This window comes from Eretmochelys imbricata, chromosome 3 (assembly GCF_965152235.1).
Source record: "Eretmochelys imbricata isolate rEreImb1 chromosome 3, rEreImb1.hap1, whole genome shotgun sequence".
Lineage (NCBI taxonomy): Eukaryota > Metazoa > Chordata > Testudines > Cheloniidae > Eretmochelys > Eretmochelys imbricata.
Genome location: NC_135574.1, coordinates 182,649,557 through 182,721,645, shown reverse-complemented (window position 1 = coordinate 182,721,645; position 72,089 = coordinate 182,649,557). Strand labels below are relative to the sequence as shown.

The window sequence follows — 72,089 nt, the reverse complement described above, 5'->3', positions numbered from 1 at the left end:
AAACAAAGAAAGAAGAAGTGGGACCGCTAAACACTGAGGATGGAGTGGAGGTCAAGGATAATCTAGGCATGGCCCAATATCTAAACAATTACTTTGCCTCAGTCTTTAATAAGGCTAAAGAGGATTTTAGGGATAATGGTAGAATGCCAAATGGGAATGAGGTTATGGAGGTAGATATTACCATATCTGAGGTAGAAGCGAAACTCAAACAGCTTAATGGGACTAAATCGGAGGGCCCAGATAATCTTCATCCAAGAATAATAAAGGAATTGGCATCCGAAATTGCAATTGCATTAGCAAGAATTTTTAATGAATCTGTACACTCAGGGGTTGTACCGTATGATTGGAGAATTGCTAACATAGTTCTTATTTTAAGAAAGGGAAAAAACATGATCCGGGTAACTACAGGCCTGTTAGTTTGACATCTGTAGTAAACAAGGTCTTGGAAAAAATTTTGAAGGAGAAAGTATTTAAGGACATTGAAGTTAATGGTAAATGGGACAAAATACAACATGGTTTTACAAAAGGTAGATCATACCAAACCAACCTGATCTCCTTCTTTGAGAAAGTAACAGATTTTTAGACAAAGGAAACGCAGTGGATCTAATTTACCTATATTTCAGTAAGGCGTTTGATACCGTGCCACATGGGGAATTATTAGTTAAATTGGAAAAGATGGGGATCAATATGAAAATTGAAAGGTGGATTAGGAATTGGTTAAAGGGGAGACTACAACGGGTCCTACTGAAAGGTGAACTGTCAGGCTGGAGGGAGGTTACCAGTGGAGTTCCTCAAGGATCAGTTTTGGGACCAATCTTATTTAATCTTTTTATTACTGACCTCGGCACAAAAAGTGGGAGTGTGCTAATAAAGTTTGCGGATGATACAAAGCTGGGAGGTAATGCCAATTTAGAGAAGGACAGGGATATCATACAGGAGGATCTGGAGGACCTTGTAAATTGGAGTAATAGTAATAGGATGAAATTTAATAGTGAGAAGTGTAAGGTTATGCATTTAGGGATTAATAACAAGAATTTTAGTTATAAGCTGGGGATGCATCAATTAGAAGTAAGGGAGGAGGAGAAGGACCTTGGAGTATTGGTTGATCATAGGATGACTATGAGCCACCAATGTGATATGGCCATGAAAAAAGGTAATGAGGTCTTGGGATGCATCAGGAGAGGTATTTCCAGTAGGGATAAGGAGGTTTTAGTACCGATATACAAGGCACTGGTGAGACCTCACCTGGAATACTGTGTGCAGTTCTGGTCTCCCATGTTTAAGAAGGATGAATTCATAGAATCATAGAATATCAGGGTTGGAAGGGACCTCAGGAGGTCATCTAGTCCAACCCCCTGCTCAAAGCAGGACCAATCCCCAACTAAATCATCCCAGACAGGGCTTTGTCAAGCCTGACCTTAATAACTTCTAAGGAAGGAGATTCTACCACCTCCCTAGGTAATGCATTCCAGTGTTTCACCACCCTCCGAGTGAAAAAGTTTTTCCTAATCTCCAACCTAAACCTCCCGCACTGCAACTTGAGACCATTATTCCTTGTCGTGTCCTCTTCTACCACTGACAATAGTCTAGAACCATCCTCTTTGGAACCACCTCTCAGGTAGTTGAAAGCAGCTATCAAATCCCCCCTCATTCTTCTCTTCTGCAGACTAAACAATCCCAGTTCCCTCAGCCTCTCCTCATAAGTCATGTGTTCCAGACCCCTAATCATTTTTGTTGCCCTTCGCTGGACTCTCTCCAATTTTTCCACATCCTTCTTGTAGTGTGGGGCCCAAAACTGGACACAGAACTCCAGATGAGGCCACACCAATGTTGAATAGAGGGGAACGATCACGTCCCTCGATTTGCTGGCTATGCCCCTACTTATACATCCCAAAATGCCATTGGCCTTCTTGGCAACAAGGGCACACTGTTGACTCATATCCAGCTTCTAGTCCACTGTCACCCAGTTGTCCGGGACTTCCCCCGATCGCCATGAGTTTTCAAAGATAATGGCCAATGGCTCTGCAATCACACCTGCCAACTCCTTTAGCACTCTCAGATGCAACGCATCTGGCCCCATGGACTTATGCACGTCCAGCTTTTCTAAATAGTCCCTAACCACTTCTTTCTCCACAGAGGGCTGGCCACCTACTCCCCATGCTGTGTTGCCCAGCGCAGCAGTCTGGGAGCTGACCTTCTTTGTGAAGACAGAGGCAAAAAAAGCATTGAGTACTTTAGCTTTTTCCACATCCTCTGTCACTAGGTTGCCTCCCTCATTCAGTAAGGGGCCCAAACTTTCCTCGGCTTTCTTCTTGTTGGCCCTCCTGATTTCATTCCTACATGCCCAAGCAACATTTTTATACTCTTCCCTGGTTATTTGTCCAATCTTCCACTTCTTGTAAGCTTCTTTTTTATGTTTAAAATCCGCAAGGATTTCACTGTTAAGCCAAGCTGGTCGCCTGCCATATTTACTATTCTTTCGACACATCGGGATGGTTTGTCCCTGTAACCTCAATAGGGATTCTTTGAAATACAGCCAGCTCTCCTGGACTCCTTTCCCCCTCATGTTATTCCCCCAGGGGATCCTATCCATCAGTTCCCTGAGGGAGTCGAAGTCTGCTTTCCTGAAGTCCAGGGTCCGTATTCTGCTGCTTCCCTTTCTTCCCTGTGTCAGGATCCTGAACTCGACCAACTTATGGTCACTGCCTCCCAGATTCCCATCCACTTTTGCTTCCCCTACTAATTCTTCCCGGTTTGTGAGCAGCAGGTCAAGAAAAGCTCTCCCCCTAGTTGGCTTCTCCAGCACTTGCACCAGGAAATTGTCCCCTACATTTTCCAAAAACTTCCTGGATTGTCTATGCACCGCTGTAGTGCTCTCCAGCAGATATCAGGATGATTAAAGTCGCCCATGAGAACCAGGGCGTGTGATCTAGTAGCTTCTGCGAGTTGCCGGAAGAAAGCCTCATCCACCTCATCCCCCTGGTCCGGTGGTCTACAGCAGACTCCCACCACTACATCACTCTTGTTGCTCACCCTTCTAAACTTAATCCAGAGACACTCAGGTTTTTCTGCAGTTTCATACCGGAGCTCTGAGCAGTCATACTGCTCCCTTACATACAGTGCTACTCCCCCACCCTTTCTGCCCTGCCTGTCTTTCCTGAACAGTTTATAACCATCCATGACAGTACTCCAGTCATGTGATTTATCCCACCAAGTCTCTGTTATTCCAATCACATCATCATTCCTTGCCTTCACCAGGACCTCCAGTTCTCCCTGCTTGTTTCCAAGGCTTTGTGCATTTGTATATAAGCACTTGAGATAACCTGCTGATCGCCCCCCATTCTCAGTATGAGGTAGGAGCCCTCCCCTCACAGACGTTCCTGCCTGTGCTTCCTCCCGGTATCCTGCTTGCCCACTTACCTCAGGGCTTTGGTCTCCTTCCCCCGGTGAACCTAGTTTAAAGCCCTCCTCACTAGGTTAGCCAGCCTGCTCGCAAAGATGCTCTTCCCTCTCTTTGTTAGGTGGAACCCGTCTCTGCCCAGCATTCCTCCTTCATGGAACACCATCCCATGCATTCAAACTGGAACAGGTACAGAGAAGGGCTACTAGGATGATCTGAGGAATGGAAAACTTGTCTTATGAAAGGAGACTCAAGGAGCTTGGCTTGTTTAGCCTAACTAAAAGAAGATTGAGGGGAGATATGATTGCTCTCTATAAATATATCAGAGGGATAAATACCAGAGAGGGAGAGGAATTATTTAAGCTCAGTACCAATGTGGACACAAGAACAAATGGATATAAACCGGTCATTGGGAAGTTTAGACTTGAAATTAGACAAAGGTTTCTAACCATCAGAGGAGTGAAGTTTTGGAATAGCCTTCCAAGGGAAGCAGTGGGGGCAAAAGACCTATCTGGCTTTAAGAGTAAACTCGAAAAGTTTGTGGAGGAGATGGTATGATTGGATAACATGATTTTGGCAATTAGTTGATCTTTAAATATTCATGGTAAATAGGCCAAATGACCTCTGGTGGAATGTTAGATGGGGTGGGATCTGAGTTACTACAGAGAATTCTTTCCTGGGTATCTGGCTGGTGAATCTTGCCCGTATACTCAGGGTTTAGCTGATCGCCATATTTGGGATCAGGAATAAATTTTCCTCCAGGGCAGATTAGAAGAGGCCCTGGAGGTTTTTTGCCTTCCTCTGTAGTATGGGGCACGGGTCACTTGCTGGAGGAGTCTCTGCTCCTTGAAGTCTTTAAACCACGATCTGAGGACTTCAATAGCTCAGACATAGGTGAGAGGTTTTTTGCAGGAGTGGGTGGGTGAAATTCTGTGGCCTGCGTTATGCAGGAGGTCAGACTAGATGATCATAATGGTCCCTTCTGACCTTAGTATCTATGGAAAAGACAGAGTGCGTCTGGGCAAAAATTACGTTAGGGAAGAAAACTACTAGAGCCTCACCTGGAATAGTGCTTGGGGTGTGCTATAGACCGCCGGGATCTAATTTGGATGTGGATAGAGCCCTCTTTAATGTTTTTAATCAATTAAATACTAGTGGAAATTGCGTGATCATGGGAGACTTTAACTTCCCAGATATAGACTGGAGGATGAGTGCTAGTAATAATAATAGGGCTCAGATTTTCCTAGATGTGATAGCTGATGGATTCCTTCATCAAGTATTTGCTGACCCGACTAGAGGGGATGCCATTTTAGATTTGGTTTTGGTGAGTAGTGAGAACCTCATAGCAGAAATGGTTGTAGGGGACAATCTTGGTTCAAGTGATCATGAGCTAATTCAGTTCAAACTGAACGGAAGGATTAACAAAAATAAATCTGAACTAGGGTTTTTGATTTCAAAAGGGCTGACTTTCAAAAATTAAGGAAATTAGTTAGGGAAGTGGATTGAAGAATTTATGGATCTAAAGGTAGAGGAGGCCTGGGATTACTTTAAATCAAAGCTGCAGAAGCTATCGGAAGCCTGCATCCCAAGAAAGGGGAAAAAATTCATAGGCAGGAGTTGTAGACCAAGCTGGATGAGCAAGCATCTCAGAGAGGTGATTAAGAAAAAGTAGAAAGCATACAGGGAGTGGAAGATGGGAGGGATCAGCAAGGAAAGCTACCTTATTGAGGTCAAAACATGTAGGGATAAAGTGAGACAGGCTAAAAGTCAAGTAGAGTTGGACCTTGCAAAGGGAATTTAAAAACCAATAGTAAAAGGTTCTCTAGCCATATAAAGAAGAAGAAAACAAAGAAAGAAGAAGTGGGACCGCTAAACACTGAGGATGGAGTGGAGGTCTGTCATAAATATAAAGGGAAGGGTAAACCCCTTTAAAATCCCTCCTGGCCAGAGGAAAAATCCTCTCACCTGTAAAGGGTTAAGAAGCTAAAGGTAACCTCGCTGGCACCTGACCAAAATGACCAATGAGGAGACAAGATACTTTCAAAAGCTGGGAGGAGGGAGAGAAACAAAGGGTGTGTCTGTCGGTATGCTGCTTTTGCTGGGGAGAGACCAGGAATGGAGTCTTAGAACTTTAGTAAGTAATCTAGCTAGGTATGTGTTAGATTATGATTTCTTTAAATGGCTGAGAAAAGATCTGTGCTGAATAGAATGACTATTTCTGTCTGTGTGTCTTTTTTGTAACTTAAGGTTTTGTCTAGAGGGATTCTCTGTGTTTTGAATCTAATTACCCTGTAAGGTATCTACCATCCTGATTTTACAGGGGTGATTCCTTTACTTCTATTTACTTCTATTTCTATTAAAAGTCTTCTTGTAAGAAAACTGAATGCTTTTTCATTGTTCTCAGATCCAAGGGTTTGGGTCTGTGGTCACCTATGCAAATTGGTGAGGATTTTTACCAAACCTTTCCCAGGAAGTAGGGTGCAAGGGTTGGGAGGATTTGGGGGGGAAAGACGTGTCCAAACTATGTTTCCCAGTAAACCCAGTTAGAGTTTGGTGGTGGCAGTGGATATTCCAAGGACAAAGGATAAAATTAATTTGTACCTTGGGGAAGTTTTAACCTAAGCTGGTAAAAGTAAGCTTAGGAGGTTTTCATGCAGGTCCCCACATCTGTACCCTAGAGTTCAGAGTGGGGGAGGAACGTTGACATGTCAAGGATAATCTAGGCATGGCCCAATATCTAAACAAATACTTTGCCTCAGTCTTTAATAAGGCTAAAGAGGATCTTAGGGATAATGGTATCATGACAAATAGGAATGAGGATATGGAGGTAGATATTACCACATCTGAGGTAGAAGTGAAACTCGAACAGCTTAATGGGACTAAATCGGGGGGCCCAGATAATCTTCATCCAAGAATAATAAAGAAATTGGCATCCGAAATTGCAACCTCATTAGCAAGAATTTTTAATGAATCTGTACACTCAGGGGTTGTACCGTATGATTGGAGAATTGCTAACATAGTTCTTATTTTAAGAAAGGGAAAAAACATGATCCGGGTAACTATAGGTCTGTTAGTTTGACACCTGTAGTATCGTAGAATCATAGAATATCAGGGTTGGAAGGGACTGCAGGAGGTCATCTAGTTCAACCCCCTGCTCAAAGCAGGACCAATCCCCAATTTTTGCCTCAGATCACTTAATGGCCCCCTCAAGGATTGAACTCACAACCCTGGATTTAGCAAGCCAATGCTCAAACTACTGAGCTATCCTTCCCCCCATGGAGTATGCAAGGTCTTGGAAAAAAATTTGAAGGAGAAAGTAGTTAAGGCCATTGAGGTCAATGGTAAATGGGACAAAATACAACATGGTTTTGCAAAAGGTAGACCATGCCAAACCAACCTGATCTCCTTCTTTGAGAAAGTAACAGATTTTTTAGACAAAGGAAACGCAGTGGATCTAATTTACCTAGATTTCAGTAAGGCGTTTGATACTGTGCCACATGGGGAATTATTAGTTAAATTGGAAAAGATGGGGATCAATATGAAAATTGAAAGGTGGATAAGGAAATGGTTAACAGGGAGACTACAACGGTTCCTACTGAAAGGTGAACTGTCAGGCTGGAGGGAGGTTACCAGTGGAGTTCCTCAAGGATCAGTTTTGGGACCAATCTTATTTAATCTTTTTATTATTGACCTCGGCACAAAAAGTGGGAGTGTGCTAATAAAGTTTGTGGATGATAGAAAGCTAGGAGGTATTTCCAATTTAGAGAGAGACCGGGATATAATACAGGAAAATTTGGATGACCTTGTAAACTGGAGTAATAGTAATAGGATGAAATTTAATAGTGAGAAGTGTAAGGTTATGCATTTAGGGATTAATAACAAGAATTTTAGTTATAAGCTGGGGACGCATCAATTAGAAGTAAGAGAGGAGGAGAAGGACCTTGGAGTATTGGTTGATCATAGGATGACTATGAGCCACCAATGTGATATGGCCGTGAAAAAAGGTAATGAGGTCTTGGGATGCATCAGGAGAGGTATTTCCAGTAGGGATAAGGAGGTTTTAGTACCGATATACAAGGCACTGGTGAGACCTCACCTGGAATACTGTGTGCAGTTCTGGTCTCCCATGTTTAAGAAGGATGAAGTCAAACTGGAACAGGTACAGAGAAGGGCTACTAGGATGATCTGAGGAACGGAAAACCTGTCTTATGAAAGGAGATTCAAGGAGCTTGGCTTGTTTAGCCCAACTAAAAGAAGGTTGAGGGGAGATATGATTGCTCTCTATAAATATATCAGAGGGATAAATACCGGAGAGGGAGAGGAATTATGTAAGCTAAGTACCAATGTGAACAGAAGAACAAATGGATATAAACTGGTCATTGGGAAGTTTAGACTTGAAATTAGACAAAGGTTTCTAATCATCAGAGGAGTGAAGTTTTGGAATAGCCTTCCAAGGGAAGCAGTGGGGGCAAAATTTTAAGATTTTAAGATTAAACTCGAAAAGTTTATGAAGGAGATGGTATGATTGGATAACATGATTTTGGCAATTAGTTGATCTTTAAATATTCATGGTAAATAGGCCAAATGACCTCTGATGGAATGTTAGATGGGGTGGGATCTGAGTTACTACAGAGAATTCTTTCCTGGGTATCTGGCTGGTGAATCTTGCCCATATGCTCGGGGCTTAGCTGATCGCCATATTTGGGGTCGGGACGGAATTTTCCTCCAGGGCAGATTGGAAGAGGCCCTGGAGGTTTTTTGCCTTCCTCTGTAGCATGGGGCACGGGTCACTTGCTGGAGGAATCTCTGCTCCTTGAAGTCTTTAAACCACGATTTGAGGACTTCAATAGCTCAGACATAGGTGAGAGGTTTTTCGCAGGAGTGGGTGGGTGAGATTCTATGGCCTGCGTTGTGCAGGAGGTCAGACTAGATGATCATAATGGTCCCTTCTGACCTTAGTATCTATGAATCTATGAACCTGTGATTCCCCACTCTGGCACATTGAGTGCAGAAGGTGGGGGCCCGCAAGGATTCTAAAAATTAATACTGGCTACTCCGGGCTTTTAATAAATTCTCAAGGTTACAGCTTTTTTCTGACCTTAGGTGGGTAGATGCTGCCACCACCCAAGTGCAAAAACCCCTTTGAGAACCCAGGAAGGCGCACTTGGGAATTCCTTCCTGTTGGGTACCCTCAAACACTGTCACCCCCCTCCGTGAAAGAGCTGAGAAAGAAAACAAAGGAAATCAGCCATTGCCACCAGCTAATTAAACAACAGATTAACAAACATCATAGGACACAAAAATCCAATCCTGTTCTTAAATAAAGGTTAATTTTATTTAAAAAAAAAAGAACGAAAATAAATTTGGAATTTAGGCTTTTTGCTAGATTAAAAAAACCCACAATTATAAGGATTAAGCATCAAGATAGCTCTCTTGAGGTCTATCTTAAAGGTTACAAGCAAAACAAAAGCACCTGGGGTTAGCACAGAGGAGTCCACAAGCCATAAAGAAATAAGAGATAAACCTAATCCTAGACATTTCCTGATCTATTTACATATCTGGGGTTTCAAATGAGTAGTTTCTAGGTATGATCTAGTGATTTTTGTACCTGGCCCACAGCTTTTTACAGCATAGTTCCAGCCCTGTCTCTGCTTTCAAGGAGAACAACACAGACAGACAAAGGGGAAGTTTTTCCCCCCCAATTTTAAAAAGTTCTAGCCTTCCCATTGATCCTTTTGGTCAGGTGCCCACTCCCTTCCTTTTATCTATGCAGGGAGACTTTTTAACCCTTAACAGGTAAAGCAAGTAGAGAAGAACTACCAAGAGGGATTTATAGCTATCTGGCTGGCTGGGTGTCCATAAAAGGGACCCCCCACCACCATTTCATTTATCACAGCCCTTTCAAGGTGTCCCATCGTGTAGGACCCATGGACTATGAGATCAGGTTGCCAGGCTGAAGGAAGGAAGTGAGCATGTACCATGTGAACCTGTTGAAAGCCTGGACGAGCAGGGAGGCCTTGTTCATCACACTGTCATCCCCTGAACCAGAACTGGGGCTCCTAGTGGGGGAATCCCTGGACCCAAAACTGGTGGCCTCAGCCCTATGAAGCAGGAACAAGTACAGCACATCCTGAAGGGTTTTCAGGACATTCTATCTACCCGCTCCAGACGGACCAACCTCATAAGCCACAACTTTGCAACAACTCCGGGGTAGAAAGTGACGGATGACTACCGGCCTCTCTCCTGGAAGATGTGCGCTGCCACCCTCCAGGAACTCGACACGATGCTCAAGATCGGAGTAGTCAAAGAATCGCAGAGCGAATGGAGGAACCCAATCGTCTTGGTACCAAAACCAGGCAGGACCATCTGATTTTGTATTGATTTCCGCAAGGTCAATGCCATCTCCTGGTTCAATGTGTACCTGATGCCACGTATCAAGGAACTTCTAGAGCACCTAGGGAGAGCCAAATATCTTTCAACCCTGGATTTAACGAAGGGTATTGGCAGAAAACCCTGATGCCTAAATTCTGGGAGAAGACTCACGTTCCTATGCAATATGGCCACTTCCAGTTTATAACCATGCCATTTGGGTTGCATGGAGGAGCTACCACCTTCCAGAGGCTAATGAACAAGGTTTTACAACCCCACGACTGGTATGCGGCAGTTTGTATACATGACATTGTTATCAACAGAAGCAACTGAGAGGACAACCTTCAGCACCTTGCTAATGTCCTCAAGGCTGAGAGAGGGGGAAGGATTGCCTGCCGGGATCCCTCTTAAGGGAGAGGGTGTGTGATGGGGTGAGCATATTCCACACTGGGCTGGAAGGGGTTAACCACATACTATGGGTGGAGGAAGTCCTGCCCTGCAGATAGTACCAGGCATGCAGCAAGTGCTATGCTAGTATAAAAGGGAGCACCCCAACTCAGTCTGGGCTGACTGCTGGAGAGGAAGGACCTTTGGTGAAGGCTCCAGCTGAGGAGCCATCCAGTTGAGGAGCCTGTGGGAGCTGGAGATCCTGAGATTTGGACTGGAGATTTGTAGCCAACAGAGCCCCAGGGAACTACCCACGCTGAGGAGCCCAAAGACCCTGTTGCCCCATGGACTGCAGCTTCAGGAAGTGTGGTAATAAGTGACTCAGGGAGGGTGAGCAAATGGTATTTTCCACCCATGTAAACTCAACATGTTTCGGTGGGATTACCCACTGACTCAGTGGAGGAACACTCCGCCACTGGTAGGGCTCTGGTTTGGGGGCTGGTGGAGTTGAGTGGGCTCAGCCTCCCCTGCCTGGGCCACGCCACCCTGCTGGTGGTCGTGCTGGGGTATTGGTCACTAGTCCACATTTCCCTGTTTCTGAGGGCTGCTATACTGATTCCGGCCAGTAGGCTGCACTGCTGTGTATCTGAGGGCAGCTTATTGAGTCTGGCTGCTAAGCCACACTGCCCTGAAGGCAAGGGCTGCTGTATTGACTCTGGCTGCTAGACAACACTGCCCTGAAGGCAAGGGCCACTGTATTGACTTAGGCCGCTAGGGCATACAGCTGTGGACCCAAGGGCAACTGCTTTAGCTCTGACCCTTGGACCTCAGTGTGGAAAGGTCCAAGAAAGTTGGGTAGACAGTAACTGAGGTGTCCTCACATCCACTAACCACCCCGGCAGTAATGGGGTGTGCATACACTGCTCCAGATGCCATCACGCAGAAGTGTGCTGGCATGACAGCAGGGTTGCATTGCAGCATATCAGGGAGTGACAATGTCTCAGTACGATGCCATCAAGCAGGGCAGCAGTGACCATGAGATGGTTGAGTTCAAGATCCTCACAAAAGGAAGAAAGGAGAGTAGCAAAATACATATCCTGGACTTCAGAAAAGCAGACTTTGACTCCCTTAGGGAACTGATGGGCAGGATCCCCTGGGAAGCTAATATGAAGGGGAAAGGAGTCCAGGAAAGCTGGCTGTATTTTAAAGAAGCCTTATTGAAGATGCAGGAACTAACCATCCGGATGTGCAGAAAGAATAGCAAATATTGCAGGCGACCAGCTTGGCTTAACAGTGAACTCTTTGGTGAGCTTGAACACAAAAAGGAAGCTTACAAGAAATAGAAACTTAGACATATGACTAGGGAGGAGTATAAAAATATTGCTCGAGCATGCAGGGGTGTAATCAGGAAGGCCAAAACATAACTGGAGTTGCAGCTAGCAAGTGATGTGAAGGATAACAAGAAGGGTTTCTACAGGTGTCATAAACATACAGCTAAGGGTAGCCTAGAATTCCTCCTTACCTGTAAGGGGTTAAAAAGCTCAAATAACCTGGTTGGCACCTGACCAAAAGGACCAATGGGAAAGAAGATACTTTCAAATCGGGGAGGGGAGGGAGGCTTTGTTTTGTTTCTTTATAATAAAGTTCTGTTTTTTAAGGCTTGGGGGGATATTTTAGGGAACAGAAACTCCAAGTGATCCTTTTCCTGAATCTTTCTCTAACTCACTTGGTGGTGGCAGCAGTACCCATCCAAGGACAAGGAAGGATTTGTGCCTTGGGGAAGTTTTTAACCTAAGCTGGTAGAAATAAGCTTATGGAGTCTTTCATGTGGGTCCCCACATCTGTACCCTAGAGTTCAGAGTGGGGACGGAACCTTGACAACAGGTATGTTAGCAATAAGAAAAAGGTCAGGAAAAGTGTGGGACCCTTAATGAATGGGGGAGGCAACCTACTGACAGATGATGTAGAAAAAGCTGAAGTACTCAATGCTTTTTTTGCCTCAGTCTTCACAGTCAAGGTCAGCTCCCACATTGCTGTCCTGGGCAACACAGTATGGGGAGAAGGTAAACAGCCCTGAGTGGCGAAAGAACAGGTTAAGGACTATTTAGAAAAGCTGGACATGCACAAGTCCATGGGTCCAGATCTAATGCATCCAAGTGTGCTCAGGGAATTGGCTGATGTGATTGCAGAGCCATTGGCCATTATCTTTGAAAACTTGAGGTGATCAGGGGAGGTCCCAGATGATTGGAAAAAGGCAAATATAGTGCCCATCTTTAAAAAAGGGAAGAAGGAGAACATGGGGAACTACAGACTGGTCAGCCTCACCTCAGTCCCTGGAACAATCATGGAGCAGGTCCTCAAGGAATCCATTTTGAAGCATTTGGAGGAGAGGAAGGTGATCAGGAACAGTCAACATGGATTCACCAAGGGCAAGTCATGTCTGACCAACCTGATTGCCTTCTATGATGAGATAACGGGCACTGTGGATATGGGGAAAACGGTGGACATGATATATCATGACTTTAGCAAAGCTTTTGCTACGGTCTCCCACAGTATTCTTGCCAGCAAGTTAAAAAAGTATGGATTGGATGAATGGACTATAAGGTGGATAGAAAGCTGGCTAGATTGTCAGGCTAAATAGATAGTGATCAACAGCTCGATGTCTAGTTTGCAGTTGATATCAAGGAATTCCCCAGGGGTCGGTTCTGGGGCCAGTTTTGTTCAACATCTTTATTAATGATATGGATGCTGGGGTGGATTGCACCCTCAGCAAGTTCGTGGATGACACTAAGCTGGGGAGAGAGGTAGATACAGTGGAGGGTAGGGATAGGATCCAGAGTGACCTAGAGAAATTGGAGGATTTGGCCAAAAGAAATCTGATGAGATTCAACAAGGACAAGTGCAGAGTCCTGCACTTAGGATGGAAGAATCCCATGCACTGCTGCAGGCTGGGGACTGACTGGCTAAGCGGCAGTTCTGCAGAAAAGGACCTGGGGATTACAGTGGACGAGAAGCTGGATACGAGTCCGCAGTGTGCCCTTGTTGCCAAGAAGGCTAACGGCATATTGGGCTGCATTACTAGGAGCATTGCCAGCAGATGGAAGGAAGTGATTATTCCCCTCTATATTTGGCATTGGTGAGGCCACATCTGGAGTATTGCATCCAGTTTTGGGCCCCCCACTACAGAAAGGATGTGGACAAATTAGAGAGAGTCCAGCGGAGGGAAACGAAAATGATCAAAGGGCTGGGGCACATGACTTACAAGGAGAGGCTGAGGGAACTGGGCTTGTTTAGTCTGCAGAAGAGGAGAGTGAGGGGGGATTTAATAGCAGCCTTCAACTATCTGAAGGGGGGTTCCAAAGAGGATGGAGCTCAGCTGTTCTCAGTGGTGGCAGATGACAGAACAAGGAGCAATGGTCGCAAGTTGCAGTGGGGACTGTCTAGGTTGGATATTAGGAAACACTATTTCACTAGGAGGGTTGTGAACAATGTTCCCTCTAATTTTTGAAAGGCTGTGTGTGCAAAAAAATTTCTGTGCAAATTGTACTTCTGTGCAAATTTTTGTGCACGCAGTGTTTTGCTGTGCGTGCGAGGTTTAGGATCATGTGAACAGCTTAGAGGGAACAGTGGTTGTGAAGTACTGGAATTGGTTAGCTAGGGAGGTGGTGGAATCTCCATCCTTAGACGTTTTCAAGGCCTGGCTTGACAAAGCCATGGCTAGCATGATTTAATTGATGTTGGTCCTGCTTTGAGCAGGGGGTTGGACTAAATGACCTCCTGAGGTCTCTTCCAACCCTAATCTTCTATGATTCTGTGGTGTGACAGCAGGGTGTTATTGCAGTGTATCTGGGTGTGACAATGTCTCAGTGCAATGCCATCACGCAGGGGTGTGCTGGTGTGACAGCAGGGTCGTTTTGCAGTGCATCACAGCACAATGGTGACTACAAGACGTAGCAGTTGATCTTGTAGCAATTTACCTTTGGCAAGCTCTGAGCAGAGGCTTCTTCGCCCCTGCCTATGGGTGCTGGTCCATGGGTGCCTAGCCTGCTGGTTCAGGGTCCTGTTGCCAGTCGCCACACAGGGTGACCCTTAGAGGGTGAGTAGCCAGCACTCTGCTCTAGGGCCATGGCCGCTGGTGGACAGCAGAGCGTCTTCACAGCGGTGCCCCGGGGCCTGGCTGAGCGGGGCTGCAGCATAGCCAGGCCGAGCCACCTCCGGGTCAGTTGCCATGGGAACCCAGCAGGGGGCGGCAGCAAGCAGCTGCACAGGACGTTACACGCTGAGCCGTGTGGTCCCAGCGCTTTTCTGGCGGGGAGGGGGCGCGTCGCTTGGCGGCGCAGCTATGGCTCATGCAAACCCCGTGGTAAGGGCCGGGACCAGGGTGGTCTCCCGCCGAGGGGCAGGAGGGAAACGGGGCCGGAGGAGAAAAAGGAGTCACTTGCCCAGGTCGGCCCGTAGTGTAATATTAGGGCTTCACAGGAACGTCCCGGGTGCCTTTTCCCTCTGCCCTGTGACAGGCCGGGCGCCCAGGGCCCTGCCCAGAGGGGTTCAGGCCCCACCACCTAGATGCGAGCGGGGTCCACTTGGTGCACAGACGAAAGTGGGAAACGTTCAGTGTTTGGTCTGTGCCGCCGAGGCCATGCTGAGACGCTGCAAGCTCCTGCCCTACAGCAGCTCGGCGGAGACAGCAACCATGGAGCGCTGTGCGTAGAGCACGCCTTTGCGACCTGAATTACCAAGAACTGGGCGCCAGATACTACTTCTCCTCCCGGGTGATAGCATTAAAGACCTTCAGTTATTAACAAAACACCGAAGGGGTTTGTGCAATCAAGCAAAAGTCTGTCAGAACTGGGTTTTAATTTAGTGACTGCCTCAATTTGTTGTTCTTGTTACCGAAATTAGAAACGGACTTTTAAAATATAATCTGGAGACTAGAGTTTAGTTTGAAAGCCCTGAAGCTTTCTTTCTAAAAACTGTTTTGTGTGTGACTTAGTAAAAGCATTAACGGTGTGCTGTTGAGAGATATTATATAGTTTTCAAGTAAACATGACCTAGTTTGGATAAATATCTATTATTTTCCTGAAATTAGTTAGCTGGTGCTAGGGAGAAATCTGAATCCTTCACTCAAACTTACGGTTTTGAGCTTCCTTTCTGAGCTCCCCACAGGAACATCCTTCCTGAGTGTTTGGAAAGCATCTAGCACATAGTGGGTGCTATCAGAAATAATTTTTGCCTCACTTTAACTTTAAGATGTGAGTGCTCCTATTGAAGTCATGGAGACTTAAAGTTTTTAGGATTGAGGCCTTGATCATTTCCATGCTCCTTTTTATTTTGTTACGTGCACCCCCACTTCATCACTTCCCCAACACTGCATGTTTTTTACAGGAAAGCTAAAAACTCATTTCAAGACATGACAGTTATTGATCTATCTGACCTCATGGTGTGACAGTTGTATGTGTGAGATAAGAATGGAGCATGCTAATATACACGCTCTATGATAATTGTGATCATGTTGTAAGTACAGTATTTAGTTTTGAAACTGTGAGGTTACCACTTAGAATCCTGTTTGTAACATATATCAGAATAAGGCTTTTAACTTTTTGTAAGACTTTGCAAAATAAAATATAACTTGACCTAATTCTCAAAGAAAACTGACCATTTGAAAGCAAAATGTTTGTTTTACAGTAATTTAATCTCAAGATGTCTACTGAATTGGCAGGGGAAGGCCATTTGAGGTTCTTGACTATAATTTTGCAAGAACTGATTTTATTTTATTTTTTTCTACAGCTCATCTGTTGAAATGTGCCTTGGAATTTTTCCAAGATCTTTAGTGTCACCTGCCTCTGCTGCCCCTCGCCCCCTCCCACATGGCTATGTATGTTGTTGTTGTTGTGAGACAATTGTACACTTGGGCTGATTGCTTTTCTGCTAGAAGTATTAGTTACTTCATAACAGCTTCATGCCCTCAAATATGTTTCACTTGAAAATCATCTTATTTCAAGCATCCTAATTTTACAGATAGTAGGGTTTTTTTTGTTTTTTTTTTTTAAATCTTAATGTTAAAAATAAACTTTGAAGATTTAGAATCCTAACACTTCAAAGGTTGGTTAAAGGTTCAGGTTCTAGCCTAATGTCCACACATGGCACACTTTGTAGTAATCAGTTTTCTGACTAAAACAGCTTTTAGCAATTGAGGGCCATGACCTTGCAATCAGATCCATATAGGTGAACCCTTCACCCTGCACAAAGCCCTGTTCTCCGTCTACACTTAGGGATCTGGCTGTAGGATCGTGACCTAAAAGAGAAACTATTGGCCTGAGCAGAGGGGCAAAAAATCTTCTCCAGGTCTGATTCTGATGACTTAAACTGATCAAATCCATTGACTTCAGTGTAATTACCTTCAGATTACACTGGGTTTTTCTTCCTATTTTTATTGCAACTTTTGAAAATGTCTCATTACAGTTTTCTTGTAATCTGGAACTATGTATAGATAACTCATGTTATAACAATACAGTTAGCAGCAAAATAGCTATTACAATCAACCATGAAGCAACAGTCTCCACTCTCTGTATTCAGCTCACAACTGAAGCTGCTTATGTACTAGAAACTAGCCAAACTAGAAAGTGTGGTTTTTATTTTCTTCCTTATATTGTTAGTTTCTTCCTAGAGCTGCTTTGTGTCACTTCAGCCAGTGCTTCTTTAATGGTCTTACACAGCAAATGCTAGCCTGAAACAGAGCATGCTAGTTTGAGAATATGTTGGAATTGTTCTCCTAATGATTTTAGGACTCTTACTGAGTGTTGATCTAAAAATAACTATAAACTAAAATACATCTAAAATTCAGGCCAAAATCCTAATTTTTCCTTTGGTATTTTACTGTTAGTTTTTAATTCTACAGCGCCATAAGTGATTTGGCCTATGTAGTTATCCCAGCAGTTACATTGGCCAAAATCTTCAGCCACAAATGATACTGTCCCCTGGATCTGTTCATTTTATAATATGGCTCACAGAGCCATCTTACAAATCCTGCCTCTAGTTAGAGAGTCTGTACTTCATTTGGAGCTATAGCAAATGTCAGCCTATGTTTTCAGTTCTCTGAATTGTGTTTTATTCAGCCTAAACTCTACAGATCTATTATTGAAGATGTGATTGAAGGTGTCTGGGAACTCTTTGCAGAAGAAGGTGTGGAGGAACAGGTCTTGAAAGACTTGAAGCAGGTTTGTTGGATAATGATAAATAAAAGAAACAATCTTTTTCTTGGGATATCTTCTTCTGTCTGTCTTTATTTTTGTAAGGTCCCATAGGATACAGGCTACCTTCCATCAAAATCAATGGGAGATACACATATCTTCTGAAACATGAATTGGACTCCATGGAGTCCAAACCTGGTAATTATTCTTAACATTCTGCTGTTAAATGATTTCTTAGATTCAACCATTCAGTTTTCAGGATTATCCTGAATAGTTAAAGTGCCTGAAAAGTTTAAATATATTCATGGATGAAAACTGATTTTGGCAACTTAATAATTGTTTCTTATTAACATCTTTTTCGCAGGTTTGGGAAGCTAAGGTGACTCAGTCTAAAGCGACAGAAGGCTTCTTCAAACATAGCCACTGTTCACCCCAGTTCACCTTGCAGTTGCCACACAACTTACATCGCACACTGCAGACATCAACAGGTTGGATATTATTTGTGAGAGGCCAACAGTTGCAATTTAACAGTAGTTCAATGTTTCAATAACCTTTTCATTTGAATTGTGCGTGATAGGCCAAATTCTGCTCTCTTTTACTTTGGTGTAGATCTAGAGTGACAGAGAAGCAGAATTTGGCCCACTAAGGGACAAATCCTGTTCTGGCACACTAATGTAAATCCAGATACTTGAGTTCAGTAGAGCTACTTCAGATTTGCACTGATGCACATGAGATCAGAATTGTAGCCCTCTGTTCTCTAGGCCAGAAGTATAACACTAAAATTTGTAGGTTTAAAAAAAAAAACGTGGAATAATTCTAATTCAGTTTTTGTTTTTTAATAGATTCTTCCAGCGTTGAATAATTCAAACTAAAAAGAGGTACTTTGTAGGGCTGTCAAGCGATTAAAAAAATTAATTGCGTGATTAAACAATAATAGAATACCACTTTGTTAGTCTCTAAGGTGCCACAAGTACTCCTTTTCTTTTTGCGAATACAGACTAACATGGCTGCTACTCTGAAACCATTTTATTTAAATATTTTTGGATGTTTTCTACATTTTCAAATATATTTATTTCAATTACAACACAGAGTACATAGTGTGCAGTATACACAGAGTACATAGTGTACAGTACATAGTGTACAGTATCACTTTATATTTATTTTTGATTACAAATATTTGCACTGTAAAAAAACCCAACAAACAGAAATGGTATTTTTCAATTCACATAATACAAGTACTGTAGTGCAATTGCTTTATCATGAAAGTTGAACTTACAAATATAGAATTATGCACAAAAAAACTGCATTCAAAAATAACAAATGTAAAATTTTAGAGCCTACAAGTCCACTCAGTCCTACTTCTTCTTAAGCTAATCGCTCAGACAAACAAGTTTGGTTACATTTGCAGGAAATAATACTACCTGGTTCTTGTTTATAATGTCACCTGATAGCCAGAACAGGCATTCTCATGGCACTGTTATAACCGGAATCGCAAGATATTTACGTGCCAGATGCACTAAAGAGTCATATGTCCTTTCGTGCTTCAACCACCATTCCAGGGGACATGTGTCTTTGCGGATGACGGGTTCTGCTCGATAAGAATCCAAAGCAGTGCGGACTGACACTTTAATTTTCATTATCTGAGTCAGATGTCACCAGCACAAGGTTGATTTTCTTTTTTGGTGTTTCGGGTTCTGTAGTTTCCGCACTGGAGTGTAAGACTTCTGAAAGCATGCTCTACATCTAGACCATATCAGATTTTGGAAGGCACTTCAGATTCTTAAATCTTGGGTCGAGTGCTATAGCTATCTTTAGAAATCTCACATTGGTACCTTCTTGCGTTTTGTGAAATCTGCAGTGAAAGTGTTCTTAAAATGAACGTGTGCTGGGTCATCATCTGAGACTGCTATAACATGAACTATATGGCAGAATGCATATAGCAGAGCAGGGGACATACAATTCTGCCCCAAGGAGTTCAGTCACAAATTTAATTAACACATTATTTTTTTAACGAGCATCGTCAGCATGAAAGCATGTCCTCTGGAATGGTGGCCGAAGCATGAAGGAGAATATGAATGTTTAGTGTATCTGGCACGTAAATACCTTGCAATGCTGGCTACAAAAGTGCCATGCAAATGCCTGTTCTCACTCTCTGGTGATGTAGATAAGAAGTGGGCAGCATTATCTCCAGTAAATGTAAACATACTTGTTTGTCTTAGTAATTGGCTGAACAAGAAGTAGGACTGAGTGGACTTGTAGGCTCTGAAGTTTTACTTTTTTTTTTTGAGTGCACTTATGTAACAAGAATCTACATTTGTAAGTTGCACTTTCACGATAAAGAGATTGCATTACAGTACTTGTATGAAGTGAATATACTATTTCTTTTGTTTATCATTTTTACAGTGCAAATATTTGTAATAAAAATAATATACACTTTGATTTGTTACAACACAGAATATAATATATATGAAAATGTAGAAAAAAATCCAAAATATTTAATACATTTCAATTGGTATTCTATTGTTTAACAGTGCGATTAAAACTGCAATTAATCATGATTAATTTTTTTAATTGCGGTTAATTTTTTTGAGTTAATCGCGTGAGTTAACTGCAATTAATCAACAGCTCTAGCATTTTGTTTTAGGACCAGATCTTAGTCCTTTAAGTCCTTTTGCACCATTCTGGTGGTTCCAAGAGTACTTAAAGCTGCCTAGATCAGCAACTGAGGGGTCCCCTATTGTGAGAGAGTATTGACAGTAGAGACAGGGATCCAGTGGAAAAAATAGTATGTGAATGTGTAAGTCAAGATTGTATCATCATGTATACGCACAAGTGACCAATTTAAAGGTTGAATGGGCAACTTTGATTCTGGTATTTCCTAATTTTTTGACAGGTTTCAGAGTAACAGCCGTGTTAGTCTGTCTTTGCAAAAAGAAAAGGAGTACTTGTGGCACCTTAGAGACTAACCAATTTATTTGAGCATGAGCTTTCGTGAGCTACAGCTCACTTCATCGGATGCATACCGTGGAAACTGCAGTAGACATTATATACACACAGAGACCATGAAACAATACCCCCTCCAACCCCACTGTCCTGCTGGTAATAGCTTATCTAAAGTGATCATCAGGTTGGGCCATTTCCAGCACAAATCCAGGTTTTCTCACCCTCCACCCCCACCACACACAAACTCACTCTCCTGCTGGTAATAGCCCATCCAAAGTGACCACTCTCTTCACAATGTGTATGATAATCAAGGTGGGCCATTTCCAGCATAAATCCAGGTTTTCTCACCCCCCCACCCCCATACACACACAAACTCACTCTCCTGCTGGTAATAGCTCATCCAAAGTGACCACTCTCCCTACAATGTGCATAGTAATCAAGGTGGGTCATTTCCAGCACAGATCTAGGCTTTCTCACCCCCTCCCCCCCCGGGGGAACACACTCACTCACTCACTCACTCACTCTCCTGCTGGCAATCCGATGAAGTGAGCTGTAGCTCACGAAAGCTCATGCTCAAATAAATTGGTTAGTCTCTAAGGTGCCACAAGTACTCCTTTTCTAATTTTTTGAGTGTTTGATCATGTAACCTTAATGTTTTATTAATGTTTTTAGATGTAATAATAAATATATAGGGATATAGTACTCCTGGACATTGAGTCCTGTCCCCAATGAGTTGCAGGCAACTTCATTTTACAATCCTTTTTATAAATGTATCAATTTATATATGCAAAGTATAGAGGCATTATTTATTTAACCTGGCCCAAGGGGATCGACTTCTAGATTCACTCACTATTGGAAGCATTGTCTTCTAACTTTTCCTGTAGAGGTGGGAAATACCTAGGGTAGAACAGGCTACATTAAAGGTAACACAACTGTAAAAATGTATGGACTCTGTTTATGCTTTGAGTAGGATTTTCAAAAGTGGTCAGCAGTGGTCTAATTCTGTTCCTTTTGTAATCAGTGTTTTACCATTGACTATAATGGGAGCAGATAAACCAATGCTGAGTGCTCTTAAAAATCCCATCCTGCTTCTGCTGCTAGCACCACTGGAGCTGCACCAGTGCAGAAAATTGCTTACTAATTTTTCTAGTGTTGACAATGCAGTACATTCGATATGTTTATTCAGTCAGGTTAAAATGGTGGTGTAATAAATAGAAATGCCAAACTTAATTTCTACAGTGCAACTCAAAAAACATATCTTTAAATTTAACTCTTCAGTCTGCTTAACTCAGCGAGGTCTTGTGAATAACAGTACTTATAAATATTCTAGATTTATAAATTTCCAAAGTATAACAAAGACTTGCTGAAATATTAAATAATGGCAAATGTATTCAGCAGTGTTCAGGATTGTTCACTTAAAACATATTTATCACTCTAATACCAGATATAAAGTAATCTGTCTTGTCTTCAATGTAGTTTATGTTGACAGAAGCTACAATTTTCAGAGTAGCAGCCGTGTTAGTCTGTATTCGCAAAAAGAAAAGGAGTACTTGTGGCACCGTAGAGACTAACAAATTTATTTGAGCATAAGCTTTCGTGAGCTACAGCCCACTTCATCGGATGCATTCAGTAGAAAGTACAGTGGGGAGATTTATATACACAGAGAACATGAAACAATGGGTGTTACCATACACACTGTAACAAGAGTGATAACTTAAGGTGAGCTATTACCAGCAGGAGAGCAGGGGGAAAATAACCTTTTGTAGTGATAATCAAGGTGGGCCATTTCCAGCAGTTTACAAGAAAGTTGGAGGAACAGTGGGGGGTGTGGGGGGGAAATAAACATGGGGAAATAGTTTTACTTTGTGTAATGACCCATCCACTCCCAGTCTTTATTCAAGCCTAAGTTAATTGTATCCATTTTGCAAATGAATTCCAATTCAGCAGTCTCTCGTTGGAGTCTGTTTTTGAAGTTTTTTGGTTGAAGAATTGCAACTTTTAGGTCTGTAATCGAGTGACCAAAGAGATTGAAGTGTTCTCCGACTGGTTTTTTGAATGTTATAATTCTTGACGTCTCATTTGTGTCCATTTATTCTTTTACGTGGAGATTGTCCAGTTTGACCAATGTACGTGGCAGAGGGGCATTGCTGGCACATGATGGCATATATCACATTGGTAGATGTGCAGGTGAACAAGCCTCTGATAGTGTGGCTGATGTGATTAGGCCCTATGATGGTCCCCTTAATATATATGTGGACACAGTTGGCAATGGGCTTTGTTGCAAGGATAGGTTCCTGGGTTAGTGGTTCTGTTGTGTGGTGTGTGGTTGCTGGTGAGTATTTGCTTCAGGTTGGGGGGCTGTCTGTAAGCAAGGACTGGCCTGTCTCCCAAGATTCTGTGAGAGTGATGGGTCATCCTTCAGGATAGGTTGTAGATCCTTGATGATGTGCTGGAGAGGTTTTAGTTGGGGGCTGAAGGTGATGGCTAGTGGCATTCCGTTATTTTCTTTGTTGGGCCTGTCCTGTAATAGGTGACTTCTGGGTACTCTCCTGGCTCTATCAATCTGTTTCTTCACTTCCACAGGTGGGTATTGTAGTTGTAAGAATGCTTGATAGAGCTCTTGTAGGTGTTTGTCTCTGTCTGAGGGGTTGGAGCAAATGCAGTTGTATTGTAGAGCTTGGCTGTAGACAATGGATCATGTGGTGTGGTCAGGATGAAAGCTGGAGGCATGTAGGTAGGAATAGCGGTCAGTAGGTTTCCGGTATAGGGTGGTGTTTATGTGACCATCGCTTATTAGCACCGTAGTGTCCAGGAAGTGGATCTCTTGTGTGGACTGGTCCAGGCTGAGGTTGATGGTGGGATGGAAATTGTTGAAATCATGGTGGAATTCCTCAAGGGCTTCTTTTCCATGGATCCGGATGATGAAGATTTCTTCAATGTAGCGCAAGTAGAGTAGGGGCATTAGGGAACAAGAGCTGAGGAAGCATTGTTCTAAGTCAGCCATAAAAATGTTGGCATGCTGTGGGGCCATGCGGGTACCCATAGCAGTGCCACTGATTTGAAGGTATACATTGTCCCCAAATGTGAAATAGTTATGGGTGAGGACAAAGTTCAGCCACCAGGTTTGCTGTGACATTATCGGGGATACTGTTCCTGATGGCTTGTAGTCCATCTTTGTGTGGAATGTTGGTGTAGAGGGCTTCTACGTCCATAGCGGCCAGGATGGTGTTTTCAGGAAGATCACCGATGGATTGTAGTTTCCTCAGGAAGTCAGTGGTGTCTCGAAGATAGCTGGGAGTGCTGGTAGCGTAGGGCCTGAGGAGGGAGTCTACATAGCCAGACAATCCTGCTGTCAGGGTGCCAATGCCTGAGATGATGGGGTGTCCAGGATTTCCAGGTTTATGGATCTTGGGTAGCAGATAGAATACCCCAGGGCGGGGTTCCGGGCAGTTATGACCAGCCAAAACCTTAACAACGGGTTCCCTCCTCACCCCACGAGGGGGTCATTGCCCACCCCCGCCCCCTGGGACTCCTGCCCCATCCAACCCCCCCGCGTTCCTTGACGCCTCCCCCAGGACCCCTGCCCCTCCACCTCTGTCCCCTGACTGCCCCCAGTACCGTGCGGGAGGGTCTCATGGGCCACTGTAGTGGTTGCCCACCCCACCCCTAAGAGCCAGAGGCACCAGCTGGGGGGGTGAGGTGGGGAGTACCTGGAGCACCCACAGGGAAAATTTGGTGGGTGCAGAGCACCCATTGGCAGCTCCCCGCCCAGCCCCAGCTCACCTCCGCTCCGCCTCCTCCCCTGAACGCAGCGCCCCGCTCTGCTTCTCCGTGACCCCCCCCGACCCCCCCTCCCCGGCTTCCCACGAATCAGCTGTTCGACGGGAAGCCGGGGAGGACTGAGAAGCAGGCCACGGCTTCCCACTCAGGCCGAGGGAGGCGGAGGTGAGCTGGGGCGGGGAGCGGTTCCCCTGTGCGCCCCCCCCCCCCCGGGTTACCAGCTGCGGCAGGGCAGCCCTCTTCCCCCCCACCCCCCCTCAAGCTCACCTCCGCCTCCCTGGGCCTGAGCGGGAAGCTGCTGCTTGCTTCTCAGCCTGCCCCGGCTTCCCGCGTGAACAGCTGATTCGTGGGAAGCCTTGGGGGGCGGAGAAGCAGAGTGGGGCGGCGCGTTCAGGGGAGGAGGCGGAGCAGAGGTGAGGTGAGCTGGGGACGGGGGTGGGATGGGGAGCTGCCGGTGGGTGCTCTACACCCACCAAATTTTCCCCTTGGGTGCTCCAGGGCTGGAGCACCTTTGGAGTTGGCGCCTAAGGCGCCACTTTTGGCCGGTTAAATTTAGAAGCCCTTTTAGAACCGGTTGTCCCTCGTGGAACAACCAGTTCTAAAAGGGCTTCTAAATTTAACAATGGGTTCTTGCGAACCAACTCCAGCTCACCACTGGTTCCAGGGATGTGTCTGTGCAGATTTGTTCTTGTTCTTTTTCAAGGAGTTTCTTGAGCAAATGGTATAGTTTCTTTTGGTAACCCTCAGTGGGATCAGAGGGTAATGGCTTGTAGAAAGTGGTGTTGGAGAGCTGCCTAGCAGCCTCTTGTTCATAGTCCGACCTATTCATGATGACGACAGCACCTCCTTTGTCAGCCTTTTTGATTATGATGTCAGAGTTGTTTCTGAGGCTGTGGATGGCATTGTGTTCTGCAGGGCTGAGGTTATGGGGCAAGTAGCTACAATGTGTATGAAATTGAATGCTTATTCTTTGGTGTGCATATTTCAGTGTATCTTATTGTTTCTGTGTAGCTTCTTTAGTCATCCCTACTGGCAGAGGTATTCAACAATTCACAACAGCAGACCTGGTATGTAATTTTAATGCTATTTTATGTCTAACTTGACAATATTTAACACTCTAAATGAAAAAGTTAAGGCTCTTTGCATGTGTTAAAGGACTTAGTGGGAGGCGGAAGTGAAATATTTCAGTATCTACGTGCTCTAGATCGGGGTGGGCAGGATCCAGCCCATCAGGGCTTTGGATCCGGCCCACGGGATTGGCACCCCCCGTGGTGCCATGGGGTTAAGGCGGGCTCCCTGCCTGCCCTAGCCCCGCGCCGCTCCCGAGGCGGCCGGCACCAGGTCCCTGCTGCCCCGGGGGGGCAGAGGTCTCTGTGCGCTGCCCTCACCTGCAGGCACCGCCCCCTGCAGCTCCCATTGGCCGCCTCTACCCCAGAGCTGCTGAAGGTAAGCAGCGCCGGGCCGGAGCCCGCACCTCAACCCCTTGCTCTGAGCCCTCTCCCGCATTCCCTCCTGCACCCCAACCCCCAGCCCTGAGCCCCCTCGTATACCCCACACCCCCTCCTGCGCCCCAATCCCTTGCCCTGAGACCTTTCCTGCACTAGCCCCACTCTCCGCACCCTCTGCCCCAGCCCTACATTCAAGGCTCTGCATGCAATTTCCCCACCCAGCTGTGGCCCACGGGCCAAAAAAATTTGCCCACCCCTGCTCTAGATAGCACGTGGGTAATTTTCAGTGCCTAATAGTACTTCTGATCATTTATTTTGTGCCTTACATGATGTACAGTAGACAAGAGGGAGGAGTCTTTGCTGGGTGTGTGCATTCAACATCCACAGAATCTAAGTGTTCATTTAAAAATTAAAAAAAAACCCATAAAATTTAGTCCTTATGGTTGTGATTAAAATCTTTCCAATCTACCTGTCTGCAGAGACCGCTTCAGGGCAACCACCATTGCCAGAGGAGTAAAGGGGAGATGGGTGTTCCTGGCTGTTCTGCTATTAGAGCAACTGTTGAAAGTTAGTGGAAGGGATGCTTCCAGTGGAGTGACACCCTGTGAAGCAGGGAAGTAGGGAGCTCTGGAAACAGGCTCAACTGCTCTAGTAGAGGGCTTTGTGGATGTGCATTGTGGTGGGGGGACAAGTTGATTTATTTGGGTGGTGGTAGGGCTGCCTCGTACTGCTAATATTGAAATGTAGGAGGCTGGATATTATGGGGGGAACGTAGCATACTGGTGCTTGAGGTGCAGAGTGAGGGGCTGCAAGGAGTTTTCCCTAGAGAAGAAATAGGAGCTGGAAAGGGAAGGGGCATATTGGGCAGGGAGCATGTAAATAGGACACTTCATTAAGCACTTCCTTACAAAACACTGCTCACCTTGCTGTAGCCTAAGGGGCAAAACCATTTTTCAGTAGGGATGATCATGTAACTTAGATTTCTTGAGCTTCATTTTGCAAGTGTGACTGCTAGGGCCTCAAAGGATAGGGCACGGAATGCAACTTAATTTCCCTAGTAAATCTGCTGTGTGTCTAGGATGCTTCACGAACCGGTGCAACTTTGACTCTCCCTTCGGGAATTGCTTATCCTATCCATGTACCCGCTGGAGTAACGCTACAGACTGCATCTGGTAAGATTAAGAAAAGCTGATCTCAAACACCAGTTATAGTACGTAGACTGCATTGACCTGAATTTATGGGCGTTTATTATGGCTCGCCAATGATCTGACCAGAAGATATTTAGGTTCTTTTCCCAATTCAGGCTACAGGGTGAGAACATGGAGTTTGACGTTATGAGAGGACCCTCGGGTTGTATGGCAAAGACACTTACACTGAGGACAATACCAAATTATTAAGAACTTTATTAAAATGAAGGAAAGAATAATAAACCATATAAAACACAGAGTCACAAAGAAGTAATACAATTCTATGACCCCTGGTGGTAACATCTCTATTTTAAAAGACTACTTAAACTAGCATACTCACATCCTTCCCTGAAGACCTGGTGGTGGAGACAGAAGACCAGCCTCGTCTCTGGCATGCCCGATGAATTTGATGGTCCAGGCTTCCCAAGTTGGTAGGGATTAGGTTCGAGTGTTGAGTAGCTAAGCTATATTGCAAAGCTGAGCTGATAGCTTTATAGAAGATAGGAAAGAGCAACCCTCCTGCTTGGTTGTTTGCCCTCTTATAGGGTCCTGGCACTCCCTTAATCAAGGCCCAACCATGCCCAAATCTTATTTCCTCACCGAGATAAATCTTTGGGTACACTTACTCTGTAGAGTATTAGGATATAGATGTTCAGGCCTGTCTGTAAAGGCCTATAGTCTAAGAATTTAGGTGTATTCTTATCACTTGGCTAGTTCTAGAGGTATAAAAGAGAGAATCAAAATCACTGTCTGACTGTATAAGGCCTTTTTTCACTGTGACAGTCTGACGCCCTGTTCTTAGGCTGAGATCTCTGGCTAAGCAACAGAGGCAGCCATAAGCTGGGAAGCGACCGGTCACATCCTCACATTCCAAACTAGTCACATTGAAATAAGGTGCTGTTAGGAATACAGTCCTGTCCTGATAATGCCTATCACCTCCAGAGAAAGGGAAGTGCCTAGAAAATGTAAAAGGAAACCTAGTTTGATAGCATCCTGTCTGGCAAGAACTCACTTATCAATAGCTGGGATGTGAAATCCTCACTTCTGTATTGTTCTATCACTGTAGTCCCCATTTCCCCATTGTTTGTCTGTATAATCTCTGTCTGGTTCTGTGATTGTTTCTGTCTGCTGTATAATTAATTTTGCTGGGTGTAAACTAATCAAGGTGGTGGGATATAATTGGTTAAATAATCATGTTACAATATGTTAGGATTGGTTAGTTAAATTTCAGTAAAATGATTGGTTAAGGTATCATAGAATCATAGATAAGGTATCATAGTTAAGGTATAGCTAAGCAGAACTCAAGTTTTACTCTATAGTCTACAGTCAGTCAGGAAGTGGCTGGGTGTGTGGGGGGGTGGGGGAAATGGGAATGGGGGTGAGGAAATTGGAATAATGTTTAGCTAAGGGCAGGAATGGGAACAGGGCCACAGGTAAGGTTCTGTGGTGTCAGAGCTGGGAAGGGGGACACTAAGGAAGGAAACTGGAATCATGCTTGCTGGAAGTTCACCCCAGTAAACATCAAATTGTTTGCACCTTTGGACTTCGGGTATTGTTGCTCTCTGTTCATGCGAAAAGGACCAGGGAAGTAAGTGGGTGAAGGAATAAGCCCCCTAACATAGAGTAACATATTATGACATATATTCATACATATTAATATTGATTATCTCATTCCCGAAACCATTACCCTTGGCCTAACTTATTACTTCCTTGTTCTGCGGTGTACCTTGCGGTTACCAGTCTGTTCTAGATCTATGGTAAAGATATTCAGTTCTTTCTTTGGTTCCCCATTCAGTTCCCCAAAGTCAAAAGGGGTAACCAGTAGGCCATTTATCTATGCCAAAGGTTACAAACACTCATACTGACTTGCTCTTGCTAATCACACAGGATACAGGCCTGTAGGTTCCTTGCATTACAGCCAACTATTATGAATAACATATACTGGAATTCAGCATAAACAAAACCCAAGCAAATAATATAATCAATCAAACCAACGAAGGAAACACATTATGCAATATAGCAAGCTAGCAAACTGACTTTATGGACTATAACTGTGTACAGATCTCAAAAGACTATCAGAAGTGCATGGGGTGTAAACTGGATGCTAGAGTAAAGCATAGGTGGATGAAACAAATTATCCTCTGGTCTTTTACTCTTTATGAACCTGTAGCTGCTTATAAAGTGACTGCTATTGACCAGTTACAGGGTCTCTGTTAAATCTGCAGCATGTAATAGTGCACCCCTGCAATGTTATTTAACATCATTCCCAGGTGATGCCATTCTCTTTGTTATACTGCTCCTGCTGTAGATTCTCCTGTGTCAGCCCAGATGTGGGCATGTCCTCCTCCTGATTGAGGGAGATGTGGAAAGCCAAGTAGTCTATCCAGTCTCCAATAGGTCAAGACAGATTCTGCCTTGTCAGGGTGGATTTTCCTTAACTGCTTTGTTTTGATCAATTCCCTCCATCCCCAGTCCCCACCCTTTTCTTTCTGACAGGGTTACATAGTATAGCCTAGAAGGCTGTGTGGAGAAATTAACCCTCTCCTTGCACTCACCAGAGCACTTTGAGGGGAAGGCAACCCTCAGTGGTGTAAACATGGGTGTAGTTTGGGGGGGGGGAGGAGGGGCATTGTCCCCCCAAACTGCAACTCTTGGGCAGGTGTGGAATTTGCTCCCCCCTCCTCCCCCCGCCTTGCAGCCCCATTGGCCTGACTGGAGCTGTCTCCCCAAATATAAGTCCATCTACACCAATTGGTGTAACCACTTTTCTCTTCCTCCATCAGATCTACCTATGTGTATTGAGTCCTATCTACTGACTTTGATGATACCCATACATTTTACCACTTCAGCCCTTTGGAAAACTTACTAAATAGCCCACCAGTAAGGAAAAATATATTGGTAGTTCAGCCTCTAAGCCCAGGTGCTGAGATTCTTAGCAGAGCACTCTTTCCAAACACAGCTGGAAGTGGTGGTGGTTCTGTCTCCTGCCTCAGGCTATGTCTAAATATAAAATGCTAGTGGTGCAGCTGCACTGCTTTTGCACTTTAATGTAGACACTACTTATGCTGATGGGAGGGCTTCTCCCCTCAGCATAGTAATCCACCTCCCTGAGAGGTGGTAGCTAGGTTGATGGAAGAATTCTTCTGTCTACCTAGTACTGTCTACATCAGGTGTTAGGCTGGTGTAGCTATATCATTTAGGGTGCAGATTTTTCACATCCCTGAGAGATGGCTATACTGATGTAAATTCCTAGTGTAGACCAAGCCTTACTCTCTAGATAGCGTGTGTTTGATTAGCTTGAAGCCCCCAGCTGTGTTCCCTGTAAACTGTGCGCTTGGGCGGCCTCGCAGGAGATATTCAGATGCTGCCCAGCCAATTAGCAGGGCGCGCACAGCCAGCAGCTGTGTTCAGGTGCCCCTCCCCACATGTTGCCCCATCCTGCAGCTGCTCTCGGTACCCTCCTGCTGGCTGTGCAGAGCGGGGCAGGGTGTGCGGGTGGGAGGAGGGTGCTGATGTCAGGGTGTCCCCCACCCCTGTACCCCATCTCTACAGAGCAGAGCAGAGGGGACAGCTTGGCTCAGGAGGACTTGGAGCTGCTAGGAGACTGAGTGCCCTTCTTAAAGACAGGTTTCAAAGGAGCAGCCATGTTAGTCTGTATTCGCAAAAAGAAAAGGAGTACTTGTGGCACCTTAGAGATTAACAAATTTATCTGAGCATAAGCTGTATTTTCCACTGAATGTATCCGATGAAGTGAGCTGTAGCTCACGAAAGCTTGTGCTCAAATAAATTTGTTAGCTTCTTAAAGAGACAGTGCACTTTTTGAGATTTAGCCAGCTCATAGTCTGTCTCTCTCCTTCCCCCTCCTCCGCCCCCCTTCCGCTCCACTCCATTTCTGCAGAGCAGGGGAGGGGAGACAACAGAGCTCAGAACAGAGCAGGAGAGCTTTCAGTGAGCGTCTTAAAGAGACAGCGCATGACTTTCCCCAGCAGCCAGCACACACACACTGTCTGTGTGTGTGTCTCTCTTACACACATACTGTCCCTGTGTTTGTGTCTTTGTCACTCACACAGAAGCACGCTCTCTCTCTCTCTCTCTCTCTCTCTCTCTCTCTCTCACACACTCACCTCCCAACTCATACTTGTATTATTGTTGGTACTTCCTGCAATGCACATATATTCTCTATAATTTTATTCTTTCAAAGTGTGTTATTTTAATGTTTTGACTGGTCTATGCAATTTCATAATTTTCATTTCTCTTACACTTAAATTTAATTATTTGAGAAGTGAGTTCTAAAATTCCTAAATTGTCCAGTCTGGCATAATTACCCCCATGGTAACTTTTTTAAAATATATATTACATCTAGGTTTTTTGTTTCTACTGGTGGTGCACATCCACACATACCTTGGTGCACATAACAAAATTTATTCCACACATGGATGGAAAAAATTAGAGGAAACATTGCCCCCTGCCCTTGTGCTGCTGTAAAATAGGAGCCTTTTGATGGTTGTTTTTGTATGATGATTTCATACTGTTTTAAAGGCAATGTAGACAGTATAACTGAATTAAGTTGGGAATAGGCAGTTCTGGCATCTGAATTCTAACACTGATAACAGTAGGTCAGCATCAGCTTAACTCCCAACAGGTAGCTTTAATAATCCACTGTTAATAATTCTCTCTATAGGGCACCTCTATAAGGTAAATATGCCTGTTATGGTTACACAGGCCCCAGGAGGTACCAGTATTCTGCAGCATCCTATTCAGCAAATATTTCAGCAGCTTGGGCAGCCTTCAGTACTGCAGGCCAGTATTGCCACTGTTGCACAGGTGAATGCGTCTTCTGTTCAGGCAACTGCTGAAAGACTACAAACCCAGGAAGCCCCACTCCAGCAGCCCACTGTACTGCAACAAAGGGGAGTGGAAACGAAACACTTGGAAAACTCTGCAAATGCTACTCTATTACAGCAACCTACTAGGAGTCAACAGCAAGTTACAAGTAATACAATTTTAAATCCTCAGGCAAACTCAACAGAAAAATTCCAATACACCAACCTTCAAACAGCTGTGTTTACTTCAAAATCCTCTGAAATGGATTCTACCACTGAACCAAACAGTTCATTCAGCCTAACTCAATGTGTGCAAGACCAATTATCCACAGAGCTTCAAGATTCAGTACAGCAACAGGTGTCTGATGATATCATTGAGATGATTATTCTGGACAATGGCTTGGATGCTAATACCCTTCTAAAACAGCAGGACAGCATTTCTGTCACTGAAGAGGTAGGACCATCATTGTTTAAAAATTTGTAATGGACTTTAACTTGGTGAAAATAGTTGATGAAAGTAGATACTTATCTGAAGAATCAATATATTAAAGGGACACTATTAAAACAAATCTGTTTGTTACTAACAGCACTCTACATTTTAAAAATGGAAAACTTCAAGAATGTAACTTATAAGCAAATCGCATACATTACACTTCACTCCATTTGGACAACACGAATGACCTATTCATTTTTACTTTTTGATTTTCATGCAAAAACATTGCTGAAATATTTAGGTTAAATGGGAATGTTCATACCAGTGACCTTTTTAAAAACTGCCATATCATTGTGACCTTGAAATCATAGGTCAGATCCAAGCCATGGTGGGCAAATTGCCTTTTGAATACAATTTGCTTAGCATATGAGGAGGAGTTCCTGTCAGCCTATGTACTCACATTCAAAATCCACAAATTATATTGTGATGTGAGTGAAAATTTAAAAGTGTATTTCCCTCAGTTAAAAACAATCATTATTCAACTAATCCTGTGCAAATAATTTGTATTAGATAATTGATTTCATGAGTGAGCCTCTTTTATAATTTATGGAATGTCCACAAGCAGATTGTGGTTTTCTTGAATTTCTTTGTTTGAACTGTCTAAATTGTGTACTCCATAGATTTATTACAAATATTTTAAATTCAAGCTGCTTAGTTGTGATTTGATCATGTAAGCCATGTAGTGTTGGTTTTATTCCTTGATCAGATGAAAGCAGAGGCTTTCCTGGTTAGAATGCTCCTGTGTGCAAATTTGAAATTTGCATTTGGCAACAACTGTTGCCAGGAAAACCCCAACCACTAAAATATTCAGAGTGCACAAATGTGGTCAAGGTAAATTCATTTAAAAATATGAATGAGGACTAATGGAGCACATTCTGCATTATTCAGCCAGCTCTAGATGGAACCTGGTTTTGAAACAAACTGATGTGGTCTGGAAGGTTTAGAAGAATGGTCAAAAAGAAGGATCCCAGGAGTACAGAATAATGCAATAATATTTCAATGTGGTATCTTAGAAGTGTGTGGGTTTTTAATCTTTATTACGGTGTTGAATTCTGTGGGACATCCTAAATGATTCTAGATGATTGAAGGCTTGGAGCCCCCCTTATTAAGCTCTTAGAGTCATTTAGTACTAATGATTATAAGCCCTATGCAACTGCATTTTCAAAAATGAGTAATGTCTCAATTTTTGAGTGACCAACTTGTCACTATTTAAGGGTCCTGATTTTTCAGAAAATGCAGAGTACCTGTCCTCTGAAGATCAGGCTCCTATTAAGGTGTTTCATGTTAGGCTGTGAAAATTACTAGTTGTTTCTCAAAATCTTGGCCTTGGAATCCAGTTCTGGTATCACTGAAGGCTTCATTATTGTAAGAGTTCACAACCTGAATGGACAAAACTCCAAGCTTGGGTTTCATGGCTCAGGTCAGCAGAACCCTTCAATAAACAACCCATATAATTATTACACAGAAAAACAAAAACTGTTATAAGAACATTATTAAGGGTGCAAAGTCAAGACTCCAAAGCCAGAATGAAGGTTGTATATTCTCAGCCTTTGTGCATATGCATTATGAGCATATGTGACCATGTAATTAAAAACTACTTTTTCTATAGCAGTGGTCTGTAAACTTTTTTGATCGCGCACCCCATTAGTAAAAATTTTTTGAGCATGCACCCCCAACATATGTATATTTATATAAATTATATACATGTACTACTGTACTAATATTATGTAAATGATAAAACATACACAAAAAATAGAAATTAAAAAATGATGCGATAAAGATGAAATAAACAATATTTTTTTAAAAAATTATTTTATTAACAGTACAAAAACCCTTTTTGCTCTCATTATAAAAAAATTATTAATAATATTTTGAGTGAGAGCAATGTGATTGAGTATGCTTTATTATTTTTGAAAATCTTGGTTTAACACTTTGATAGAGCGGGTGCTCAGGGTGGGGTTAGGGTTAGGGTCTGGGGGGGAGTTAGGATGTGGGAGGGTGCTCAGGGCTGGGGCAGGCAGGAGGTGCAGAGCACTTACCTGGGGCAGCTCCTGTTTGGTGCAGGTGGCTCTGTGCAGCGCAGCACCACCCCCATGGTCACGATTCTGGGAGCTGCCCCCCCTCCACGGCAGGCAGGGCTACCTGGAACGAGACCTTCTCCTATCAGCGTAGTTAATCCACCTCCCTGAAAGGCAGTAGCTCTGTCTACACTGAGGGGTAGGTCAGTAATAACTGCGTCACTCAGGGGTATGGATTTTTCACCTCTCTGAGCAATGTGGTTCTACTGATGTAAGTTGCTATTATAGACCAGTGGTTTTCAACCAGAGGTACACATACCCCTGGGGGTACGCAGAAGTCTTCCAGGGGATACTAGATATTTGCCTAGTTTTACAACAGGCTATATAAAAAGCACTAGCGAAATCAGTACAAACTAAAATTTCATACAGACGATGACTTGTTTATACTGCTCTATATACTATACACTGAAATGGAAGTACAATATTTATATTCCAATTGATTTATTTTATAATTATATGGTAAAAATGAGCAAGTAAGCAATTTTTCAGTAATAGTGTGCTGTGACAATTTTTTGTATTTTTATGTCTGATTTTGTAAGCAAGTAGTTTTTAAGTGAGCTGAAACTTGCGAGTACACAAGACAAATCAGACTCTTGAAAGGGGTACAGTAGTCTGGAAGCTTGAGAGCCACTGGTGTAGACCAAACTTAAGGCCACATCTACACTATAGACCTATATTGGTATCTCTCCACACCCCTGAGTGACCCAGTTATACTGACCCTCTGTGTAGAGAGCGCTCTATCAATGGAATAAGCTACGGCCTCTCAGGGAGGTGGATTAACTACGCTGATGGAAGAAGCTCTCCTGTTGGCATAGTAGCATCTTTACTAACGCACTTCCGCAATGCAGCTGCGCCGCTGTAGCTCTGTACGTGAAGACAAGCCCTAAGGTATTTGTTCCTGAACGTCATCAATGTTTTTGATGCACTGGATGCTTTGGTACCAAGGAATTGCCTATACGTATACATCTGTTGTCGCCAGATGGTATTTTCTAATGGAAAAGTTGTCCGTCAGAAAATTTTCAATTAGTTGAAATTGAAATGTTCCACGGAGTGTTTTGTTTTTAACAAAACTTTATTTAGAAAAAAATTGAAACAAAGCATTTTGATGTTTTTATTTCAAAATGACTTTAATTAACAACTTTTTAAATTTTATCAGATATTAAAATATAGTAAACCCTAATTTAAAAATTATATAAAATATGAAAAAATCAAATTAAAACAATGAGATTTTAACTAAATGAAACATTTCAATTGACCTGACCAGATTATTTTTGGAAATTATATTTTGCAAGAAATTTTTGGCATTGTTACTTTTATTTATTCTGAATCAGAATTATTTTTTTCCAAATGTCAGAATTTCCCTTAGAACAGAAATTCTGATTTTTGAACAGTTCTAATATCTATTTTTTTTTTAAAAGGGAAATTTGCTTTGCGTGTTAGAAACAGTATTTAAAAATCATTCCTAGAAAAATGGATTTCATATTATTGAACAAGTATTTGAAATGGGGTTCATTTCAGGAAAATGTATATATGACCAAATTTTCAAAAGTGCTCAGCACTCATAATTGGGGCTAGATTTTTTTTTTAAAAAGAGCTCTACTCCCATTTAAACATCTAAATAAGGTGACAAGTTTTTCAGTCTTTTAGTACCCAACAGATCTCCTAGAGAAGAATGGGTGTTGTAAAAAATCGGGCCTCTTGTAAGCTCTCATTGAACCTTCTTATTCCTGTCAGATGGAACCTACTGTACTGATGGAATCTGACATACGGACAGAAAAGGATATCTGCAGAGACATTGAAGGGATCATTCAGCTAGATGGAATTGATGATGTTTTTCCTAAGGAGGAAATAGAAAGTACAAGAGATGTGGAAGAGAATGAATTTATTGGTATTATTGATGCAGAGGATCTGAAAGTGTTGGAGGAGGAGGAGGAGGAAGATGAAGAAGTTGACAGTATTTCAAATGCTGAATCCAACAGCAGCAGTGATACTGAAGAGCCCGAAATAGACATAATTGAGGAGGTAATTAGTTTAAACATTCTAAAGCAAGCCAGAGTAATGTGCCTATCTGCATGTTTGGTTGTTTAGATCCAGAATATCCACTGGTAGATTGAGGCAGAATACATGGTTAACCTGTGTTTTCAGAGCAGAATGTAATAGATATGGGGTGGTTTGAGAGCTTCTTGGGCAGATCATAAAAATAGGAGGAGTTGCTCTGATATCTGTTGCTTATTGGATGAATTAACATGTTTTTAATTACCAAAATTTGAGTCGACAAGTGAAATTTCGGCTTCACTGAAATCAAAGGGTCTTTTGCCATTGGTTTAAGTAGGGTCAGGATTTCATCCTGGGCCTCTATCCTGGGAAGCAGTGACTCTGGGAAAATATTTTGGGGTCATGGTAAATAATCATCTGAACATAAGTTCCCAGTGCAACACTGGGGCCAAAAGGGCTAATGTGATCCTTGGATGTATAAATTGGGGAATATAGAGTTTATATCAACTCTTTTTGGCACTAATACGACTGCTATGGTATTCTGATACCAACAATTAAAGTAGTATATTGATAAATTGGAGCGGGTTCAGCTAAGAGCCTCGAGAATTATTAAAGAATTGGAAAACATATCTTTATAGTAATAGACTCCTGGAGCTCAATCTGTTTAGCTTAACCAAGAAAAGGTTAAGGGATGACTTGATCACAGTCTGTAAGTACTTATGTGGGAAACAAAATTTGATAATAGCCTTTCGATCTAGTATACGAGGCTATAACAAGATCCAACGGCTGGAGATGAAATCTAGACAAATTCAGACTGGAATTAACAGTGAGGGTAATTAATCATTTAATTTAACAAGGGCTGTAGTGGATTCTCCATCACTCAAAATCTTTAGATCAAGACTGGATGTTTAAAAAAGAAATGCTCAAATTCAAACAGGAATTAATTCAGCCAAGTTCTATGGCCTGCGTTACACAGGATGCCACGTTAGATCAGGGGTTCTCAAACTGGGGGTCGGGACCCCTGAGGGGGTTATGAGGTTATTACATGGGGTGTCACAATCTGTCAGTCTCCACTCCAAACCATGCTTTGCCTCCAGCATTTATAATGGTGGTAAATTAAAAACACTTTTAATATATGTATAAGGGGGGTTGCACTCAGAGGCTTGCTGTGTGAAAGGGGTCACCAGAACAAAAGTTTGAGAACCACTGCACTGGATAATCACAATAGTCCCTTCTGGCCTTATAATCTATGAGTCCGAGTTTCCATTGCTTCTGAAACACTAAACAAGATTGGAAGGGGGAATCAGGCAGTGCATGCTGCAGGTTGTCTGTTTCCCAGGAGACAGAGGACAGCTGAGGAATGCTTAGTCACAGAACAACTATATGTATTATATGACTTTTCTCCTTGAATCACCTTTCAGAGAGTCCTGCCTCCCGACAAATAGAAGTTGGTTTAGCATTCCAATTTCTGGGAGAGAAAGTGGAGTTAACTTTGTCAGCTTTGAGTGTTACTTGTAATTATAAATCTTAGTCATTTTTTGGGAATATCAGTGTGAAGAAATGTCTTGTGCATAATGTCTTGTGTTACGTCAAATATATTAGAATTAAAAAAAAGACAATAAGTAATGGTGTTTAAATGTGGTGACCTTTACTCTCCAGGACCCTTTAAATTCCGGTGATGATGTCAGTGAGCAGGACACACCAGACTTGTTTGATACAGATAACGTTATAGTTTGTCAGTATGACAAGGTACAGTATATAGCCCTGTTTTGTCCTTAAATATTCCAGAAAGTGTAAACGGTAATTTTAGTAAGAATTATTTTTGGGGATGGGTATGTGGAGAATATCAGTTCTTTCATCAATATTTTAAATAATTTTATCATCTGTTCGTTGAAATGCACACAAAAAACAAAAGAATGTAAACTTATTTGCACTATTGTGTAGAAATTCATCTACAGTTTTCCTGTAAAAGGAGAAACTTCTTACAAGGGCTGTCAAAGGAGAAGGATTTCAAATCTAACATCATAAAGTGCAAAATAAAGTCGTGTGTGTGTGTTGCCTTCCTGCTTTCTGTTCCTGTTTTGTTTCTTGCTCCCTGAACTCAGTGCTGCTGTTCCTATTTAAGGATGCGTGTGTGCGAACGTGTAGCCTTGGGGGTGTGCAGCTACTCAGGGCAGGCTGCTACATACCTGCTGTTTGGACTGTTACGGTTTTTGTTCAGATTGTTGCTGACCTAACTTGTCCTTGGTTATTACAAGTTTTCACTGACAACTTACCTGTATGTTCTGCTTTGTGGTGTGGTGATGGTCTTGCGTTGTTTTTTGTGGTTTGGGATTACTGTTCCGCAGCGCATCAGAGTGTAATGGGTCCCAATCCTGCAAACACATGCACATCCTTAAATTTAGTGAGATTAATAATCCCAGTGACTTCAATAAAACTACTCATGAGAAAAGCTAAGTATGGATTGGGGCCTTTGAGTGAGCAATAAGAAGAAGGGAAGTGTATGCTTCCTTATCTGGTAGTAAAATATTCCTAAAAGGATTTTAAAAACGTTTACCACAAATCCATCTTTTAAAATAAGCAAAGCAGTTAGTTCTTAATGAAGACAAATGGCCTGTCCTGTGTTAGTGTTCAAAATAAAGTTCTTTCTGAGCTATTAGAGGTCAAACAAAACCTTTGGAACTCAGGTTTTTTTTGGTTTTGTGTACCTGAAACTCAAACTGGAAAACCAGACTTTGTTAGAATTACATCTTATCTTGAAATCATGGAAAGTTTCAGCCTCAACAAATTTTATTTTTGTCAAATATGTGGCTTTTGGAAATAGAGCCTACATTTTCCAAAGTGATTACTGATTTTAGGTGCCCAACTTGAAATGTCTTAAAGGAATCTCAGATTTAGAAAGCGATGAGCACTTGATCTTGGAAAATCAGGCCATTTAAGGTGTGACAAGTTGGGCACCAAAATCACTAGTCACCTCTGGAAGATTTAGGTGGTCAGAGTTTGCATATAGAAAGCTCATCTGAATCTGAACTACATTATTTGTATTGTAATGCTATGATATTTCTCCCTAAGATACTTAATAATACTGTAAGTGCTGGACTTTTGAAACATTCCTCTCTAAAATTAAGATTTTGTATGGATGAATGGAAAATTTTGGTCTGAAATATATTTATATTGATATGGAGCTTGACACCAGAGTTGCCGCGAAGGGATTTCATAACCCTTTGATTAGATGTGATTAGAATTTGAGAGCTATGGATTGGCATGAAAGTCTGAGTCTTTATTGTTTTTTTTGTTTTTTTGTTTGTTTAATGCTATGAAATAATATGTTGGCTAGCTGGTATATTGGTTACTTTTCCCAAACAGACCAGCTTTACTGAAAACTTTTCTAATGGAGGGAGGAGTGATTGAAACCATGGTCTCTTTGGCCAAAAAGCAGAATATAATTATCTTGTAATTCTGTTACTAATTATCTTTCGGGCTATTAAACATAGTGGGAGGATAGAAGTGGGATGACTGTCATTCTAACATGTTCCAGCTCTTTGAAGAAAAAAAAAAACTTTTATCACAAATATCATTACCAGAAAATCAGGAGGCATTCTCTTTGTTTCCTGGGCTTGAAAACCAAATCAAGCTGCAAATCTGAGAAATCTATAAAACCATTTAATTCCGGGCCTTTCAAGATGAACTACAAAGATTTTGTATTGCACAGAACTTTTTTTATAGGTCTACAGTGTGAAACCAAATATGTGTAGGTGTAAAATTATGAGTACATTCGTACCTGCTTTGTGTGGAACATTGTGCTTTTTAGCCATATTTTTGGTTGCAGTATTATTTTGGTCTTGTCATACTATCCTACAATGTCCAGTACTGCATGCAAAATACAAAAATGGAATACACAGACATGGCTAGCTGCACCCACAAGTACCGTACATACTCGTGCATAAGCCGAATATTTTTGGTAAAAAAGTGACGCATCAAAGAACGGGGGTCAGCTTATTATAGAATCATAGAATATCAGCATTGGAAGGGACCTCAGGAGGTCATCTAGTCCAACCCCCTGCTCAAAGCAGGACCAATCCCCAGTTTTTGCCCCAGAACCCTAAATGGCCCCCTCAAGGATTGAACTCACAACCCTGGGTTTAGCAGGCCAATACGCAAACCACTGAGCTATCCCTAAACAGGTGTACACCAAAATTTGATGATTTTAAACTCTATGAAATCATTGAATTGAATATCTAATACATTGTCGTTTTGTTTACCTGGAGCGTCTGCAGGCATGGAGCCCCTCAGTGGCCACTGGGAGTTGAGGGACTCGTGCCTGTGAATGCTCCAGGTAAACAAAATGTCCCGACCTGCCAGCGGCTTACCCTGACGGGCCGGGAGCCAAAGTTTGCCAACCCCTGAAATATAGGGTCGGCTTATGAAAAGGTCATACAGTTTTTACTATTTTTACCTATCCATCTTGGGAGGTCGGTTTATAAACGCACGGGCTAATGAACAACTATACATGGTGCTCATTTTCATGACTGGGTACTCATGCAATCTAGGTGTCGATATCTGAAAATGTGTCTCTTAATCTTTTCTCCGGCATGTCAGACTTTCACAGTACTCCATATCTGAGCTCTGCTCAGAGAAGCAGTTTTTTATGTATTCAGTGCTAACAAAGGTTAACCTCAATCCTTCAGCCCTACCCCCCTACCAGCTTTGTTTAATTCTTAGAAACCAGTCAGTTTCTGAAGATGTTCTAGTAACACACTTTTGGGGGCACTGATTCTCATTTCTTTTTTATCAGATTCATCGAAGTAAGAACAAATGGAAGTTCTATTTGAAAGATGGAGTAATGTGCTTTGGGGGTAAAGACTATGTGTTCGCAAAAGCCATTGGAGATGCGGAGTGGTAAATCCTCACTCGAGTAAGTGAGGTTCTTTGTTTTTTTTTTATTACAAAATATTACATAACCTCCAGTGAAGAGATACTGATCTTGCTATGTTTTACAATTTAAAAAAATTAAAATGAAACTGCATTTGTTGAATAGAATATATGAAATTGAAAATGAGTTTTGTTTCTAATAAATGCAAATTAAACTGTTCACTATTTTTATGTTTGTTTTTCTGATTTATATTATCTTTTTACTAAAAAAGTATAATCAGATTAATAGCTTTAATGAACAACTAATGTGTTGGATCTGTAAATGGAATAACAAGTAGCTATATTTATGTAACTTTAACTCCTTTGTTTTTGATAAGAGTTAAAATGCAATGATTTTTACAGTGTTAGATACATAATTCTTAGTGATTTATGTTAAAAGAAATAAGATTGTGAATGTCTGAATTCACTGTAATATCTGTGAATGTTTATTTTGTTAAAAGATGCAAATGTGTTTTAGTTACACCTTTCCCCCAACCCCTCCTTTGCATCTGATCCTTCTGGTGAAGTGCATCTCGTCTGCCTTTAGTCTGAAGCTATCAGTGCAACCCAGACTATATGGGTAGAGGACCCTTGAGTTAACAAGACTTCAGCATTATTATCAGTTGTTGCATTTTCTTCAAATACAATATGTACTGAGGAGCAATAAATAGTCTCATTTAAAAAAAAGTGCCTTATTGTCATAATCTGTACTAAACCATTTAACTTTGCTTCTGTACATACTCATTACATTCTGAACTAACTAATAAACTGTGAGTGATATAGAATCATAGAATATCAGGGTTGGAAGGGACCTCAGGAGGTCATCTAGTCCAACCCCCTGCTCAAAAGCAGGACCCATCACCAATTAAATCATCCCAGCCAGGGCTTTGTCAAACCTGACCTTAAAAACTTCTAAGGAAGGAGATTCCACCACCTCCCTAGGCAACGCATTCCAGTGTTTCACCACCCTCCTAGTGAAAAAGTTTTTCCTAATATAAATTGACTGTGCCTAATAAAGAAGATACAATATCATCTCATACATATTTCTACTCATTAATTGTTCTTTTGGTCCTTCTTAAAAGTAAATAATGCTGTAATGGGAAACATGCATGACAAAGGGGAGTGGGGAACTGGATGCACCAGCTCAGGAAAGTGAAATCCTGACAATGGCCCAGTTGCATTGCTCAAAGATTTGCTTTATTCACCTAGAAACAATGATTGAACACCAATTTACTACCCCTTAGGGTCTTGTATAGCCTTCCACAGGTGAGGCATATTCACAGCCAGATCACGTCTCCTGCATGGCAGTTGTAATGAGCACCTTCCCTGACCCTGGGTCTCACCTGTCTGCTACTCTTGTAAGATGCCTGATATGTGATATCTGCAAAGCACATGACTAGGAGCAGACTTGTGACCAATAACTACATCTCCCAATGTTAAAGGGCCATAATAGGCTGCCTGGGGCATATGTGTATGTCTCAAAGCCCAGTATTCTGTTACACCACCCCACTGCATGTTTGCCTCTTTGCTTGAGTTTATTGTATTTTTCTGGAACCTAGTGCTGGAGCTGCTAAGTCTTATTGATCTGGATGATTTCCTTGTTCATGTGGATGATGATGATTCTTGTAAGATGACTCAAGATCTCCTGATTACCATGATAGTATCTCATGCAGCTTTGGGCACAAAACTCACATGGCTAGCCATACTCTGTATCTTACTTTTGAGAGGAGAAGGGTGAAGACTACACCATCATTGGGAGACAGTAGGAAGCACTGCCTCCATCTCCTTCTTACTCCTTCTGCCTTCTCCAGATGAGCTGTCAGCAGTAGTGAGCAGGATCTGTTTAAAAGAGAATGATACTTCTGATACCAAGAAGAGTGAGCTACAGCCTGGTAATAGGCCCCTCTCTTCCTCTCCTGTTTCTGCTGCCTCATCATCCTGCTCTGAGCTTCTGAATGCAGACAGGAGATACCAGGGAGAATGGCAGGATCTCCACTCCTTGGGAGAGATTCAGATAGCTCACTGGGGTGTGCAGTGGTGCTGGGAGGAGTGGGGAGGTTGAAGGGTTGGAAGGGGAGACGTGACAGGAAAAATCCTAGCTAGAGAATGGAGAGACCAAAACCCCAAACTTGGGAGATTTGAAGTGAGCTGACTTATTCCTGCTGCTGATGCACTTAATCTGTACTGTGTCCCCTTAGGGGAGGTAGAAGGTCATCATTGGGGGAATCTGTTTCTTCTAGTGGTCTGAGAGGCCAACTCTTAGGCCTCACAGAATGCCCCACCTGTTTAATCCAAGCTTTATCCAGCGTAAGGAAATTAGTGTTTAAATTCTCTTTGACATATAAATTAGGAATATGCAACAAAATTCATGTGGTTACAGGAATTACATTCTGTGACAGGGTCAGGACAGATGGCTACAGGAGAGTGATCCTGTTGGGATCCTGCTAAAGGACCTCCCCCAGTCTAAGGGGAGGATCCACAAGGTCCAGGATCTCAGTTAATTATGGGGGACAACTAAAGATATAACAGGGATTGGAGTGAGGTCACAGGGCTAAATGAAGGGAACCAGCTGGGGACACCAAGCAGAGAACCCTGGACAGCACCCACTGCTCCTCGAAGGCATCAAGGTCCAGAGTGGCCTGGGGGATTAGCCAGGGGCTGGGAGCAGCCTGCTCCACTTCCCTTGCCCTGACCCCAAGCCATGTCACTCAGGGGAGGGGGCTTGAGGGAAGGGATCCCCCCTGCACTCACTGGCAGCGGCGGGAAGCCGAGCAGCTGGGCTCTACTCCACCAGTTCCTAGCCATGGCTCGCCGCTTCCTGCCGCCAGTGAGTTTTGGTGGGGGGAACCTTTCCCCAACCCTCCCACCCCCAGTGACATCCCTGGGGCCGAGGAAAGGGAAGCGGAAAGGGCTGGGGCTGTGTCGCTCTGCTTCCCGCCGCTGGTGAGTGTGTAGGGCGATCCTTTTCCCGCACTCACTGGTGGCAGGAAGTGGAGTGTCATGGCTGGGAGCTGGCTGAGTAGAGCAGGATGGTGCTGGGCTGCTCTGCTTCCTGCTGCTGCCGGTGAATGCAGGGTTGCTGGGGGAAGAGGCAGAATAGGGGTGGGCTGGGGCGGAGCAGGAGGGAAGGGTAAGAGGTGGGTCGGAGGGAGTTGTCCAGGGTCCCCCATCCCCCTAGGGACGGCCCTGCCTCTTGCAGTGGGATAGGGCTAGTCACTGGGACTGGTGCTGCTGTGTATGCAGCATGCAGCTGCCTAGGGCACCATGAAATTTGGGGCAATTTGGTGCCCCAAATTTCATGGTGCCCTATGCAGCTGCGTATGCCTAAGGATGGCCCTGGTATCGCCCCCTGTCAGAAGGCAGGTGATGTGCTTCCTAGCCCCCCTCTTTTTCTCCAGGGCTTAGAAGAAGCAGGAGCCACAGTCTGTCTCTCGAAGGAGGTGGATGCGGGATTGAACAAAGGCACCCCTGGCTCGATGGTCCTCGACAGCCCAGAGCTCCTCCCGCTTCTCCCGTCATGCTCCACAGAGGGATGGATCCTCAGGGCTGGCAGCCAGATGCCTCTCCAGCTCTAAGACTGCTCTATCGCCGCATCCCTCCGCCGGCTGGCGCCCTGGGTGTAGTCATGGCAGAAGAGCCAGGCGTGCACCTTTCCCAAGTCCCTCCACCGCCGTGCCAAAGGAAAGGCATGTATCTGCCCTCGCCTGGCCAGCCAGAACTCCTGGAAGGATGCCATGAAGCCCACATCCTCCAACAATCTGTTATTAAAGTGCCCATAGGCCAGCCCTGGCCTCTCTGCACTGAGAGAGGCCGTTATGGTCGCCAGATTGTGATTCGAGAACATGGCTGGCCGGATGCTGGAGGATTGGGCCCATGAAAAGTGACAGCGTGATAAATAAATGCGGTCCAACCAGAAGTGGCGTGACTGATGGGCCTCCACCCAGAGAAAGGTGAACATTGACACCTTGTCCTGGTAGTGGTCACGCCAGACGTCCACCAGGGAGTGATGGTCGAAAATCTCCTGGATGACGTCCATGGTGGCTGGGCAGTGCTCGGTCGCCGAGTGGTCCCACTCCTTGAGGGTGGTGTTAAAGTCCCTGCCCAGGACCAGGCACTCATGAGGATCCAAGGAGCCGAGGAAGGCGGATGCTTGCTGAAAAAAATGCAGGCGCTCCGGGCCCAATGTCAGTGCATAAACGTTGACTAGATTGATCACCAGCCCCTCCATGCGGACCCGGAGGTGCAGCAGGCAGCCCGGCACAGCCTCGGTGACCCCCAGCACCTTGGGCCGTGGGTCAGGGGAGAATAGGGTAGCCACTCCAGCCGTACGAGCTGTGAGGTGGCTAAAATAGACCCTGTCCCCCCACTCTAGCCACCAAGTTGCTTCAGTGGCTGGATCTGTATGGGTCTCCTGCAGGAAAACCACAGAGTACCCCCCTCCCAAAGGAAGGAGAGCACCTGGCACCTGCAGAGACCCAGCCTGCAGTCCTGGGTGTTTAGTGTAGCAAAGGTGATGGGTGCCATATGGAGGGCTGGAGCGGGGCGGATCCTCGCTTGCAGGGATGCTCGCAGCCCCCATTGGGTCATGCAGCAAACCATGACCAACCCCATAGGTAAGCATAGAGTCACAGAAGCAGCCAGCCTCCTGGTCCCTTTACCCTCCCCCGGTAAGGCCCTTATGGCCCGGAGGATTTGATAGAAGTCCCCCCATCGTTGGAGAGCTGAACCTTGTTCTGGGACCCACGGGCGTCCTGGAGAAATTCCCGCAGCTTCCCTCTCAGCCTATCGGAGGCAGGGTCACTGGCCCCTGGCCATCCTCCAATGGGGCCTCTGTCACAGCCCCGTGGCCTACCGAGATGGGCAGGAAGGGGGCAAACCCCAGCATAGCACCCAATGTACCGGTGCCACGCAGCCCACCTCAGACCCTGGCTCAATAGGGGACCTTGGAGGGAAAATAGAAGCCCCTGGGGGTTGGGACAGGGGAACATGAAGGCTGCTTCCTCAGGGTTGTCCACCAGCAAGGGGAATGAGACAACCTTAGGGGTGGCAGCAGCATGGGAGGTGGAGAGGAGTGGGGGGACAGGATCAGCATCTGGGGTGGGGGCAGGGTAGGGGTCAGGAGTGGAATCAGGGGCCCTGGCAGCCTAGCTACCGGGGAATGGCACCTCTCAGTCGGGCTCAGGGGTCTGGGGAGTGGGAAGGAGGCCCTTTGTGATGCCAGACTCGTGCTCCATAGGGGGTGTTGCAGCCACAGCATCAGTAGGTGAACAATCAACAGTGGGGCCCCCACCCGGGAAGGAGGTCGGCTGCCCTGTATCAGCAAGGGATACCCCTGGTAACTCTGGTCCTGGCCGCACGGCACTGTGGGACTCGGCGGCCGTTAATGGGGTGCCATCTGTGGCTGGGCTGGTGGAAGAGTCCAGGGGTTCCTCAGAGGTGGGAACGGAAGCAGCGGTTCGGGGGAGGGAGCATGGGGAAAGGGGAGCCGGGGTGAAGTCATCCAGATTGAGGCCCACTGGCAGAGGGTCATCCTCCCCCTGGGTGACTGGGGTCAGAACCAGGGCCTTGGTTTCCTCTAAGATGGAGGGGAAATCACCACCCACCATGCCAGGGACCTCTTTGCTGGCACCCAAAGCGATGTTCACCTTGGGGCTTGCAGGGGCCTTAGGTGGCAAGGGGGCAGGCTCCATCGGTTCCCCGCCCCGAGGAGGGACTCCTGAGGAGGGGCAGTACTACACTCCATTGCTGCCACGTTGTCCCCAGCCGGCACCGGTGGATGGAGTTCACCGGGGGCAAGGCAGAAGGCTTGGTGGCCCCCTTCCTGGTCTTCCGGGCGGCTTCCTCATCAGATGGGAGGAGTGGGGCTCGAGCCTTCTGCTTGCCCTGCTGCCCCTGTACTAGGACACAGCCCTCCATAGTGTCATCTGTGGGCTGGTTAACAGGGGTCGGATCAAGGGGCAAGGGCAATGGCACAGGGACTCAGGGAGGTAGCGGTGGGGTGGCACAAGGGAGGGAAGACTCTTCCTGGGGCAGGCCCTCTCCCATGCCCAGCGGTACCCGCACTGTACCCTCCTTCACAGGCCCTGTCAGACTACATATATCGAAGGTGGGGCCCTCCCACTCATCTGGGTGCACTGTGGGAGGTGCCCCAAGCACCTGAGAGGGAGCAGTGGTGGACCAGGGAGGACGATGTGTGGTTCCGGGCTCTGGGCAGCCAGGGGCACCCGCGATGATGGGGCCGGTGCCCTGCTGGGGCTCAGGGGTCCCAGATGCTCCTTTGTGCCGGGCCAAGGGTCAGTCCCTCCGGACATGCCCTATAGCCCAGCAGAGGTAGCACCGTGCTTCCCAGGGGAATAATGCACCTGGTAGCGGTCCCCCTAGTAGGGGATCAGAAAGGACCCCTTGAGCGCCTCTCCGTCACGCATAGCTGACAGCAGTTGAAGCTGCATCTGCTGGTGGAATGAGAGGACATGACAGAGGGTGCAGTCTTTGCAGCCCAATGAGAGAGGGCTGATTATGGAGAGGGGTTTACCCAGGGTAGAGAGGCAAGGTAGCAGGGCAGCATTAGGGAGGTGCCCTAGCGGGAGCTGTACCAGCTGGTTTGGCAGTGGTGGTTGAGGAGGGAGCCACAGGGGACAATGGGGGGGGGGGGGCAGGTGGAGGAAGGATAGTGGGGGCTGCCCGAGGGGTCCCATCCGCCTTTTCCCCCACCATAAAGAGCAGGGATGGAGGGGGAAGAGGAAAAAGGGGGAACAGGTTGACCACTCCTCCCCACTAGGCTGTAGTGTAGGCAGAAGAGGAGGGCGCCAGAAGGGAAGGGGTGAACGGGGGGGATGAAAGATGGGATTCTGGCTCCTCTAACTGCACTAGGGGAGGGGGGGTTACAATAGAATCTGGGGCAGTACAGTGACAAAGGGGTTCAAACTGAAACAAGGGAGGGGCACAAGCGCATGGGAGGTGGCATTGGCGCACGGAGGAGCTAATCAGGGCAGGGGAACAGCGGTGAGGGGTGCAGGGAACAACCAGGCTGGAGGTAGGACAGCAAAACCAAGGGGCGAGCTTCAGAGGCTGGGGCAGGGCAAACAATCAAACAGAACTGCAGAGGGAAAAGGGCAGGGCAGGCAAACAACCTGAAGCTGCTGAGGGCTGGGGCAAAGAGGGGGAGCAAAAGGCTGTAAGGGGTGAGTGGGGCAGGTAGTAAGGGAAAGGTGGGGGTCTGCTGTGGGGGAGAGTCAGTCCAAAGGCCAGGGAGGAGGAAGGGAGGAAGTGCCCACGTGCACTTGCAAAGAGTCTTTGGGCTGGCTGATGCTTCAGGTCCAAGTGGTGGAAACAGGGCGTTACAAGCAAAGCAAGCAGCTGAGTCCTGGAGGCAGGAGCTGAGGTAAGTGGCCAGTGGAGGCGGTGGAGAAGGCAGCAGTGGGGGAAGGAGGGACATGGATGGACCAGGGACAGGCTCCCTGCCACACCCCCTCTGTCCCCACAGACACAGTCAAGACCCCACCACAAGAGCACAGTTTGAAAGTTACTCAGTCTTGGAGGCCCCCTCCACGGTGGTCTGTAGAGTCTCTGCGCACTCCCCCAGCAGCAGATGGTCCTTTTCGTCCTCCTCCTCAAGGCTCCAGCAGCTCCCAGGCAGCAAACACAGCAGCAGTGGCTCCAGCAGGCAGTCCGGTGGCCAGGCAGGAGGGATTCTTCTCAGATGGTAGTGGTGGTGGTGGTAGGGCCCACAGCAGCAGCAATGGCTGGGGCAGGGATCCCTCACACCTCGCTTCTGGGGAGCGGGCCAACAGGCCCCCCCATTGGACTGCAGCAGGAGCAACCAAGGTGTGTGGCGGGGTCCGCCAGCCAGCCAGTAACCAGGTAGCAGAGAAGGGGGGCAGTGTCTGGCCCAGCCAGGGGAGCAGCTGGAGTAGCAAGAGCAGCAGTCCTCTCCCTCCTTCCTCCCTCTAAGCCAGACGGTTACAGGAGAGTGATCCTATTGGGATCCAGGAAGCTCTGCCCGCCCACTGCTAAAGGACCTCCCCCCCGTCAGCCTAAGGGGAGGAACCACAGGACCTAGAAGCTAAGTGATTCTGGGGGACAACTAATGAAATAACAGGGATAGGAGTGCGGTCAAAGGGTCTAAATTTAATTGACCCAGAGATCCAAGTGATGATTCAACCCTTCAAGTCAAACTCTCTTGACTTGCCTACAGCCAAGTTGCCGGTCCAGAACAAGGGCTGGTCAGGAACGTGGACTTTTGCAGTCTACGATGATTATCCCATCCCCATGCTGTTGGGGCAAGACTTGGCAAATCATGTGAAGCTAGCCAAGAGGGTGGGAATGGTCACCCGCAGCCAGGCTAAGCAAGCTTTCACACCTAGCTCTATTCCGGAAACTTCTACCAGGACCCGGTCAGAGGTGATGGAACAGGACCCCATGCTAATGTCAGCAACAGCAGTGGTGGATCCAGTCACAGAACTGAAACTGGCGGAACAATCAGCACCAGAATCAGTGCCAGCACTGAATCCAGTGCTTGCAACCCCAACACCAGAGGGACCCACCGAACTTGCACTGGCAGCAGCAGATAACCCTACACAAGAGGCTCAGCTGGAGCCTGAACCCCAACATAGTGCACCAGCGGAGAGCGGTTCACAGTCAATGGAAACAGCCCCACCACCTGCATCGCTTCCAGGGGGACCAAGCCTAGGTCCACAATCCAATGAGGAACTGATGTCTCCAGCATCAAGGGAACAGTTCCAGACCAAACAGGAAGCAGATGAAAGCCTCCAGAGAGCTTGGACGGCGGAACGGAGAAACCCACTGCCTCTCAGCTCTTCTAATCAATCCAGGTTTGTTGTAGAAAGAGGACTTTTATACAAGGAAACTCTTTCTTGTGGACACCAGAAAGACTGGGATCGTCAGAGACAGTTGGTAGTTCCAACTAAGTACCCAGGTAAAGCTATTAAGCTTAGCCCATGGTCATCCTAGTGGTCATGATGGGGTGAACAGAACCAAAGACCATTTGGGAAAGTCATTCCACTGGGAGGGAATGGGCAAGGATGTTTATACCTATGTCTGGTCTTGTGAAGTGTGCCAAAGAATGGGAAAACCTCAAGACCAGGTCAAAGCCCCTCTACAGCCATTCCCCATCATTGAGGTTCCATTTCAGCCAGTAGCTGTGGATATTCTGGGTCCTTTTCCGAAAAAGAAACCCAGAGGAAAACAGTACATCCTGACTTTCATGGATTTAGCCATCCGATGGCCGGAAGCAGTAGCTCTAAGCAACACCAGGGCCAAAAGTGTGTGCCAGGCACTAACAGACATTTTTGCCAGGGTACGTTGGCCCTCCGACATCCTCACAGATGCAGGAACTAATTTCCTGGCAGGAACTATGGAAAGCCTTTGGGAAGCTCATGGGGTGAATCACTTGGTTGCCACCCCTTACCATCATCAAACAAATGGCCTGGTGGAAAAGTTTAATGGAACTTTGGGGGCCATGATAAGTAAATTCATAAATGAGCACTCCAATGATTGGGACCTAGTGTTGCAGCAGTTGCTTTTCACCTACAGAACTGTACCACATCCCAGTTTAGGGTTTTCACCATTTGAACTTGTATATGGCCACGAGGTTAAGGAGCCATTACAGTTGGTGAAGCAGCAATTGTAGGGGTTTACACCTTCTCCAGGAACGAACATTCTGGACTTTGTAACCAACCTACAAAACACCCTCCGAACCTCTTTAGCCCTTGCTAAAAAAAACCTACAGGATGCTCAAAAAGAGCAAAAAGCCTGGTATGATAAACATGCCAGAGAGCATTCCTTCAAAGTAGGGGACCAGGTCATGGTCTTAAAGGCGCTCGAGGCCCATAAAATGGAAGCGTTGTGGGAAGGGCCATTCACGGTCCAAGAGCACCTGGGAGCTGTTAATTATCTCATAGCATTCCCCACCTCCAACCGAAAGCCTAAGAGGTACCATATTAATTCTCTAAAGCCCTTTTATTCCAGAGAATTAAAGTTTGTCAGTTTACAGCCCAGGGAGGAGATGACGCTGAGTGGCTTGAAGGTGTCTTCTATGAAGGGAAAAGTGCTGGTGGCATGGAAGAGGTGAACCTCTCCATGACCCTTGGGCATATGCAGCGACAGCAGGTCCAGGAGCTGTGCACTAGCTATGCGCCAACATTCTCAGCCACCCCAGGACTGACTGAATGGGCATACCACTCCATTGACACAGGTACTGCTCACCCAATTAAAGCCGAACCTTACCGAGTGTCTCCTCAAGCTAAAACTGCTATAGAACGGGAGATCCAGGATATGCTACAGATGGGTGTAATCCACCCCTGTGGCAGTGCATGGGCATCTCCAGTGGTTCTAGTTCCCAAACCACATGGGGAGATACATTTTTGCGTGGACTACCATAAGCTAAATGCTGTAACTCGCCCCGACAACTATCCAATGCCACGCACAGATGAACTATCAGAGAAACTGGGACGGGCCCAATTCATCTCTACCTTGGACTTAACCAAGGGGTACTAGCAGGTACTGCTAAATGAATCCGCCAAGGAAAGGTCAGCCTTCACCACACATGTCAGGCTGTATGAATTTAATGTGCTCCCTTTCGGGCTGCGGAATGCACCCACCACCTTTCAAAGACTTGTAGATGGTCTCCTAGAGGGATTAGGAGAATAAGCTGTCGCCTACCTCGATGATGTGGCCATATTTTCGGATTCCTGGGCAGAACACCTGGAACATCTAGAAAAAGTCTTCGAGCGCATAAGGGAGGCAGGACTAACTGTTAAGGCTAGAAGTGTCAAATAGGCCTAAACAGAGTGACTTACCTTGGACACCAGGTGGGTCAAGGAACTATCAACCCCCTACTATCCAAAAAGTGGATGCTATCCAAAAGTGGCCTGTCCCAAAGTCAAAGAAACAGGTCTAATTCTTCTTAGGCTTGGCCGATTATTACAGGCAATTTTACTGCAACACAGCAAGATCACTGCGCCACTGACAGACCTAACCAAAAAGAAACAGCCAAATGCAGTTCAGTGGACTGAAGAGCATCAGAAGGCCTTTAACCAGCTTAAAGCGACACTCCTGTCTGACCCTGTGCTAACGGCCCCAGACTTTGACAAACCGTTCCTAGTAACCACAGATGCGTCCGAGCGTGGTGTGGGAGCGGTCTTAATGCAGGAAGGACCAAATCGAGAATTCCATCCTGTCGTGTTTCTCAGCAAGAAGCTGTCTGAGAGGGAAAGCTACTGGTCAATCAGTGAAAAGGAATGTTTCGCCATTGTGTATGCTCTGGAAAAGCTATGCCCATATGTTTGGGGACGGCGTTTCCATCTGCAAACCGACCATGCTGCGCTACAGTGGCTTCATACCGCCACAGGAAATAACAAAAAACTTCTTTGGTGAAGTTTAGCTCTCCAAGATTTTGATTTCGACATACAACACAACACATCTCAGGAGCTTCTAACAAAGTGGCTGATGCACTCTCCCGTGAAAGTTTCCCAGAATCAACTGGTTAAAATCATCCTTGAGATGTGGAAAATATTGTTAGTCTTTATACACTTGGTAGTATATTTAGAGGTGCATGTGTCTCATTAACTCTGGTTTCTCCTAGAGCTCCAGGAAGAAATCACAGCCAGTGTTTCAACCTATCTGATTTGGGGGGCGTGTCATAAATATAAAGGGAAGGGTTACCACCTTTCTGTATACAGTGCTATAAAATCCCTCCTGGCCAGAGGCAAAACCCTTTCACCTGTAAAGAGTTAAGAAGCTAAGATAACCTCGCTGGCACCTGACCAAAATGACCAATGAGAAGACAAGATACTTTCAAAGCTGGAAGTGTGGGGGGTGGGGACGGACGACAAAGGGTCTTGTCTGTCTGTGTGATGTTTTTGCCAGGAACCGTTCAGGAATGCAGCTCAGAACTCCTGTAAAAAGTTAGTAAGTACGTAAGCCTGAGAGGGTGGAAATAAGGGGGGTCAGTGAGATGCTAGTAAGTAACCTAGCAAGAAATGTCTTAGATTTCCTTTTGTTTAATGGCTGGTAAAATAGGCTGTGCTGAATGGAATATATATTCCTGTTTTTGTGTCGTTTTGTAACTTAAGGTTTTGCCTAGAGGGATTCTCTCTGTTTTGAATCTGATTACCCTGTAAAATATCTACCATCCTGATTTGACAGAGGAGATTCTCTTACCTTTTCTTTAATTAAAATTCTTCTTTTAAGAACCTGGTCGATCTTTCATTGTTCTTAAGATCCAACGAATTGGGTCTGTGTTCACCTGTACAAATTGGTGAGGATTTTTATCAAGCCTTCCCCAGGAAAGGGGGTTTAGGGCTTGGGGGGATATTTTGGGGGGAAGATGTCTCCAAGTGGGCTCTTTCCCTGTTCTTTGTTTAACACGCTTGGTGGTGGCAGCATAGGTTTCAAGGACAAGGCAAAGCTTGTACCTTGGGGAAGTTTTTAACCTAAGCTGGTAAGAATAAGCTTAGGGGGTCTTTCATGCAGGTCCCCACATCTGTACCCTAGAGTTCAGAGTGGGGAAGGAACTTTGACAGGGTCAAACAAAGGGAACCTGATGGGGACACCAAGCAGAGAACCCTGGACAGTGCCCACTGCTCCTCGATGGCGTCAACGGAGCCAGAGGAACTCTGCCCGGATGCATGAACAGACGGAGGATTGGAAATAGGCCCCACAGTCACAGGAGTCTCCATCAGCCAACCTCCTCTCCCTGGTTTTATAGATGGCCATTTTAGCCAGGGCCAGGAGGAGGTTGACCAGGAGGTCCTGTGGATTTGTGGGGCCACAGAGAGTGCATAGAAAAGGAGGTGAGGGGAAAAGTGTAGCAAGAAACGTAACAAAATATTTGTGAGGAGCTGGAATAGGGGCTGCAACCTGGCGCACTCCAAGTAAACATGCACCAGGGTCTCCCTCACGCCGCAGAAGGGGCAGGTGTCTGGGACGGGGGTAAACCGTGCCAAATACATGCCTGTGCTCACGGCCCCGTGAAGGAGCCACCAACTGATATCCCCGGCGGGCCTTGGGACCAGGTTAGAGTATAGGCTGGCCCACCAGGGTTCCTCACCCTCTAAAGGTGGCAAGAGGTCCCGCCACTTTGTGTCAGGGCGAGATGCGAAGGTGAGAAAGTGAAGGGTGTGGAGCACAAGCATGTATAGATATTTCCTTGGCATGGTCTGGAAATGAACTGGCTGCAAGTCATGTAGCTGGCTCACAGTGAAGGGGCGGGGGGGCCTGTTGGGTCCATGGGGCAGGGGCCCGATGAAAAGGTCTGGAGGGCCTGGGGTGGAGGGTGGGCAGGGTGTGCCCTTTTGCAGGACCCGGTCGAGGTAGACCCAAGCAGCAGGCGGTAAAGTGGCCCTCACCTCCTGAAGTACGTGCCAGGGAGTATGAGGTCTGGAAAGCCCCATGCACTGAGTGAGTATCAGGGGATCCAGCCAGTCTCCCCGGTCGTAGTCCAGGAGGTCTCTGACTCTGGTGACTTCTGCCAGACCAACCTCTGGTGCACCGAGCTGGACTCCGCCACCTGCACACGGAGCTGGGGGTTGTGTAGCAGAGGCTCCGTGAGGAGATCTTCCACCACAGTGGCTACCATGGACCTGGTCGTGGAGAACGGTTTCCAGGTCCAGAGGAGGTCCTGGTAGAAGACTGGCAGCCCGGAGAGGTCTTGCAGAAGACCTCTCAGATGGAGATAAAGGAGCTGCCAGTGGTATCGGAGCCCTCGGAAGTGGCACAGGAAGGCGTGTGCTAGTACTCTCGATGTTGGGCTACCTGCACCATAAAGGAACCTCTGCAGGGCCTGGAGGTAAAAGACATGGACCTGAGTGCGTAGGCACTTCAGGGCCTTCCCTCCCACTTCGAGGGGCAGGTGGAGGACCCCTGCAGAGACCCAGTGCACTCTTGGCCAAAAGAACTCCAGAATCGCTGTCCAGAGGTTGGCCAGGAAACCCGGGGCTGGGACCAGGGTGTTGAGCCAGTGCCAGAGCATGGACAGGACTAGTTGATTAAGAACTAGTGCTCTTCCTTGAAGGGAGAGGCACCAGAGTAGTCCTGTCCATTTCCAGAGCCGCTCAGTCACCCTGCCCTCTAAACCGTGCCAGTTCTCTGGCAGAGATGGATGCGTGGCAGAAAGGTAAACGCTGAGATAGAGCAGCGGACCCGTGGTCCACCGGATGGCCTGAAGCACGGGTGGGAGGGAGCTCACCTGCCATCCATCCCCGTTACAGGAGAGTGATCGAAGGTAGAGACAGGAGCCCCAGATTAAGCAGGTCCCTTTTCCCTGGGTAAGGCAGTTCCAGAACAATCAGGAACTTACTAGATGCAATTAAAGCAGGCAAGCTAATTAGGACACCTGGAGCCAATTAGGAATCTACTAGAATCAATTGAGGCAGGCAGGCTAATCAGGGCATCTGGTTAAAAAAAGACCTCCCTTCAGTTGGTCTGGTGTGCTCAAGGAGCTGGGAGCAAGAGGGTGTGCTTCTGGAGGACTGTGGAGTACAAGCATTATCAAGCATCAGGAGGAAGGTCCTGTGGTGATGGTAAAGAAGTTGCTGGAGGAGACCATGGGTAAGTAGCCCAGGGAGTTGTAGCTGTCACACAGCTGGTTCAGGAGACATTGCAGACAGCTGCTATCCACAGGGCCTTGGGCTGGAACCCAGATTAGAGAGCGGGCCCAGGTTCCCCTCATCCCGCCAACTCCCCATTTGACACGGAAGGCATTGACCTGGACTGAGAGTCACATCAGAGGGGAAGGTCTAATTTGGAGAAGGGATCTGGTCTGTCCCCAACACACTAGGCAGGACAACAGAGACTGTGGGGATTGTTCTCCTCCTTCTCTGCCAGGTTGGCCAGTGATGAGGTTAGTTAAGTGAATGGCTGGTTTAAGCCATGAGCAAAAGTGGCCAAACTGAGGGCTGCCATGAACCTCTGAGGTGAGCAAATCCATCAGAAAGTGCAGGACCCACCAAAGCAGAGGAGGAACTTTGTCACAATTCCCAAATAATTTTTTTAAAACACACATTCAGGGAAGCTATGCAGGGGTGGGTTAAATCTCTTACTGTATGAATCCTCCAACTTATATGCATGAACATATAGTCTTGTCAAGTTCAATACATCCATCTGAATGTGTCTGAGTAGTTCTGACCTTGTTCTGCCGACATTTCAAAAGGGGAATTGTAATGGCATAGATGAGCATATGTAATGGAAAGATGAGCACATTACCCTGTTCTCTAATGTGCTTACATCCATACACACAGAGAAAGGTTAGCACCAAATTGATAAAACTCTGAGTTCAGAAATAATAAGCAATAGAATTGGGAAAGCAAAAGTATGGTTGAGAAAGCATTTGCATTATAAGCCACTGTTTTCAGGCTCCAGTAATTTTAATGGGATAGGTGTGCGACAGCCTTTAAGATGATGTTTTGCGCATTACTGTAAGCTCAAATATGATTTTTTTTTAAATTTTCCTCTCCACCCAGTTAAATGTTTTTCAGCTATTTCTTCTCAGCTTCATAAATCTGCTTCTCATTAAAACTTCATATTTGCCATGATCTGTCAGTCCTATAAAGAGCCCCATCTAGTCCTAATTTGCCACATTCTAGCCTGAGAGGGTGGAAATAAGGGGGGTCAGTGAGATGCTAGCAAGCCAGATGCCAGCTCTTGCCCAATCTGCAGGCATAAGCTAAGAACTAACAAATTCATAGCTCAAGACCAGATCAGTTCACCTGTATGTTAGTTTAGCTAAAAACAGGTATTAGTCTTATGAGAATGTATTTAATATTTAGACTCTGAAATACTTGTAAATTGCTGCATGTATTAATCCCACTTGTAATGTCTGCATTGCATGCTATAAGAAAATACGTAAGTTTTGCTTTATAACTTTGAAAATGTTTGCTCTGAACATGTGAACTCAGGCACAGGAATTGCCCTCCCACACTGCCTATCCAGAAGGACTATCCAAACCAGACGGGCCATCAAAGAACATTACAATACAGTAACTCCTCACTTAAAGTCGTCCCGGTTACTGTTGTTACGTTGCTGATCAATTAGAGAACACGCTCGTTTAAAGTTGTGCAATGCTCCCTTATAACGTTGTTTAGCAGCCACCTGCTTTGTCCACTGCTTGCAGAAAGAGCAGAGTGTTAGAGCTAGCTGGTGAGGGCTTGAATCAGGGTGGACCAGCAGCCCCCCTATCAGCTCCCCACTCCCCTAAGTTCCCTGTGCAGTGGCAACCGCCCAGAAAGCTATCAATTGCCGACAGTTCAGCTGTCCCTCCTCCAACTGCCATGTGCTGCTCCTGCCCTCTGCCTTGGAGCTTCTCCCAGGAGCCTCCTGCTTGCTGTGCAGGGGGGTGGGGAAGGGGGTGCTAATGTCAAGGTGTTCCCCTCCCCCTGCTCCTTCCCCCCATTTACCCCATCTCCACAGAGCATGGGGGACACATGACAGAGCTCAGGATTGAGGGAGCTTGCTGGCAGCAGCTTCTGTCTCAACTTGCTGATCTACTTAAAAAGGCAATGTACTTAGAGTGGGGTCAGCATGCTTAAAGGGGCAATGCACATCTCTCTCACATACACACACAGAGCATGTGTCTCTGTCTCTGTCTGCCATGCTGTCTCCACTCCCTCCATTTGTGCTGCCTTGTAGAGTGTGAGGCTACTTAACAACAATATGTTAACCCTTGAGGGTTCAGCTGAGTGCTAGTTCATCATTTAGCGGTAAGGCATTCCCTTGGAAATATTCCACCCTCTTCCACCCTCTGACTTCACCACCTCAACCAAGCTTCACAGTCATCATTGCTGTGCAGTATTAAATTGTTTAAAACTTATTCTGTGTGTGTGTGTGTATATATAATTAGTCTTTTGTCTGGAGAAAAAAAATTCCCTTGAACCTAATGCCCCCTATTTCCATTAATTCTTATGGGGAAATTGGATTTGCTTAACATCATTTTGCTTAAAGTCACATTTTTCAGGAACATAACTACAGTGTTAAGCGAAGAGTTACTGTACAAAGGATTAGTTAATGGTGCTATCGCATCCATGGAGGAGTATGTGCCGAAGGCCTCATCCCATTGCTTTGAATGCTGAAAGAGGGAAATAAAAATAGCAGGATTATCGATTAATTGCAGTTAACTCACACAATTAACTGAAAAAATTAATCACAATTAATCACCATTTTAATCGCAGTGTTAAACAATAGAATACGAATTAAAATTTATTAAATATTTTTGGATGTTTTTCTACATTTGCAAATATTTTGTTTTAAATTACAACACACAATACAAAGTGTACAGTGATCACTTTATATTATCATAGATTCATAGAATATCAGGGTTGGAAGGGACCTCAGGAGGTCATCTAGTCCAACCCCCTGCTCAAAGCAAGACCAATCTCCAACTAAATCATCCCAGCGAGGGCTTTGTTAAGCCTGATCTTAAAAACCTCAAAGAAAGGAGATTCCACCACTTCCCTAGGTAACACATTCCAGTGCTTCACCACCCTCCTAGTGAAAAAGTTTTTCCTAATATCCAACCTAAACCTCCCCCACTGCACTTGAGACCATTACTCCTCGTTCTGTCATTTGCTACCACTGAGAACAGTCTAGATCCATCCTCTTTGGAACCCCCTTTCAGGTAGTTGAAAACAGCTATCAAATCCCCCCCCCCATTCTTCTCTTTTGCAGACTAAATAATCCCAGTTCCCTCAGACTCTCCTAATAAGTCATGTACTCCAGCCCCCTAATCATTTTTGTTGCCCTCCACTGGACTCTTTCCAATTTTTCCACATCCATCTTGTGGTATGGGGCCCAAAACTGGACACAGTATTTCAGATTAGGCCTCATCAATGCTGAATAGAGGGGAACGATCAAATCCCTCGATCAGCTGGCAATGCTCCTACTTATACAGCCCAAAATGCCATTAGCCTTCTTGACAACAAGGGCACACTGTTGACTCATATCCAGCTTCTGGTCCACTGTAACCCCTGGGTCCTTTTCTGCAGAACTTTTGCCTAGCCACTCAGTCCCTAGTCTGTAGCAGTGCATGGGATTCTTCTGTCCTAAGTGCAGGACTCTGCACTTGTCCTTGTTGAATCTCATCAGATTTCTTTTGGCCCAGTCCTCTAATTTTTCTAGGTCCCTCTGGATCCTATCCCTACCCTCCAGGGTATCTACGACTCCTCCCAGTTTAGTGCCATCTGCAAACTTGCAGAGGGTGCAATCTACGCCATCCTCCAGATCATTAATGAAGTTATTGAACAAAACCGGCCCCAGGACTGACCCTTGGGGCACTCCGCTTGATACTGGCTCCCAACTAGACATGGAGGCATTGATCACTACCCGTTGAGCCCGACAATTTAGCCAGCTTTCTATCCACCTTATAGTCCATTCATCCAGCCCATACTTCTTTAACTTGCTGGCAAGAATACTGTGGGAGACCGTATCAAAAGCTTTGCTAAAGTCAAGGAATAACAAGTCCACTGTTTTCCCCTCATCTGCAGAGCCAGTTATCTCTTCATAGAAGGCAATTAGATTAGTCAGGCATGACTTGCCCTTGGTGAATCCATGTTAACTGTTCCTGATCACTTTCCTCTCCTCTAAGTGCTTCAAAATTGATTCCTTGATGACCTGCTCCATGATTTTTCCAGGGACTTAGGTGAGGCTGACTGGTCTGTATTCCCCCAGATCCTCCTTCCCTTTTTTAAAGATGGGCATTGCATTAGCCTTTTTCCAGTCATCCGGGACCTCCCCCGATCGCCATGAGTTTTCAAAGATAATGGCCAATGGCTCTGCAATCACATCCGCCAACTCCTTAAGCACCCTCAGATGCAGTGTATCCGGCCCCATGGACTTGTGCTCATCCAGCTTTTCTAAATTGTCTTGAACCACTTCTTTCTCTATAGAGGGATGGTCACCTCCTCCCCACGCTGTGCTGCCCAGTGCAGCAGTCTGGGAGCTGACCTTGTTCGTGAAGACAGAGGCAAAAAAAGCACTGAGTACATTACCTTTTTTCATATTCGCTGTCACGAGGTTGCTTCCTCCATTCAGTAAGGGGTCCACACTTTCCTTGACCTTCTTCTTGTTGCTAACATACCTATGGAAACCCTTCTTGTTACTCTTAACATCTCTTGCTAGCTGCACCTCCAGGTATGATTTGGCCTTCCTGATTTCACTCCTGCCTGCCTGAGCAATATTTTTATACTCCTCCCTGGTCATTTGTCCAATCTTCCCTTCTTGTAAGCTTCTCTTTTGTGTTTAAGATCAGCAAGGATTTCACTGTTAAGCCAAGCTAGTCGCCTGCCATATTTGCTTTTCTTTCTCCACATCGGGATGGTTTGTTCCTGCAACCTGAATAAGGATTCTTTAAAATACAGCCAGCTCTCCTGGACTCCTTTCCCCCTCATGTTATTCTCCCAGGGGATCCTGCCCATCATTTCCCTAAGGGAGTCAAAGTCTGCTTTTCTGAAGTCCAGGGACCCTATTTGCTGCTTTCATTTCTTCCTTGTGTTAGGATCCTGAACTCAACCATCTCGTGGTCACTGCGTCCCCGGTTCCCATCCACTTTTGCTTCCCCTACTAATTCTTCCCCGTTTGTGAGCAGCAGTTCAAGAAGAGCTCTACCCCAAGTTGGTTCCTCCAACACTTGCACCAGGAAATTGTCCCCTACACTTTCCAAAAACTCCCTGGATTATCTGTGCAGTGCTGTATTACTCTCCAAGCAGATATCAGGGTGATTGAAGTGCCCTGTGAGAATCGGGGCCTGCGATCTAGTAACCTCTGTTAGTTGCCGGAAGAAAACCTCATCCACCTCATCCCCCTGGTCTGGTGGTCTATAGCAGACTTCCAACACAACATGACCCTGGTTGCTCACACTTCTAAACTTAATCCAGACACTCTCAGGTTTTTCTGCAGTTTCATACCGGAGCTCTGAGCAGTCATACTGCTCTTTTACATACAATGCAACTCCCCCATCTTTTCTGCCCTGCCTGTCCTTCCTGAACAGTTTATATCCATCCTTGACAGTACTCCACTCAGGTGAGTTATCCCACCAAGTCTCTGTTATTCCAAACACAGCATAATTCCTTGACTGTGCCAGGACTTCCAGTTCTCCCTGTTTGTTTCCCAGGCTTCTTGCATTTGTGTACCAGCACTTAAGATAAGTTGCTGATCGTCCCTCTTTCTCAGTATGAGGCAGGAGTCCTCCCCTCTTGCGCTCTCCTGCTCGTGCTTCCATCCCACTTCCCCACTTACTTCAGGGCTTTGGTCTCCTTCCCCCAGTGAACCTAGTTTAAAGCCCTCCTCACTAGGTTAGCCAGCCTGCTTCCGAAGATGCTCTTCCCTCTCTTCATTAGGTGGAGCCCATCTCTGCCGAGCTATCCTTCTTCTTGGAACACCATCCCATGGTCAAAGAATCCAAAGCCTTTTTTCTGACACCACCTGTGTAGCTATTCGTTGACTTTCACGATTTGACGGTCTCTACCTGGGCCTTTTACTTCCACAGGGAGGATGGACGAGAACACCACTTGCGCCTCAAACTCCTTTATCCTTCTTCCCAGAGCCACGTAGTCTTCAGTGATCCACTCAAGGTCATTCTTGGCAGTATCATTGGTGCCCACGTGGAGAAGCAGGGAGGGGTAGTGATCCGAGGGCTTGATGAGTCTGGGCAGTCTCTCTGTCACATCATGAATCCTAGCTCCTGGCAAGCAGCACACTTCTCAGTTTTCCCGGTCAGGATGGCAGATCGATGACTCAGTCCCCCTGAGGAGGAAGTCCCCAACCACCACCATCCGCATCCTTTTCTTGGGAGCGGTGGTCGTGGAACCCCCATTCCTAGAACAGTGCATCTCATGCCTCCCAACTGGTGGAGTCTCCTTCTGCTCCCTTCTCTCAGATGTATCATCTAGTCCACTCTCCGCCTTAGTACCTGTGGATAGAACATGAAAACAGTTGATCAACTGTATCTGCATTGCTGGTACATGGATGCGCCTCTTTCTTCTTCTGGATGCTGCCAATTTTCTTCACTGTCTTTCTGTCCCCACTGCGCAGCCTGCTCTGATTCTTCAGGTGTTGTGCCCGCAGAAGTATATCCTGATGTCTGTCCAGTAAATCTTCATTTTCTCTTATGCAACAGAGGGTTGATACTTGAACCTTCTCTTCCAATATGGAGACCAGCTTGCACTTTGTACAGACAAAGTTACTCCTGTCCTGTGGAAGAAAGACAAACATGGCACATCCTGTGCAGGTCACAACAGCCGATAGCTCACTATCCATATTACCCTCCTTCTAAGAGCTTCCTCAGCAGTTGCAGTAACTACTCAGAGAAACCTGTAAGATGAAAGCCTAAGTGGGCTCTCCCAAGGTGAACTCCCAGTCAAACTCCCTTGTTCACCTCTCCACTGTTCACAACTGGCTGTCTTTTTATAACAATCAGGCCCACTCAAGGTCCACCTGGAATAAAGCAGTCCCAATTCACACTTTTCAAACAATGAAGCACATGGTCAAACTGACAAACTATCCCCGCAACAGACACTCAGATACTCACCAACACCGTCCCCCAATGCAAAATTAATACATATATATTTTATATGTTTATATATTTTTTAAATAAAAATATATTTTATTTCAAATATTTGCACAGTAGAAATGGTAAACAAAAGAAATACTATTTTTCAATTCACCTAATACAAGTACTGTAGTGCAATCTCTTTATTGTGAAAGTGCAATTTACAAATTTTTTTGTTACATAACTGCACTCAAGAACAAAAAATGTAAAATTTTAGAGCCTATAATTCCATTCAGTCCTACTTCTTGTTCAGCTTATTGCTAAGACAAATAAGTTTGTTTACATTTATGGGAGATAATTCTGTCTGTTTCTTATTTACAGTGTCACCTGAAAGTGAGAACAGGCGTTCACCTAGAAATTTTGTAGCCGGCATTGCAAGGTATTTACATGCCAGATATGCTAAACATTCATATGCTCCTTCATGCTTCTGCCACCATTCCAGAGGACATGCTTCCACGTTGATGATGCTTGTTAAAAAAATAATGTATTAATTAAATTTGTGACTGAACTTCTTGGAGGAGAATTGTATGTCTCCTGCTCTTTTATCTACATTCATGTTACAGCAGTCCCAGATAACGACCCAGCACATGTTGTTCATTTTAAGAACACTTTCACTGCAGATTTGACAAAATGCAAAGAAGGTTACAATGTGAGATTTCTAAAGATAGCTCCAAAACTTGACCCAAGGTTTAAGAATCTGAAATGCCTTCCAAAATCTGAGGGAGATGAGGTGTGGAGCATGCTCGCAGAAGTCTTAAACGAGCAACACTCTGATGCAGAAACTACAGAACCCGAACCACAAAAAAGAAAATCAGCTTTGTGCTGGTAGCATCTGACTTCAGATGATGAAAATGAACATGAATCAGTTTGCACTGCTTTGGATCGTTATCTAGCAGAACTCATCATCAGCATGGACACATATTCCCTGGAATGGTGGTTGAAGCATGGAGGGACATATGAATCTTTAGTGCATCTGGCATATAAATATGCAAATGCCTGTTCTCACTTTCAGGTGACATTGTAAACAAGAAGCGGGGAGCATTATCTCCTGCAAATGTAAACAAACTTGTCTGAGCAATTGGTTGAACAAGAAGTAGGACTGTATGGACTTGTAGGCTCTAAAGTTTTACATTGTTTTGTTTTTGAGTGCAGTTATTTTTTGGTACATAATTCTACATTTGTAAATTCAACTTTCATGATAAAGAGATTCCATTATAAAACTTGTATTAGGTGAACTGAAAAATAGTATTTCTTTTTACAGTGCAAGTATTTGTAATCAAATGGAAAGTGAGCACTGTATACTTTGTATACTGTGTTGTAATCAATATATTTGAAAATGGAGAAAACATCCAAAAATATTTAAATAAATGGTATTGTATTATTCTTTAACAGTGCAATTAATCATGAGATTAATCATGATTAATTTTTTTAATCGCTTGACAGCCTTAAAATAGTTGATGTGAAGATTTTTCATCTTTTTGGATGTTTGAACTCTGACACGGGTAGAGACACCAAACTGAAGCCAGAAATCTTCAGGGATTACCCCTGGGTCTGCCCTGACAGTTAGTTTGAACTGACAGATCACTACAACTCTGTAAATAACTTACTCCATTCCCTTAGTTAATAAAAAGAAAAGGAGTACTTGTGGCACCATAGAGACTAACACATTTATTTGAGCATAAGCTTTCGTGAGCTACAGCCCACTTCATCGGATGCATTCAGTGCATCCACTGAATGCATCCAATGAAGTGGGCTGTAGCTCATGAAAGCTTATGCTCAAATAAATTTGTTAATCTCTAAGGTGCCACAAGTACTCCTTTTCTTTTTGCGAATACAGACTAACACGGCTGCTACTCTGAAACTAGTTAATAAAGCTTTAGATAATTTTATTACATGATTGGCTACAAGTGTTGGCTTTGATGTAAGATCTAGGGTACCAGCTGATGTGGGGTAAGTGACTGGTCTCTTAGGACTGGAAGCAACCTGAATGTGGTGTGATTTTTGTTGTGTTTGACCATTTATCACTAAGCCCAGTTTGTCTGGGTGGCAAGGTAGGCTAGAGGGGTTAAGACGACTGTCTGTAGACTCCATGGTAAGACTGTTACAGTGATCCAGGAGTTCACATTTCTTACTGGCTTGGTGAAATCTAATTATAGAACATACCACCAGTTTGGTGTGTCTGCCCTGTGTTTGACAGTCTGCCCTTAGGTAGGCACTCATGGCTGTGAGCCACTCCAGATATTGTGACAGGTCAGGTGTTAGTATGGTGAAAATCTGGGTCTCATAATGAAAAAAAGCTTAACAGAACACCATCAGGTCTCCTCCCCATGGCTGAGTCTCATCTCTCTTTATGTAGTCCTCCCTGACCCTTTCATAGCTGGGGCCACTTAATCACAATTAAGCCACCCAATCAGGATCAGCTAGGGGATAACTTCCACATTGCCAGACCTTTCGCCATAATTTTCCTATGGAATGCATTTTAAAACTAGGTCTCAGAAACCCATCTCTATTACTGAGGAAATAGAATTCTCCCAACAGCGACCAGGCCACAGAATGGCACAATTGCATCAAAGCTTCAAGGAACTTCTGCTCTTGCTGTCTGAATCCCCCACCATATCTGAAAAAATTGCTAGTAGCTTTATGTAGGTGCAAATCACCAGGCTACCCCTACAAAAACCACATTACAGCAGTGCCCTTGGTGTCCCTGAAGACCTGTGTGTAGCACGAAGGAGATGTGGACTTTGTGCATGGGCTCCTCAAATTCCTTCATTGATTCTGCTGTGGGTAAGATTTACTTCTAAATAGGTTTTCTCCCCTCGTACAGGCCAAGAACCTGCATAGTGTTTTGTCACTAACATTCTTGTAGACAAGTAGAAAAAACTCAGGTATTTGAATAAGATAATTACAATTAACATTTTCAATCAGCATTGTCTTAACTCAGGGTGTTTGTATAGAGAGAATTGTTCCTTATCAAAATGTATGTAGAATAAAAAAATTACCATTCACATCACAGGCTGGAGTAGCCAGACTAGTATGTGTTTGATATCTGAGCAGTTTGCTGTCTTAATATTTTTGATCTCTTATCTGCACAGTTTTGCAAGCATCATATTTCATGTATAGATGTGATGGGGAGAGATCTATAGTAGCAGTTCTATCCATAATGCATTCATCCCAGCACACATGCTTGCTTCTGTTCTATCTCCACTGTAGATACTTTTAATATCTATTTTTTAATAGTATTGAAGTTACTTCAGTCGGTGAGTGTCTAAATCTTTACAGCATACAAAAGGAAAGTTTAGCAAGAAGTAGGGAGATGGAATAACAAGTGTAGCTTAGATGAGAATTTTAGCATTAATCTTGATTCTTTTAAAGAGCTCCTGTTTTATTTACACTCTCATTTCATGTACTGCAGAACTCCTGTACATTTTTCTTTAACCAGCAATCATATTTGACCCATATTACAGTAGGTACATGGGTGGCGAGTTCCATGAGCCCGTGATGCCTCGGCACCACGAATATTCCTGGCCCGGGACCCAGTTCCAGCAATGTCTGAGGCCAGGTCTCTCCCTCGGCCCTGCCTTCCACCCCACATCCCCCGCGTCCCCCAGGCCATTTAAAACAGCCTGGGGCCCACTCTCACCACCGGCAGCGCAGCAGAGCTGAGTGGCTTCCTGCCTGCTTGCTCCATGTGGTTGCTGGCCCCTCCCTGCTGCCCCTGGGCTGGGTGGGTCTGTGTCCCGCCCCAAGCGCCCCTGTGGCCAATAGTATGCTGTGGGGACAGTGTCTGGGGTAGCAGCACATGGAGACTCCCGACCCACCCTGCCTAGGAGCCCCAGGTAAGTGCCGTGCCCCCAAACTCCCTCCCAGAGCCTGCAACCCCCCCTTCAGCCCCCAAACTCCCTCCCAGAGCCTGCACCCCTCACCCCTTCCTGCATCCCCACCCCTTGCCCAAGCTCAGAGCCTACACCCAAACTCCATCCCAGAGCCTGCACCCCAGACCCCTTCCCCCACCCACACTCTCTCCCAGAGCCCAACCTCTCATCCGTCCTGCATCCCAATCCCCTGCCCCAGCCCAGGGCCTGCACCCCAGACCTCCTCCCCCACACCCAAACTCCCTCCCAGAGCCTTAGGCAGATGGGGCCCTGTGCGAGAGGAGTTTGGGGAGGGGGCGGGTTCTGGGCACCACCAAAATTTCTACAAACCTGCCACCCCTGAGTAGGTACAAAATGAATGATTCACACAGTTCTAATACTTGTACACAACTATTTAGATTACAATTTTTTGATACTGAAACCAGCCATTATCCATTTCTAACTGAGGTCTCCTACATTTAGAATTCTCTGGTAGTGACAAGTATCCAGCAGGCAATAAGTGTAAGTGTCCTCAAGTAATGTTGCACTTTACACTGCACTTGAACAGGAAAAGAGCTTATAAGTATAAATAATCAGTTAGTTACAGAGTGCCAGATCAAGACAGGTTTTGGCATGTACCAGATCTTTTGCTGATTTAATAAACTCCCCTGGCTAAAGCACGTACAAGCACAGCACTTCCATTTTGAATTGAAAAAAATAATTGGCTCTTGATTCCCAGGCACCAATCATTACTCAACACAGCCAAGATTGTTCTGGTTCTGAGTTTCTTCAGTTCCTTTAATAGCTTCAGTCTGTCTAGAGTCTTCCAGTTCCTCTCAGTACCAAACTCAGGAGCTTTATGCTCTGTACACAGAGAAATACACCTGCTAACAATTCTGACTGGTTGGTAACAATGGTCTTTCAACTTTCTCTCACTTTATGCTATTGCTTTCATCCTCAATGTGCTTATGAGTGCAGTTATGCTTGTTCAAATCTTTGAGCAGAAATATGGCCTAAAGCCCAAGTTATGATAGGGTCAGACAACTATAAAAGTATTAATTGCAAATAGCAATCTTAAACCAAAATTCAGTTCAAAAGTTGTACTATCATTAACCCAAAGCAAAAATAATAAGCAGTGCCATCCACTAGAACTGAGAGATGTATATTAGAATCAGGGCTTTAGGTTTCTTATAATGCCAAAGGTATGATAGTCAAGGTCTTAACTGAGGAGGAAAAACAGAATAGATTTAATATGTTATTTAAATAAAATACCTTTTCTGTCTTCTGTCAACCCTATTATGTGTATTGATTGCCAAAAAGAACTGTTTGTCTGTCATTGCAATTGTTGTTATGGAGTCAATGGGATTAGTTTTCAAATGGTGTAAATCATTATAGCTCCACTGACTTCAAGAGAGCTACAAATTACATCAGGTGTGGATCTGGCCAGTATGTCTTAGAAGTTTTGACTGTCATATACTAAGACTGATGCAAGAATAGAAAGTATCAGTTGCATTTCCAAATAAAAAAGCAATGTAAGTGATCCACTATACATATTTTCTGCTGTGCTTTATAGATTGATAGGTTTAGATCTTGAACTACTTGCATTTATCTGACCCAGGCTAGAGGGGTTTCTAAGGAATACCTGGGTTTTTTAAGCTATAAGTAACTGGTTTAAATCATCATTTAGGATAAGAATTTGCTACTCATATCCAATCTCTTTAGTATATTAAGCTTAGATTGCATTTTTGTTTATTTACTAGGTAACCTGCTTTAATCTGTTTGCTAGCCCTTATAATCACTTAAAATCTATATTTTGTAGTTAATAAATTTGGTTTTTGCTTTATCACAAACCACTGTGTGGAAATCATAACTTTGGAGCAGAAAGCTGCTGCATATCTTCCTCCACATTGAGGGAGTGGGCGAATTTAATAAACTTAACCTGTACATTTCCCTTGGCAGCACCAGCTGGTATAATTTTGGGTTTACTCTCCAGAGGGGAGTGTGTGCCTGAGAAGCTGGTGAGTGCCCTAGCTGTATAGCCTTCCCATGCAGAGGCTGGTCAGAAAGCCTGTCTGCATGTTACTATAGCTGGGTGTGTCCCTAGAGGGACAAAAGAATACTCAAGCTTTGCCTAATTTAGGAATGCATCTTCTTAGCAAATGGCAAGCAGAGTACTATTGTAAAATATAATTACTGAAAAGACACTACTCTTCTTAGTAAGTTGGAAATAGAACAGGATAGTGAGTGTCTGAGAGGGAGCTTCCAGTGGATTCCAAATGCCATAGTCAGTGCAGACATCTGGAAGTGGCTTGATGAAAATGATCCACAAAGTTATGTTTGTAGTTAAAGCAGCAGTTCAAGATCATAAGTTATCTGACTCCAAACTGGGTAGGTAATGGCCACTCTGCTGCCAGGAGCGGCCTCCACAGCTTAAATGGAATTCTCTCATTCTCCCCCCCCCCACATAAAATACACATTTCTAATCTGAAAATACCTGTCTAAATGGCACTGTGGGATTTCACAACTATTGTGTCTCAAATGATATCCAGATCAAATATACTCAGTGTATGGTTTTTTTTTCTAAAATAACCTTTTTTTAAAGTAACTCCCAGCCCTGCAAACTTAACCTGTGATTGAAAGTCCAGCTGGGCGCTGCCCTCATTCTATGTCATCGCTAGTAAAAAGTTTCTTCAGGTTAAATTTTATCCTCAGTGATATCTGTACAACCTTGTTGCTTTCAACTGGTTTAAATAGGTGTAACTGGCTCTATAATTTGAACTTTCTGGTGATGAAGCTCAAAAAGCCATAAAATTCAGATCCCTTTCTTTTAGCCCTGCAGTACCAATACAGCTAACAGAATACAAACTTTTTTTGTCAGCAAAGTCAGCAGATAGGACTTTAAATATCCCTGGGAAGCAGATGTGAGGAGGAAGGTGCTGTTTTTACTGTCATAGCTCTGAGCAGAATTGCACATTAACTTGAAGAGCAGCTTGGAAGTGCACTAAATTATGGTAAAACTGCAACTCTGCCCCCAGGACCCATAAAGAAGAAGAATTTAATCCAATAACTACTTTTTGTTTCTATCATTATTACTGTAAATAATGAAAACACAATTCTGAATCTCAGAACAATTGTGTTGAATAAGAATTACAGTATAGACTTATCATTTATAACATAAATGAACACCTAAATTCCTACATTTGGTGGTATAGGTATAGTTTATCATATGGTGCTATGTTTACTGAAGCTACAGTTTAACATTTTTTTACAAAATGTCTCGTCACATACAGGTGGATATTGGTCATATAAAATTGCCAAATGAAGCAGTGCTTGTGAGGTTTTATTTTGGCCAGTGGATGAGCTGTCATTTTTACAGTTGGATATATAAGCAGAGAAACAGTTCACTCTGCAAAGCTCTGCTTGACTCCTACCGCAGCCAAGCTTGCTCAGCAGTAGAAAGAAATCCCTTCGAAAAGCTTTTGTGAAAATTGCATACAGGAATGGGGTTGTGTAGGAGTTGACCGGATAAAACAAAACAAGCAAAATCTTGGGAGTTTATCACTGTGATGAGAGTGATATGAGAGGTATGTTAAAAGCAGATGACATGGCAAAAAATGAGATAGGTGCCATGCAGGTAAAATCTATGAAGATCAATATTGCCATTCTCTTTGCAATCTTGGTATCTTTGTTTGTAGCCACCAGTTCTGGATTTTGAACTGCTATATAAATTTTAATATAACAAGCACAAATGACGATAAAGGCAACAACATTTAACACTAAGACAATCAATATGTAGGCTTGGGAAAGAGACATTTAAATATCCTCGAGTAAACAAATACTGACCTTCATGTAACTGCTGACTCCTAAAAGAGGCAAAGCTGCTATTATAATTGAAAATATCCAGCCTGCAAGCTGGATTGCATTGCATTGCATACGTGATGGCATGCTACCTTTCTAGAGTGATCACAGTTAATGTATAAACTGAAAGTTCACTTGTAAACACTGAAAACGCCAGCAATACTGCAACCACAGCCTGTTTGCCAGTCTATTGCCTGGTTGTAGGACTGACTCCTGGTTTGGGCATCAACAGAAGCAATAAGCAGCAAATAAAGTCCCATGCAAAAGTCGGCAAAGGAGAGGTTGCACATAAGGAAGAGCGGAACAGTGAGTTTGTAATGGCTAGTTAGTAGAAAAAGGAATACAATGAAATTGCCAGCAATTGCTGGGATATTAATAAATCAAATGAAGATTCTGAGAAAGCTGGATCCCATGATTCAGAGGGAGGGCTCCTGCCTCATACTGAGAAAGAGGGATGATCAGCCAGTTATCTCAACTGCCTATACACAACTGCAAGAAGCCTGGGAAACAAGCAGGGAGAACTGGAAGTCCTGCAGTTAAGGAATTATGCTGTGATTGGAATAACAGAGACTTGGTGGGATAACTCACGTGACTGGAGTACTGTCATGGATGGATATAAACTGTTCAGGAAGGACAGGCAGGGCAGAAAAGGTGGGGGAGTTGAATTGTATGTAAGAGAGCAGTTTGACTGCTCAGAGCTCCGGTATGAAACTGCAGAAAAACCTGAGAGTGTCTGGATTAAGTTTACAAGTGTGAGGAACCAGAGTGATGTCGTGGTGGAAGTCTGCTGTAGACCACCAGACCAGGGTGATGAGGTGAACAAGGCTTTCCTCCGGCAACTCGCAGAAGCTACTAGATCGCAGGTCCTGGTTCTCATGGGAGACTTCAATCACCCTGATATCTGCTGGGAGAGCAATACAGCGATGCACAGACAATACAGCAATACAGCGGTACAAAATCCAGGAAGTTTTTGGAAAGTGTAGGGGACAATTTCCTGGTGCAAGTGCTGGAGGAATCGACAAGGGGCAGAGCTCTTCTTGACTTGCTGCTCACAAACCAGGAAGAATTAGCAGGGGAAGCAAAAGTAGATGGGAACCTGGGAGGCAGTGACCATGAGATGGTCGAGTTCAGGATCCTGACACAAGGAAAAAAGGAGAGCGGCAGAATATGGACCCTGGACTTCAGAAAAGCAGACTTTGACTCCCTTAGGGAACGATAATTTACAGAATACCATTCACAATGTATTAATACTCTGACACCTTATTTATGTGACAAAGAAAGTAATGAAAATAGAAGGCAGTGCAAAATGATCACATTATCACCAGCAATTGTCGGGAAAATGAGGAATTGTAAACCGTGAACCATTAGTATCTTTACAGTCTAAATATATGTAAATTCATGCTAATCTTTAGATGCTGTACCTCCTTCTAAGGTCTTCATGTCACCCACTATATAGGCAACAAATCATCCACAATTTGTCTGAACATTTTAGAAATAAAATTGTTAAAAATGTGCCAATTGTAAAGAATGCTCATAAAATGCCTTTGTAAAATTGACCTCTTCTTTTGGCTGACCCCCAAAGAGACAATGTGGAAGGAAATTAAGAAGAAAAAATGTGAATGGCCAGACAAGTCTAGAACATTACTACAGATCCCTAAGTGAGTAAGGGCCTGATCCAATATTCATTGAAATCACTGGAAAAGTTCCCATTGCACTAAATGCATGTTTGATAAGGCCTTAACATTCTGTAGGTTAGAAAGATCAATAAAAATGTCAGATCAAGAAATCTTAATTTCTCAGTTATTCATTAGGATATTAAA

General features: G+C 44.7%; 1 protein-coding gene and 1 pseudogene across 1 annotated transcript; one reads left to right on the top strand and one right to left on the bottom strand.

The window, feature by feature from the left end:
* The first annotated feature begins 14,498 nt into the window (after positions 1 to 14,498).
* On the top strand, positions 14,499 to 41,092 carry GTF2A1L (general transcription factor IIA subunit 1 like). The gene is made up of 9 exons (XM_077813901.1): positions 14,499 to 14,519; positions 17,272 to 17,373; positions 17,711 to 17,834; positions 25,081 to 25,136; positions 26,596 to 26,689; positions 31,386 to 31,981; positions 35,833 to 36,120; positions 37,753 to 37,842; positions 40,889 to 41,092. The coding sequence occupies exons 1-9, from the start codon at positions 14,499 to 14,501 to the stop codon at positions 40,994 to 40,996; spliced, it is 1,479 nt and encodes a 492-aa protein (XP_077670027.1). The 3' UTR covers positions 40,997 to 41,092.
* A 1,482-nt stretch (positions 41,093 to 42,574) lies between these two features.
* On the bottom strand, positions 42,575 to 70,682 carry LOC144262443 (lutropin-choriogonadotropic hormone receptor-like; annotated as a pseudogene).
* Positions 70,683 to 72,089: the final 1,407 nt, after the last annotated feature.

Bases quoted from the DNA above. Each gene is read 5' to 3' on its own strand.
- GTF2A1L (XM_077813901.1), top strand. From the start codon at position 14,499: ATGGCTCATGCAAACCCCGTG. The intron at 17,374-17,710 runs GTTTGTTGGATA...TCTTTTTCGCAG, and splicing joins TCTTGAAAGACTTGAAGCAG to GTTTGGGAAGCTAAGGTGAC. The intron at 26,690-31,385 runs GTAAGATTAAGA...TTCTCTCTATAG, and splicing joins AACGCTACAGACTGCATCTG to GGCACCTCTATAAGGTAAAT.